Source organism: Triticum aestivum, chromosome 7B (genome assembly GCF_018294505.1).
Source record: "Triticum aestivum cultivar Chinese Spring chromosome 7B, IWGSC CS RefSeq v2.1, whole genome shotgun sequence".
NCBI lineage: Eukaryota > Viridiplantae > Streptophyta > Magnoliopsida > Poales > Poaceae > Triticum > Triticum aestivum.
This window is the reverse complement of record NC_057813.1, coordinates 616,671,949-616,744,037: the sequence shown is the minus strand read 5'-3', so window position 1 is coordinate 616,744,037 and position 72,089 is coordinate 616,671,949. Positions and strand designations below refer to the sequence as shown.

General features: G+C 44.4%; 1 protein-coding gene across 2 annotated transcripts; it reads right to left on the bottom strand.

The window, feature by feature from the left end:
* Positions 1–36,751: 36,751 nt before the first annotated feature.
* Positions 36,752–44,482, bottom strand: LOC123157020 (disease resistance protein RGA5). Of its 2 annotated transcripts, XM_044575243.1 has the most exons (10): positions 44,129–44,482; positions 43,688–43,832; positions 43,290–43,554; positions 42,873–43,101; positions 42,646–42,769; positions 42,306–42,479; positions 41,227–41,676; positions 41,068–41,133; positions 40,050–40,984; positions 36,752–39,907 (listed from the first exon to the last, which is right to left on the bottom strand). In XM_044575243.1, the coding sequence occupies exons 2-10, from the start codon at positions 43,829–43,831 to the stop codon at positions 37,144–37,146; spliced, it is 5,151 nt and encodes a 1,716-aa protein (XP_044431178.1). In that variant the 5' UTR covers position 43,832; positions 44,129–44,482; the 3' UTR covers positions 36,752–37,143. The 2 variants fall into 2 exon arrangements, with proteins under 2 accessions (XP_044431178.1, XP_044431179.1); XM_044575244.1 differs by lacking the exons at positions 42,873–43,101; positions 43,290–43,554; positions 43,688–43,832; positions 44,129–44,482 and having other exon boundaries at positions 42,306–42,484.
* Between the last annotated feature and the right edge of the window lie 27,607 nt (positions 44,483–72,089).

The following is a 72,089-nucleotide window of genomic DNA, read 5'->3' as shown; positions in this document are numbered from 1 at the left end:
AAGTTCACAAAAATTAGAAAAAGTTTATAAAATACAAAATAAAGATTTTAAAAATTAGTGAATTTAAAAAGTTTTCATGAATTAAAAAAAATCGTGAAGTTAAAAATTATTCTTAAATTTTGAAAAATGTTCACCAATTTCAAAATGAATGAAAAGGTAAAATTTAAAATAAAAATAAAAAGGAAAAATTAGAATGGAACCATCTAGAAGCTTCCCAAAACTGGATGTCCCACTGGATGCGACACTTGGCATGTGAGCTGCGTACATAAGTTTTTAGGCAATCTCGCGAGCTTTATTAACCCGCCACAATGTTTTCAGGGATGAAAAAAATATTGTCGGGTTGGCCTAACCAAATATGGCTACCAGCCCCTAATGAAAGTGCATGCTTGTGAGATTGTGAGCTTCGATGTTCGAACTCCCAAATTCATGAATAAAACTACTAGAGATAAAGGTCCTAGGATGATCTGTGATTTCATGGATGATTGCACCATAGCTAGTAGAACTTCCTGTCGCGATGGCTTCCACCACGACCTTTCATCAAGCCACGTACAATTGTTAACCCATGGCGCGAACAAGAAGATGAAAGGTTTTAAATGGGACGAGCCCTTATTCGAAGGGTGATGTGCGCCAAATTAAAAAAATCATCAGAAAACGACGCCTTGAGTGCTGAATAGGAAATGACATTGGGTCATCTCCAATGTCGTGCCGCGTTCAAACCGACACGTTCGGACGTTTTCTTGCCATCCAACACAATGTTGCAAACATCCGTGGACAGCTCCATCCGTCCGATTTCCCGCAAACAGGCATAAAACCTAAGGGAGGTTTGCGGGCAACCAAACCTCTGCCACGTACGCGGCTGACAACACAGTCTCACTCAAAAACCACCCTCGTGTGACTGCTCCAACCATCTGGGAAGAGGTGTCACATTCATGCCAGTCCAGATCCGACATGACCAGTCTACAACATGCCGGACATAAGGGGCACGTCGGTTGAGATGCTTGCCCACGCCACGTCCCGCGACGCATCTGCTCGCTGGCTCTCCATGCCTCGTTCAATGTTGGCTCAGAGCGATGCGTCCGGACGGGGCAATGGGACGGCTTTCTACTGCATTAAAGCTAGCTGCCCATTCATTCTCCTACTCGGCATTGAACATGTGTGATGGCTGAGAAGCCCACTTCGGGCGCCCACATTCAAACCGCCACTACAGCAGTAGTTGAAGAGATAGGCCATGTATGGTAAATGAAGTAACAAAAAAGATAGCAAGGCAAGAGTAGAAAAACGTGAGTAAGAGAGCATCATGCCTCTATGAACTAATAGCTACCCTTGCAGCATCTTCATGCATGCAATATTTATGCACTTCATGCATGCAATAATTATGCACCTTCGCATGTCCTAATACCTCTCAACCCTAGCATTATGAGCAATTTTCTTTGTGTGTTGCACTTTGCTACATGGGGAAGAAGGGTAACCAACAACCCCTAAACCTCAATTACTTGCTCATCTCTTCCACGGAGGGAAATGAGGCATATATAGGATGGACCAGGCAGAGAGATCCTCATGAATGCACAAAATGGCGGGTCGTGATAAAGGAGAGGGTTACCCCTACAAGTGATGGAGTAAATAGACAAGCATCAATGCATTATAAATACCCATATCTTGTCTAGTTATGAGATGCTTGTGTGTATATATGTTCTCCTACGATTAGTTCTTCAAGCAAACTTTTGGGTGCTTCTCAGTGTGACAAAAAAATCGTATCCATGTCCTCTTGCATGATGAAGGTACGTAGTAGAACATTTTCAAAGTGATGAGGCGCTTTTCGGTTAAAGAAAATTTTATTAATGCCATAAGATAAGACAAAATAAGTACACTTCGCCTCTTGAACAACATGATGACAAGACCTCGAGAATACACACAATTAACATGCATGAACCTCCAAATACAATGCATATGTTTTAAGTAGAGAAGGAGCCCAAAGTTAGAGACATGCTAGAGCGTGAAGAGAAGTCCTCCAAGAAGTTTAGTGATGCACATGCATGCCACCATCATAGGGTCTTCAAATAATGGTCACTTAAGGTTGAAATCGTACCATCCTCACCAGATCCACTACCAAGGCCACCAGGTCGAAACTCACTCCAATCTGAGATGCCACCATCCAAACATGTCCCACCACATTGGCCATGATAAGTTGGCATCGATGGTCACCTAAATGAGCTAGGCTAACCACAATGAGGAGCTACGGAGTTACAAACGGGTTTTTTACAGAATAATTTATACGAGAAATAAAATAGTAAATTCAAATACAGATGAAAACTGAAAATGGGTAGGGGTGGTGGTGGATAAGGAACATAATAATACAAAGAACTGTAAAAGCAAACCATCAAAAATAAATTTGTAGGTGGAGCCTTTTTATTCCCCACTATGAGCGAGGAATAGAAAATGTGACTGTTTGATGCTTACTCGGATGCCCTACGATCAAATTTCTAAGATCTATCCTACTATAATGTGATTTATTTATACGACCACCAATATGAAAATACTTTCATCATATCTGCCTTGTCTTGATTCATGTCACATCTGCTTTTTATTATTTCACTTTTTTTGAAATGAGTATAGGCGAGTTTCCTTGATGAACATCTATAACAAAAATTGGTGTCTTTCTCTCAGACTCCCTGTCTAGTACTCAGCAGATAGATGACCCTTAAGTGTGTGACCATGTAGGTTCAGTGAAGTATAGACATGATCGGAACACTTTCCGATCAATGATCAATAGCGGAACCATAGACATTCGAACGAATATTTGAGTGAACATGTAGTTTGCAGTGTGCTATTCATGTTGCTTCGCGATATGTTACAAGCACCCGAGGTGAGACTTATCGGCATCCCCATGGATCAACAACTTTGTCTACTATGCCAGTTACCTCGTTACCGGATTTTGTTGTCTTTTCTTGTTTTCGCGTTCAGGTATCCCGTGATCAAATCATTATGTGTCTCGGCAGACGATGATTGGTACCATAACACCAAGAGGGCCCAAAGAACATCTCTCCATCTTCGGAGGAGCAATCCCAATATTGATCTATCAAGTTATTTGTCATACTTTTCCATAAACCCGTAAGCCGCCGTAATATCCACCCTTTTACGGATGACGTTTAACAAACCCCCAAAGTTCATGAAGCAAGCATGAAAAAACACTGATAGTCTCATGGTATAAGAAATTATGCAAACGTTAACTTTCTCTGTTTTGTATACCATTAAGTTGCGACCAATGTATCTCATAGCATAACATCAATTTGGGTCTATTCAACACAAGTGTTCTCCTAACATTATGCCCTCAAAAGTTGCCGGCATAGACATGCCCATGATCAAGAAAACGTGCTCATCATGCAACACTTGAGCCAGTGTTAGAGGCTTGACTAGAAATACTTTTTACCATTTATTATTCCACACATGCATATGAGTTTTTCTCCGAGCCTCATGGTTATTGTAGACTCGAAACCACAGTAGTAATAGCATGGTATAAACATAATTACGAAAATGAGATAAATAATAACATTTATTATTACCTCTAGGGCATATCTCCTTTGTAGGATCCGCACCAAAGCCTCCAGGAAGGGAATCAGCGCTGAGGGGCATCGATTTTGGTGCGGCTGCCATGCCGGCCTGGAGTTTCCCCGATCCATGCCCACCCGCCAGATCCGTTTAGCTAGCAACGGTAAACGTTGACCACAGTTGTTAGGTACGAGAGTCAGCATGACCTGGAGCAGGATCGAGTCAGAGACGATGCTTCCCATGTAACACCATCCGGCCAACGAGGAGCCACCGCAACGCTGTCGCCTCCATGCCGCCCATGCCGCCGTGGAAGTCCGCCCATCTGCACCCACTAGTGTCGCCCGTCGGGTAGGACGCACTGCGCGCCACCAATCGAGGATGCTGCCCCGATATCCGATCTGTCAGCCGCCGCTGTGCCATGAGAGCCAGAGCCCACCATGCCTGCGTAGATGATTTTTCATATAAAAAACTTTTTCATCCGAGTTAGTATGCAAAAGTTATGCCCATTTTATTAAATTCCAGAGAGATTTTGCAAATAAAGTCGAAATTCACATGTGCAAATTTTCCCAACAACTAGACCACATATCACATGGAAAACTTATTTTCTTTTATTTTTTGACATTTCCATCATTTTCTTTTATTTTTTTAACTGAAAAGGCGATCGGGGGGGGGGGGGGGTACAGTTTGAAAATGGGATCTTTATTACCGGTTCGTGCCTTGAACCGGTAGTAATGCCTCAAACCCCATTAGTACCGGTTGGTGGCACGAACCGGGACTAAAGGTCTAACCTTTAGTATCGGCTGGTGCCACGAACCGGTACTAATGGGCATCGCACCCTTTACTCCCGGTTCGTGGCACCAACCGAGACTAAAAGGTCCAGATGAACCGGGACAAAAGGCCCACGTGGCCCGGCCGGCCCCCTGGGCTCACGAACCGGGATCAATGCCCCCATGGGTTCCGGTTCTGGACTGAACCGGGACTAATGGGCTAACCCGGCCTGAACTAAAGCCCTCTTTTCTACTAGTGTGAGAGGTTTCACTAGCGAGAGTACGGACCCTAGGCCTCATTTTTAAGCATTGCAATACCGTTTTTGTGCCTGTTTACTATTTGCTACCTTGCTGTTTTTATTTATTCAGATTATAAAAAATATATTTCTATCATCAATATTACACTTTTATCACCATCTCTTCGCCGAACTAGTGCACCTATACAATTTGCCATTGTATTGGGTGTGTTGGGGACACAAGAGATTTCTTGTATTTGATTGTTGGGTTGTTCGAGAGAGATCATATTCATCCTACGCCTCCCACGGATTGATAAACCTTAGGTCATCCACTTGAGGGAAAATTGCTATTGTCCTACAAAACTCTGCGCTTGGAGGCCCAACGCGTGTATACAAGAATAAAGTTGCGTAGTAGACATCAAGGCTCGCCGCACTGGCTCCTGAACACTGGAAGTAGTATTCGACTCTCCAGAGAACTTTCGAAGCGAAGAATTGATCTTCGACATCGTCCCTTTTCGCAGTGGTTATCATGCACTGCTGGGACGAACTGCTTTCGCTGGCTTTAATGCAGTCCCGCACTATGCTTCTTTGAAGCTCAAAATACCCGGACCACGTGACGTCATCACAGTAAATAGAAATATGGAGCACTCCCTCCGTACTGAGGAGCACACCGCGGCCCTAGCAGCCGAGGTACAAGGCGGCCTCATGAAGTCGAATAGCTCATCAGTCATCAAGACCCAAGACACTGCTAAGAGAGTCCGATCATTACAATGCGATAGCCCAGTGGAGCCAGAGTTTGAATAGTAGTTTCGCCTCTGCGATCGCCCCATAAGGTTGCGACGTATGTATCGAGCGTACATAATTACGCACTTAAAATACCTTGGGCAGCGCCGGAGGCACACTGCGGAGAAGGTCCATAGTACGGCTTGACCATATTTCGGACCTTAACTGTTTTTCTTTCACTGTTGGTTCGTTAAAGAACCTACCTGATCTATGGTTGTATGGAGGCTCTTTTCTAGGTCCCTCTTTCTTGCAGACAACCATCGGCTTCTCCTCTCAAAGGATCTCCTACCAAGGAGAAATGGCGCAGGCGTGTGGCAGGGCACCATCGGAATCTTCAAACAATCAGTTTTAGGCCCTGTGTAAACCTTTCCCTTGTGTAAACTCACCGCATGTAAAATGGCATCGATATTCATGGCATTACCTGTAATAACACGGCTCGACGTATTAATCAGGGTATAAAGGAAATAGTTGATCTCCACTTTTGTTTGGACTTTACTTTATTTTTATGTTATCATCTATATTCCCTCCCTACTTTAGACTGCCACACGTGCTTTAGTCCAGCCTTAACACCGGGGGCTGTATTCGATCCTGCAAACCTCAAGTCCGAACACCTACAGGAAACTCTTCGGCGTCCCGAATATTGCATTATATGCATCGACTCCGAATCATGTCTTTGGTCTATAGTTGGGTTGTCCGGCTCCTGTGCTTACCAGCTTACCACCAGGACATGCACAATACAAGTAACAAGCAAACACTCCTCAATCTTGTTGCTCCCTCTCTCCTGATACCCGTTCAATGGCTAGACTGCTGAGATAAAAGTGGAAGGCAAAAACAACAAATCTACCATCGCTAGTTTTTCCAGTGGTGGAAAATTGACATCTCAAAAAGGAGTTGGGTTCTGTAATAGAGGTGAGAGATTATGTCATTTTAATGGCACGGAGAGCATGTACATTTTAATGTCACTTGGTCTTCCGCCTCCGACATGGCCAGTAAGTCCCTGGTCGTGATGTTGTTTCTACCTCTGGAGTCACAAGTCTGGTGTCTTCGGTGTCCTCCACTGAAGTTTGTAGCATGTGCTCATCTTGGCGTGTCTTTGTTTCTACATACCGTGGTTCAGTCTTATGTTTGGTTGTGTCTAGAGACTTCTGTTGTGGTTGAGCAGCTTCGGATGAACGGTGATGAATGAATAAGTGAGCCCTTAATATAGTGTGTAATTCCACTGTTCTGCACTATCTGAGCTGCCATATGTTTGTCTACGAGTTCTAGTTCAGTCTTGTTTTGATGCATTTGAGTTCGTTATGGATTAGGTTTCTTCGTTGCCGGGAAGAAATGCGTGAACACATTCAGTTGTGTCCGGAGCTATTGTTATATCGTACACTGTGATGGTGTGTAGCTTGGAGACATTAACTTTGCTTGTTTCTAGCATGGAGCAGTTACAGTGGAAGTAGCTTGTTCTTATATTGATGGTAGGCATCTGAATTTTTTCTGCAGTACTGTTGTACTGGATTTTTATCAAATGGTTGAGCTAATTTTGGGTAGGTCGGTCTGTACTGGGTTGAAGTGCTAGCTCGGGGTGGGACACTGAGTAGGAAGGCCTTCGTAGGGACTGGCTCCTCCCGAAGACTATCCCCTCCCGCGCCTCCACCCACGGGGCGACGGGGAGGGCTCGTCCTCACCGCCGTCAACCCCGCTCCTCCTCCCCCGCCGCCGCCAGGGGCTCGGCCGAGCAAAGCTCGACCGGAGACGGCGACGGCGGGGTTCTCTCGTTCTTCGGCGGGCTGTGATGCGGCGCGGGCGCCGGGCGCCGCGTCGTTGTGGCGTGCGGAGGCGCTGGCGCGGTGGCGGCGCATCGGGCGGCGCGGCAGGTGGTGGTTCGCGCAGGGACGTGGTGTGGCCGCGGATCTGGTGCGTGGCGGTTCTCTGCGGCGACGGCTGGTAGCGGCGCGGCCTAGCGACCCTGTGTCATCGGACCACGGTTGCTGGCGGCGGCCTTACTGCGGGCAGGTGGAAGCAGGGATGTGGCCGTTGGGTGGTGTCTCTTGCATCGGACGGGGGCGGTGGGGCTTGCGACAGCGGTCAATGGGGGGTGGAGTTGCCAGCCAGCAGTTTCCCGTCTCGATCTGGGATGCCCAGATCTGATGGGGCGGTGTCCGCCTTCCCGGGTGCGATGGCCGGCAGTTCACCGACATCGTGGAGTAGCAGCCGGTTGGCGGTGTCTCAGGGCATGGATGCCAGGGCCGGCCCTGGAAGGTCGTCCGCATGGTTGGCTCTCCGGCGGACAACATGGTGACGGTGGTGGCTATATCTCTTGAACGTGTGGGCGGCAAGAGGAATAGCGGTGGGTGGCTCGGGTGCACTATTTGTCTCTCACAGTGGCGGTGCCCCAATCCGGATCTGGGGATCTAGACACGTCGCCCCTCTCCTGAAGACCTCGCAGTGACACGCGGGAGCTACCGGGCGAAAGCCTTACGCTTTGGCGTCGACACTCGACAACGGCAATGCCCGTGGGCGCCGCTCTCTTCTTGAAGACGTATTCATGGTGCTCCTCTTTGTGTCTGGGCTCCGGGTGAAGATCTTTATTCGTTGTGGAGTCGGCAATAGCAACGCGCTGCGCCGTTTTCTCTCTTGAGGGCGTTGTCGTGGAGTTTATGTGTAGTATGGCGTGGTGTGGCGTTGTTCTCAGATTTCCGTGTTTTCACTTTCAGTAGCGTGTTGTGTGCTTGATCCGTCTATCCTAGGATTGTCTTTGTAAGAGGGTCACCTCACCACCTGCAGCTGCAGCGGTCAACATAGGTCCGCCGCTGCTGGTGCATGAAGAATAAGTGGCAGCGGCTATCCGCCGGGCTGTGCATTGCCACCCATCGAGGAGGCTCTGCTCACCGCCATGATATGTTGCATGTTCTTGTTCACCCCCCGTATTGCCCGCATGCGTGCACTCGGCGATGGGGACCTCGGTACCTCTTGCTGGCGGGGCGTAGTCTGCCGGCGCCTTGCCGGCCTCCATCTCCTCCTTGCCCTCGTCGTCGTCAGGAATGACAAGGAGGAGGCGGGAGCCCCGGAGGATGGAGCAGTGTTTTGCGTCGGGGTCGTCCAACGAGAGTGGTCGCGACTTTGCCAAAAAGTGTGCAGTAAGAGCAAAACACGAACGCACATGATGTGTTTCGGTAGCTACGTCCTTCCTGATACCTATCATTCCCATTCAGTGGCTATGCTGACGAGATGCCAAATGAAAAATTGAAAAACAAGAACAGCACATCTACCATCGCTGGTTCTCTTCCAGCAGCTAGGAAATTGACATCTTAAAAAGACGTTGGAAAGGGAAGGGTGGTTTTGTAAATAAATAGGCGGTAGTTGAACTTGAAGATTTATGTAATAAAGATGAGAAGATTTTGATGTAATAAAGGGAGGTTTTGTTTTTGTGTTGTGGACTTGTGGTACAAGTTAGAACATGTGATCAGTTCTTGTGAATATTACACCTTAATCATTACTTTTAGGAACTTCTGCATGCTGTTGTACTGCCGTTTTGGTGTTTAACTCTTCAGGTATACTTGTGTACATGCGTGGTAATTAAGTGTCAACTTTACGTTCTTGCTTGCAGGATTGCGAAAACCAGCAAACTGCAATCTCCTACATTTTTGCAGTACAACACCTGATTGAGTGAAATAAGCCAAGTGTAGCTTTGCTTGCTAATCTATAGCTGAAGCGTTCAGCTTTCCGACATGATGAAAATCAAAACGTGCCACCCAAAAGCACAAGACCAAAAGGAAACAAATTGTAGGTCGCGCAAGCACATGTAACATGTTGAAGATCTCGAACGTGTCGCCGCTCTCGACCTCGTGACGCTCCAGCGTGCGACCCTCTCCCTTGAAGCTTTGCCTGTCGCGTGCCGCCCCATGCTATCCAGCTCCCGCCGAGAGTATAGATCCATCTCAGGCTGCAAGTGGGACGCCCGCATCACGCCGCATCAGCCCGCGTAATTAAGTGGGCTTATGCGGGCTTGCCACATAACATGCAGTTTTGTTCGCGGTTACTGCTCGTCCCACGTAATTTCAGGTCGTATTCCCACGTATCTCTGTGTGTCACGGCTTCACATACAACTCCTACTATAACGTTCTGTACGTGCCTTGTATCTAGGATCATGAGCTACTAAAAGCAGGTTATGCTCCGGTTTGCAGTAAATTCAGTTAAGAATTAGAAGGCATAGGGATTCATATTTGGATCATCGGAATCTGACGAACAGATGTACACTTGTAGAGGATACCAGTAATGCAGATATGCAGATGCACTTTGCCCAACAAAGGGAGGCAGCAGGTAGTGCTGAACCATGCTAGGTCGCAGTGAATATGGCTGATGACCAGGGTAATTTTCTTGCGAAACAACTGAAAACAATCCCACTTGTTCAACCGTTCAAGGCCAGCCAGTAGCTAGCTACAGACATAGCCATGGCGTCGATGTTTTTCACCTCATGTACGGATAAAGGTCCGTACGACATGGCGGCCTGTACGACGCGCCGGGCGGGGGGGGGGGGGGGGGTGGAAAAGGCCATGCGGTGTAACAGCAGCGCTGCGGCGGTACTCGACGGCGGTCTTGCGACCATGGCGGAACTGAACGGCGGCGGCGCCCTAATCATCATTGCATCATCGCGGAAACGTGGGCTTGATGCGGACGCCGTGGGATAGCCCACATATCTCACATATCTGGCTGCTCTATCCGCGGGTGTCCGCAAACGTTGATTATGTGGGTTTTTATGTGGGCGCCGCGGACAGCCCGCATCCACTTGCAGCCTGAGATCCATCTATGTCCACAAGCATACGCAGCACCCTTTTTTTTACAGCAATACGACTTTATTCATTTACATGTCTTGATGAGATAAAGTCAGGGATAGAAGCATCCCAAAAAACCTGAGGAACTAGAATTAAAAGCAGATTTAGCTACGGCATTCGCCACCTCCTTGGCCTCTCTGAAACAATGTTGAACATGACAAAACTCTTTCATAAGCTGCTTGCTCTCCATAATCACGAAGGTCCTACATAATCATCACTCGGGCATAGCTTTGGTCTTATATGACTTTGCTATTTGCCGGCGTGTTTATTTGTGTGTGTGTTGGTGTTGGCTGTGTGTATCCTAGTTATGCAGAGGCCGTTTGTGTGCTCATTGTGTTTGTATTCACTTGATGCTTCATTTTAAGTCAATAAAATCCACCTTTTATCGAAAATGGTTTCAACCGCAGAGGAACTACCAGATTCAGTGATCAGCTTGTTACAACCATCTACGCAGCGCTTTAAATCTTACTCATGCCCACGTGGGTGCTTACCTACAATTATTTTTTGTGCGGTTAGCAATGAAAGTTCCTAAGTACCGCTTCATGCGCTGACTGGAGCTCCGTTGCTCACGAGCGTCTCAACTAGGCCGGCCCATTAGCACTCTCCACTCCTCGCTTGCTCCCTCTAGCCGCTCGGTCCCGCTCGCTCGGTTGACTGGTTGAATGGTTCGGTTCATGGTTGACAGTTGACTTCTGAAAAATACTCTCAGTTTTCCTTTTCTTCCACGACTTTGGAAAGAGTTCGTCCATTTGAAAAAGAGTTCATGCATTTGAGAAAACATTCACGGTTCTGAATTCAAGAAAAAGTTCGTGAATTTGAATCACTAAATTGAAAAAAGATTCTGAATTTGAAAATTGTTAGCGATTTTCAGAAAAGTTCATAAAAATTAGGAAAAGTTTATAAAATACAAAATAAGGATTTTAAAAATTAGTGAATTTTAAAAAGTTTTCATGAATTTTTTAAAAAAATCGTGAAGTTAAAAATTATTCGTGAATTTTGAAAAATGTTCACCAATTTCAAAATGAATGAAAAAGTAAAAATTAAAATAAAAAGAAAAAGGAAAAATTAGAATGGAGCCATCTAGAAGCTTCCCAAAACTGGATGTCCCACTGGATGCGACACTTGGCATGCGAGCTGCGTACAGAATTTTTTAGGCAATCTCGCGAGCTTTATTAACACGCCACAATGTGTTCAGGGATGAAAAAAATATTGTCGGGTTGGCCTAACCAAATATGGCTACCAGCCCCTAACGAAAGTGCATGCTTTGTGAGATTGTGAGCTTCGATGTTCGAACTCCTAAATTCATGAATACAATTACTAGAGATAAAGGTCCTAGGATGATCTGTGATTTCATGGATGATTGCACCATAGCTAGTAGAACTTCCTGTCGTGATGGCTTCCACCACGACCTTGCATCAAGCCAAGTACAATTGTTAACCCATGGCGCGAACAAGAAGATGAAAGGTTTTAAATGGGACGAGCCCTTATTCGAAGGGTGATGTGCGCCAAATTAAAAAAAATCATCAGAAAACGACGCCTTGAGTGCTGAATAGGAAATGACATTGGGGCATCTCCAATGTCGTGCCACGTTCGAACCGACACGTCCGAACGTTTTCTTGCCATCCAACACAATGTTGCAAACATCCATGGACGGCTCCATCCATCCAATTTCCTGCAACCAGGCACAAAACCTAGGGGAGGTTTGCGGGCAACCAAACCTCTGCCACGTACGCGGCCGACAACACAGTCTCACCCAAAAACCACCCTCGTGTGACTGCTCCAACCATCTGGAAAGAGGCGTCACATTCATGCCAGTCCAGATCCGACGTGACCGGTCTACAACATGCCGGGCGTAAGGGGCACGTCGGTTGAGATGCTTGCCCACGCCACGTCCAGCGACGCATCTGCTCGCTGGCTCTCCATGCCTCGTTCAATGTTGGCTCAGAGCGATGCGTCCGGACGGGGCAATGGGACGGCTTTCTACTGCATTAAAGCTAGCTGCCCATTCATTCTCCTACTCGGCATTGAACATGTGTGATGGCTAAGAAGCCCACTTCGGGCGCCCGCATTCAAACCGCCACTACAGCAGTAGTTGAAGAGATAGGCCATGTATGGTAAATGAAGTAACAAAAAAGATAGCAAGGCAGAAGTAGAAAAACGTGAGCAATAGAGCATCATGCCTCTATGAACTAATGGCTACCCTTGCAGCATCTTCATGCATGCAATATTTATGCACTTCATGCATGCAATAATTATGCACCTTCGCATGTCCTAATATCTCTCAAGCCTAGCATTATGAGCAATTTTCTTTGTGTTGCACTTTGCTACATTGGGAAGAAGGGTAACCAACAACCCCTAAACATCAATTACTTCCTCATCTCTTCCACGGAGGGAAATGAGGCATATATAGGATGGACCAGGCAGAGAGATCCTCATGAATGCACAAAATGGCGGGTCGTGATAAAGGAGAGGGTTACCCCTACAAGTGATGGAGTAAATAGACAAGCATCAATGCATTATAAATACCCATATCTTGTCTAGTTATGAGATGCTTGTGTGTGTATATGTTCTCCTACGATTAGTTCTTCAAGCAAACTTTTGGGTGCTTCTCAGTGTGACATAAAAATCGTATCCATGTCCTCTTGCATGATGAAGGTACGTAGTAGAACATTTTCAAAGTGATGAGGCGCTTTTTGGTTAAAGAAAATTTTATTAATGCCATAAGATAAGACAAAATAAGTACACTTCGCCTCTTGAACAACATGATGACAAGACCTCGAGAATGCACACAATTAACATGCATGAACCTCCAAATACAATGCATATGTTTTAAGTAGAGAAGGAGCCCAAAGTTAGAGACATGCTAGAGCGTGAAGAGAAGTCCTCCAAGAAGTTTAGTGATGCACATGCATGCCACCATCATAAGGTCTTCAAATAATGGTCACTCAAGGTTGAAATCGTACCATCCTCACCAGATCCACTACCAAGGCCGCCAGGTCGAAACACACTCCAATCTGAGATGCCACCATCCAAACATGTCCCACCACATTGGCCATGATAAGTTGGCATCGATGGTCACCTAAATGAGCTAGGCTAACCACAATGAGGAGCTACGGAGTTACAAACGGTTCTTTTACAGAATAATTTATACGAGAAATAAAATAGTAAATTCAAATACAGATGAAAATTGAAAATGGGTAGGGGTGGTGGTGGATAAGGAACATAATAATACAAAGAACTGTAAAAGCAAACCATCAAAAATAAATTTGTAGGTGGAGCCTTTTTATTCCCCACTATGAGCGAGGAATAGAAAATGTGACTGTTTGATGCTTACTCGGATGCCCTACGATCAAATTTCTAAGATCTATCCTACTATAATGTGATTTATTTATATGACGACCAATATGAAAATACTTTCATCATATCTGCCTTGTCTTGATCCGTGTCACATGTGTTTTTTATTATTTCATTTTGTTTGAAATGACTATAGGCGAGTTTCCTTGATGAACATCTATAAAAAAAATTGGTGTCTTTCTCTCAGACTCCCTGTCTAGTACTCAGCAGATAGATGACCCTTAAGTGTGTGACCATGTAGGTTCAGTGAAGTATACACATGACTGGAACACTTTTCGATCAATGATCAATAGCGGAACCATAGACATTCGAACGAATATTTGAGTGAACATGTAGTTTTCCGTGTGATATTCCTGTTGCTTCGCGATATGTTACAAGCACCCGAGGTGAGACTTATCGGCATCCCCATGGATCAACAACTTTGTCTACTATACCAGTTACCTCGTTACCGGATTTTGTTCTCTTTTCTTGTTTTCGCGTTCTGGTATCCCGTGATCAAATCATTATGTGTCTGGGCAGACGATGATTGGTACCATAACACCAAGAGGGCCCAAAGAACATCTCTCCATCTTCGGAGGAGCAATCCCAATATTGATCTATCAAGTTATTTGTCATACTTTTCCATGAACCCGTAAGCCGCCGTAATATCCACCCTTTTACGGATGACGTTTAACAAACCCCCAAAGTTCATGAAGCAAGCATGAAAAAATACTGATAGTCTCATGGTATAAGAAATTATGCAAACATTAACTTTCTCTGTTTTATATACCATTAAGTTGCGACCAATGTATCTCATAGCATAACATCAATTTGGGTCTATTCAACACAAGTGTTCTCCTAACATTATGCCCTCAAAAGTTGCCGGCATAGACATGCCCATGATCAAGAAAACGTGATCATCATGCAACACTTGAGCCAGTCTTAGAGGCTTGACTAGGAATACTTTTTACCATTTATTATTCCACACATGCATATGAGTTTTCCTCGGAGCCTCATGGTTATTGTAGACTCGAAACCATAGCAGTTATAGCATGGAATATAAACATAATTACGAAAATGGAGATAAATAATAACATTTATTATTGCCTCTAGGGCATATCTCCTTTGTAGGATCCGCACCGAAGCCTCCAGGAAGGGAATCAGCGCCGAGGGGCATCGATTTTGGTGCGGCTGCCACGCCGGCCTGGAGTTTCCCCCGATCCATGCCCACCCGCTAGATCCGTCTAGGTAGCAACGGTAAACGTCGACCACAGTTGTTAGGTACCAGAGCCAGCATGAACCGGAGCAGGATCAAGCCAGAGATGATGCTTCCCATGTAACACCGTCCGGCCAACGAGGAGCCACCGCAACGCTGTCGCCTCCATGCCGCCCATGCCGCCGTGGAAGTCCGCCCATCTGCACCCACTACTGCCGCCCGCCGGGCAGGACGCACCGAGCGCCACCAATCGAGGACGCTGCCCCGATATCCGATCTGTCAGCCGCCGCTGTTCCATGAGAGCCAGAGCCCACCATGCCTGCGTAGATGATTTTTCATATAAAAAACTTTTTCATCCGAGTTAGTATGCAAAAGTTATGCCCATTTTACTAAATTCCAGAGAGATTTTGCAAATAAAGTCGAAATTCACATTTGCAAATTTTCCCAACAACTAGACCATATATCACATGGGAAACTTATTTTCTTTTTTTTTTTGACATTTCCATCATTATCTTTTTTTAAAACTGAAAAGGCGATCCAGGGGGGTAGAGTTTGAAAATGGGACCTTTAGTACCGGTTGTTGGGGAACGTAGCAAAAATTCAAAATTTTCCTACGAGTCACCAAGATCTATCTATGGAGAAACTAGCAACGAGAGAGAGGGGAGTGCATCTACATACCCTTGTAGATCGCTAAGCGGAAGCATTCAAGAGAACGGAGTTGAAGGCGTCGTACTCATCGTGATCCAAATCACCGGAGATCCTAGTGCCGAACGGACGGCACCTCCGCGTTCAACACACGTACAGCCCGGGGAAGTCTCCTCCTTCTTGATCCAGCAAGGGGAGAGGAGAAGTTGAGGGAGAGCTCTGGCAGCACGACGGCGTGGTGGTGGAGCTTGCAGTTCTCCGGCAGGGCTTCGCCAAGCACTACTACTACGGAGGAGGTGTTGGGGAGGGAGAGGGCTGCGCCAGGGGCAAGGGTGAAGCTCCCATGCGCCTCCCCACTATATATAGGGGTGGAGGGGCTGGTTTCTTTCCCTCCAAGTCCATTGGGGCGTTGGCAAAGGTGGGAGGAAAGAAATCACATCATTTCCTTCCCCACCGATTGTTATGCCCCCTTTTTAGGGATCTTGATCTTATCCCTTCGGGATATGATCGTATTCCTTCTAAGGGGGGGTCTTGGTGCGCCTTGACCAGGGGTGTGAGGCCTTGCCCCCACTACCCACGTTCATGTGGGTCCCCCCATGCAGGTGGGCCCCACTCCGAAACCTTCTAGAACCTTCCCAGTGCAATACCGAAAAATCCCGAACATTTTCAGGTGGCCAAAATAGGACTTCCCATATATAAATCTTTACCTCCGGACCATTCCGGAACTCCTCGTGACGTCCAGGATCTCATCCGGGACTCCAAACAACATTCGGTAACTGCACACTAATTCCCATAACAACTCTAGCGTCACCGAACCTTAAGTGTGTAGACCCTACGGGTTCGGGAATCATGCAGACATGACCGAGACAGCTCTCTGGCCAATAACCAACAGCGGGATCTGGATACCCATGTTGGCTCCCACATGTTCCACGATGATCTCATCGGATGAACCACGATGTCAAGGATTCAAGCAATCCCGTATGCAATTCCCTTTGTCTAGCGGTATTGTACTTGCCCGATATTCGATCGTCGGTATGCCGATACCTTGTTCAATCTCGTTACCGGCAAGTCTCTTTACTCGTTCCGTAACACATCATCCCGTGATCAACCCCTTGGTCACATTGTGCACATTATGATGATGTCCTACCGAGTGGGCCCAGAGATACCTTTCCGTCAACCGGAGTGACAAATCCCAGTCTCCATTCGTGCCAACCCAACAAACACTTTCGGAGATACCTGTAGTGCACCTTTATAGCCACCCAGTTATGTTGGGACGTTTGGTACACCCAAAGCATTCCTACGGTATCCGGGAGTTGCACAATCTCATGGTCTAAGGAAATGATACTTGACATTAGAAAAGCTTTAGCATACGAACTACACGATCTTTGTGCTAGGCTTAGGATTGGGTCTTGTCCATCACATCATTCTCCTAATGACGTGATCCCGTTATCAACGACATCCAATGTCCATGGTCAGGAAACCGTAACCATCTATTGATCAACGAGCTAGTCATCTAGAGGCTTACTAGGGACTTGGTGTTGTCTATGTACCCATACATGTATCTGAGTTTCCTATCAATACAATTATAGCATGGATAATAAACGATTATCATGAACAAGGAAATATAATAATAATAACTAATTTATTATTGCCTCTAGGGCATATTTCCAACAGTCTCCCACTTGCACTAGAGTCAATAATCTAGTTCACATCGCCATGTGATTAACACTCACAGGTCACATTGCCATGTGACCAACATCCAAAGAGTTTACTAGTGTCATTAAACTAGTTCACATCATCATGTGATTAATACTCAATGAGTTCTGGGGTTTGATCATGTTTTCTTGTGAGAGAAGTTTTAGTCAACGGGTCTGCAACATTCAGATCCGTATGTATTTTGCAAATTCTCTATGTCATATTGTAAATGCTGCTTCCGCGCTCCACTTGGAGCTATTCCAAATGGTTGCTCCACTATACGTATCCGGTTTGCTACTCAAAGTCATTCGGATAGGTGTTAAAAAGCTTGCATCGACGTAACCCTTTACGCCGAACCCTTTATCACCTCCATAATCGAGAAACATTTCCTTATTCCTCTAAGGATAATTTTGACCGCTGTCCAATGATCCGTTCCTGGATCATTCCTGTACCCCTTGACTGACTCATGGCAAGGCACACTTCCGGTGCGGTACACAGCATAGCATACTATAGAGCCTACGTCTGAAGCATAGGGGACGACCTTCGTCCTTTCTTTCGCTTCTGCCGTGGTCGAGCTTTAACTCTTAACTTCATACCTTACAACTCAGGCAAGAACTCCTTTGACTGATCCATCTTGAACACCTTCAAGATCATGTTAAGGTATGTGCTAATTTGAAAGTATTATTAAACATTTTGATCTATCTTATAGATCTTGATGCTTATTGTTAAAGTAGCCTAATCCAGGTTTTCCATTGAAAAACACTTTTCAAACAACCCTATATGCTTTCTAGAAATTCTACATCATTTCTGATCAACAATATGTCAACAACATATACTCATCAGAAATTCTATAGTGCTCCCGCTCACTTCTTTGGAAATACAAGTTTCTCATAATCTTTTGCATAAACCCAAAATCTTTGATCATCTCATCAAAGCGTACATTCCAACTCTGAGATGCTTACTCCAGTCCTTAGAAGGATTGCTGGAGTTTTCCCTATTTGTTAGCGTTCTTCAGGATTGTCAAAACCTTCTGGTTGTATCACATACAATCTTTCCTCAAGAAAATTGTCGAGGAAACAATGTTTTGACATTCTATCTGCAAGATTTCATAAATAATGCAGTAACTGCTAATCCATTTCCAACAGACTCTTAGCATCGCTACGAGTGAGAAAGCCTCACCGTAGTCAACTCCTTGAACTTGTCGGAAAACATCTTTAACGACAAGTCGAGCCTTCTTAATGGTGATACTTACCATCATTGTCTGTCTTCCTTTTAAAATCCATCTTTACCCAACGTCCTTATGACCATCAAGTATTACTTCCAAAGTCATGGATCCTCTCTCGGATTTTATGGCTTCTAACCATTTGTTGGAATATGGGCCCACCATTGCTTCTCCATAGCTCGTAGGTTCATTGTTGTCTAGCAACATGATCTCCAAGACAGGATCACGTATTACTCTGAAGCAGTACGCATCCTCGTCGACCTACGAGGTTTGGTAGTGACTTGATCCGAAGTTTCATGATCACTATCATAAGCTTCTACTTCAATTGGTGTAGGTGCCACAGGAACAACTTCCTGTGCCCTGCTACACACTAGTTGAAGTTACAGTTCAATAACCTCATCAAGTCTCCACCATCCTCCCACTCAATTCTTTCGAGAGAAACTTTTCCTCGAGAAAGGACCTGTTTCAAGAAACAATCACTTTTGCTTCTGGGTCTGAATTAGGAGGTATACCCAACTGTTTTGGGTGTCCTATGAAGATGCATTTTATCCGCTTTGGGTTCGAGCTTATCAACCTAAAACCTTTTTTCACATAAGCGTCGCAGCCCCAAACTTTTAAGGAACAACAACTTAGGTTTCTCCAAACCATAGTTCGGTGTCGTCTCAACGGAATTACATGGTGCCCTATTAAAGTGAGTGCGGTTGTCTCTAATGCCTAACCCATGAACGATAGTGGTAATTCGATAAGAGACATCATGGTACGCACCGGATCCAATAGGGTGCAACTATGATGTTCAGACACACCATCACACTATGGTGTTCCAGACGGTATTAATTGTGAAACAATTTCCACAATGTCTTAATTGCGTGCCAAAGCTCGTAACTCAGATACTCATCTCTATGATCATATCATAGACATTTTATCCTCTTGTCACGATGATCTTCAACTTCACTCTGAAATTACTTGAACCATTCAATAATTCAGACTTGTGTTTCATCAAGTAGATATACTCAGTATCTACTTAAATCATCTGTGAAGTAAGATCATAGCGATATTCACTTCATGCCTCATCACTCATAGGATTGCACACATCAAAGTGTGTTACTTCCAACAAGTTGCTATCTTGTTCCATTTTACTGAAAATGAGGCTTTTCAGTCATCTTGCCCATGTGGTATGATTTGCATATCTCAAGTGATTCAAGATCAAGTGAGTCCAAACGATCCATCTGCATGGAGTTTCTTCATGCGTATACACCAATAGACATGGTTTGCATGTCTCAAACTTTTCAAAACGAGTGAGTCCAAAGATCCATCAATATGGAGCTTCTTCATGCGTTTTACACCATTATGACTTACATGGCAGTGCCACAAGTAAGTGGTACTATCATTACTATCTTATATCTTTTGGCATGAAAATGTGTATCACTACGATCGAGATTCAATAAACCATTCCTTTTAGGTGCTAGACCATTGAAGGTATTATTCAAATGAACAGAGTAACCATTATTCTCCTTAAACGAATAACCGTATTGCGATAGACATAATCCAATCATGTCTATGCTCAACGCAAACACCAAATGACAATTATTCAGGTTTAATACTAATCTTGATGGTAGAGGGAGCGTGCGATGTTTGATCACATCAACCTTGGAAACACTTCCAACACATATCGTCAGCTCACCTTTAGCTAGTCTCCGTTTGTTCCGTAGCTTTTATTTCGAGTTACTAACACTTAGCAACCGAACCGGTATCTAATACCCTGGTGCTACTAGGAGTACTAGTAAAGTACACATTAACATAATGTATATCCAATATACTTCTATCGACCTTGCCAGCCTTCTTATCTACCAAGTATCTAGGGTAAGTCGGCTCCAGTGGTTGTTCCCCTTATTACAGAAGCACTTAGTCTCGGGTTTGGGTTCAACCTTGGGTTTCTTCACTGGAGCAGCAACTGATTTGCCGTTTCATGAAGTGCCCCTTCTTGCCCTTGCCCTTCTTGAAACTAGTGGTTTCACTAACCATCAACAATTGATGCTCCTTCTTGATTTCTACTTTCGCGGTGTCAAACATCGTGAATATCTCAAGGATCATCATATCTATCCCTGATTCGTTATAGTTCATCACGAAGCTCTAGCAGCTTGGTGGCAATGACTTTGGAGAAACATCACTATCTCATCTGGAAGATCAACTCCCACTCGATTCAAGTGATTGTTGCACTCAGACAATCTGAGCACAAGCTCAACGATTGAGCTTTTCTCCCTTAGTTTGCAGGCTAAGAAAATCGTCGGAGGTCTTATACCTCTTGACGTGGGCATGAGCCTGAAATCCCAATTTCAGCCCTCGAAACATCTCATATGTTCCGCGACGTTTCGAAAACGTCTTTGGTGCCTCAACTCTAAACCGTTTAACTGAACTATCACGTAGTAATCAAAACGTGTATGTCCGATGTTTGCAACATCCACAGACGACGTTTGAGGTTCAGCACACCGAGCGGTGCATTAAGGACATAAGCCTTCTAGTGTCCGCATAATTGCTATTGTCAACTTTCAACTATATTTTCTCTAGGAACATATCTAAAATAGTGGAACTAAAGCGCGAGCTTACGACATAATTTGCAAAGATCTTTTGACTATGTTCAGGATAATTAAGTTCATCTCATGAACTCCCACTCAGATAGACATCCCTCCAGTCATCTAAGTGATTACATGATCTGAGTCAACTAGGCCGTGTCCGATCATCATGTGAGACAGACTAGTCATCATCGGTGAACATCTTCATGTTGATCGTATCCACCATACGACTCATGCTCGACCTTTCGGTCTCTTGTGTTCCGAGGCCATGTCTGTACATGCTAGGCTCGTCAAGTTAACCTAAGTGTTTCGCGTGTGTAAATCTGGCTTACACCCGTTGTATGTGAACGTAAGAATCTATCACACCCGATCATCACGTGGTGCTTCGAAACGACGAACTTTCGCAACGGTGCACAGTTAGGGGGAACACTTTCTTGAAATTTTAATGAGGGATCATCTTATTTACTACCGTCGTTCTAAGCAAATAAGATGCATAAACATGATAAACATCACATGCAATCAAATAGTGACATGATATGGCCAATATCATTTTGCTCCTTTTGATCTCCATCTTCGGGGCTCCATGATCATCATCGTCACCGGCATGACACCATGATCTCCATCATCATGATCTCCATCATCGTGTCTTCATGAAGTTGTCTCGCCAACTATTACTTCTACTACTATGGCTACCGGTTAGCAATAAAGTAAAGTAATTACATGGCGTTGTTAATGACACGCAGGTCATACAATAAATAAAGACAACTCCTATGGCTCCTGCCGGTTGTCATACTCATCGACATGCAAGTCGTGATTCCTATTACAAGAACATGATCAATCTCATACATCACATATCATTCATCACATTCTTCTTGGCCATATCACATCACATAGCATACCCTGCAAAAACAAGTTAGACGTCCTCTAATTGTTGTTTGCATGTTTTACGTGGCTGCTATGGGTTTCTAGCAAGAACGTTTCTTACCTACGCAAAACCACAACGTGATATGCCAATTGATATTTACCCTTCTTAAGGACCCTTTTCATCGAATCCGTTCCGACTAAAGTGGGAGAGACTGGCACCCGCTAGCCACCTTATGCACCAAGTGCATGTCAGTCGATGGAACCTGTCTCACGTAAGAGTACGTGTAAGGTCGGTCCGGGCCGCTTCATCCCACAATACCGTCGAAACAAGATTGGACTAGTAACGGTAAGCATATTGAACAAAATCAACGCCCACAACTACTTTGTGTTCTACTCGTGCAAAGAATCTACGCAATAGACCTAGCTCATGATGCCACTGTTGGGGAACGTAGCAGAAATTCAAATTTTCCTACGAGTCACCAAGATCTATCTATGGATAAACTAGCAACGAGAGAGAGGGGAGTGCATCTACATACCTTTGTAGATCGCTAAGCGGAAGCATTCAAGAGAACGGAGTTGAAGGAGTCGTACTCATCATGATCCAAATCACCGGAGATCCTAGTGCCGAACGGACGGCACCTCCGCGTTCAACACACGTACAGCCCGGGGACGTCTCCTCCTTCTTGATCCATCAAGGGGAGAGGAGAAGTTGAGGGAGAGCTCCGGCAGCACGACGGCGTGGTGGTGGAGCTTGCAGTTCTCCGGCAGGGCTTCGCCAAGCACTACTACGGAGGAGGAGGTGTTGAGGAGGGAGAGGGCTGCGCCAGGGGCAAGGGTGAAGCTCCCATGCGCCTCCCCACTATATATAGGGGTGGAGGGGCTTGTTTCTTGCCCTCCAAGTCCATTGGGGCGTTGGCAAAGGTGGGAGGAAAGAAATCACATCATTTCCTTCCCCACCGATTGTTATCCCCCCTTTTTAGGGATCTTGATCTTATCCCTTCGGGATATGATCTTATTCCTTCTAAGGGAGGATCTTGGTGCGCCTTGACCAGGGGTGTGGGGCCTTGCCCCCACTACCCACGTTCATGTGGGTCCCCCCATGCAGGTGGGCCCCACTCCGGAACCTTCTAGAACCTTCCCGGTACAATACCGAAAAATCCTGAACATTTTCCGGTGGCCAAAATAGGACTTCCCACATATAAATCTTTACCTCCGGACCATTCCGGAACTCCTCATGATGTCCGGGATCTCATCCGGGACTCCAAACAACATTCGGTAACTGCACACTAATTCCCATAACAACTCTAGCGTCACCGAACCTTAAGTGTGTAGACCCTACGGGTTCGGGAATCATGCAGACATGACCGAGACAGCTCTCTGGCCAATAACCAACAGCGGGATCTGGATACCCATGTTGGCTCCCACATGTTCCACGATGATCTTATCGGATGAACCACGATGTCAAGGATTCAACCAATCCCGTATGCAATTTCTTTTGTCTAGAGGTATTGTACTTGCCCGAGATTCGATCGTCGGTATGCCGATACCTTGTTCAATCTCGTTACCGGCAAGTCTCTTTACTCGTTTCATAACACATCATCCCGTGATCAACCCCTTGGTCACATTGTGCACATTATGATGATGTCCTACCGAGTGGGCCCAGAGATACCTTTCCGTCAACCGGAGTGACAAATCCCAGTCTCGATTCGTGCCAACCCAACAGACACTTTCGGAGATACCTGTAGTGCACCTTTATAGCCACCCAGTTACGTTGTGACGTTTGGTACACCCAAAGCATTCCTACGGTATCCGGGAGTTGCACAATCTCATGGTCTAAGGAAATGATACTTGACATTAGAAAAGCTTTAGCATACGAACTACACGATCTTTGTGCTAGGCTTAGGATTGGGTCTTGTCCATCACATCATTCTCCTAATGACGTGATCCCGTTATCAACGACATCCAATGTCCATGGTCAGGAAACCGTAACCATCTATTGATCAACGAGCTAGTCATCTAGAGGCTTACTAGGGACTTGGTGTTGTCTATGTACCCACACATGTATCTGAGTTTCCTATCAATACAATTATAGCATGGATAATAAACGATTATCATGAACAAGGAAATATAATAATAATAACTAATTTATTATTGCCTCTAGGGCATATTTCCAACAGTCTCCCACTTGCACTAGAGTCAATAATCTAGTTCACATCGCCATGTGATTAACACTCACAGGTCACATCGCCATGTGACCAACATCCAAAGAGTTTACTAGTGTCATTAAACTAGTTCACATCATCATGTGATTAATACTCAATGAGTTCTGGGGTTTGATCATGTTTTCTTGTGAGAGAAGTTTTAGTCAACGGGTCTGCAACATTCAGATCCGTATGTATTTTGCAAATTCTCTATGTCATATTGTAAATGCTGCTTCCGCGCTCCACTTGGAGCTATTCCAAATGGTTGCTCCACTATACGTATCCGGTTTGCTACTCAGAGTCATTCGGATAGGTGTTAAAGCTTGCATCGACGTAACCCTTTACGCCGAACCCTTTATCACCTCCATAATCGAGAAACATTTCCTTATTCCTCTAAGGATAATTTTGACCGTTGTCCAATGATCCGTTCCTGGATCATTCCTGTACCCCTTGACTGACTCATGGCAAGGCACACTTCCGGTGCGGTACACAGCATAGCATACTATAGAGCCTACGTCTGAAGCATAGGGTACGACCTTCGTCCTTTCTCTCTCTTCTGCCGTGGTCGAGCTTTAACTCTTAACTTCATACCTTACAACTCAGGCAAGAACTCCTTTGACTGATCCATCTTGAACACCTTCAAGATCATGTTAAGGTATGTGCTAATTTGAAAGTATTATTAAACATTTTGATCTATCTTATAGATCTTGATGCTTATTGTTAAAGTAGCCTAATCCAGGTTTTCCATTGAAAAACACTTTTCAAACAACCCTATATGCTTTCTAGAAATTCTACATCATTTCTGATCAACAATATGTCAACAACATATACTCATCAGAAATTCTATAGTGCTCCCACTCACTTCTTTGGAAATACAAGTTTCTCATAAACTTTTGCATAAACCCAAAATCTTTGATCATCTCATCAAAGCGTACATTCCAACTCTGAGATGCTTACTCCAGTCCTTAGAAGGATTGCTGGAGTTTTCCCTATTTGTTAGCGTTCTTCAGGATTGTCAAAACCTTCTGGTTGTATCACATACAATCTTTCCTCAAGAAAATTGTCGAGGAAACAATGTTTTGACATTCTATCTGCAAGATTTCATAAATAATGCAGTAACTGCTAATCCATTTCCAACAGACTCTTAGCATCGCTATGAGTGAGAAAGCCTCACCATAGTCAACTCCTTGAACTTGTCGGAAAACATCTTTAACGACAAGTCGAGCCTTCTTAATGGTGATACTTACCATCATTATATGTCTTCCTTTTAAAATCCATCTTTACCCAACGGCCTTATGACCATCAAGTATTACTTCCAAAGTCATGGATCCTCTCTCGGATTTTATGGCTTCTAACCATTTGTTGGAATATGGGCCCATCATTGCTTCTCCATAGCTCGTAGGTTCATTGTTGTCTAGCAACATGATCTCCAAGACAGGATCACGTATTACTCTGAAGCAGTACGCATCCTCGTCGACCTACGAGGTTTGGTAGTGACTTGATCCAAAGTTTCATGATCACTATCATAAGCTTCTACTTCAATTGGTGTAGGTGCCACAGGAACAACTTCCTATGCCCTGCTACACACTAGTTGAAGTTACAGTTCAATAACCTCATCAAGTCTCCACCATCCTCCCACTCAATTCTTTCGAGAGAAACTTTTCCTCGAGAAAGGACCTGTTTCAAGAAACAATCACTTTTGCTTCTGGGTCTGAATTAGGAGGTATACCCAACTGTTTTGGGTGTCCTATGAAGATGCATTTTATCCGCTTTGGGTTCGAGCTTATCAACCTAAAACCTTTTTTCACATAAGCGTCGCAGCCCCAAACTTTTAAGGAACAACAACTTAGGTTTCTCCAAACCATAGTTCGGTGTCGTCTCAACGGAATTACGTGGTGCCCTATTTAAAGTGAGTGCGGTTGTCTCTAATGCCTAACCCATGAACGATAGTGGTAATTCGATAAGAGACATCATGGTACGCACCAGATCCAATAGGGTGCAACTATGATGTTCAGACACACCATCACACTATGGTGTTCCAGACGGTATTAATTGTGAAACAATTTCCACAATGTCTTAATTGCGTGCAAAGCTCATAACTCAGATACTCATCTCTATGATCATATCATAGACATTTTATCCTCTTGTCACGATGATCTTCAACTTCACTCTGAAATTACTTGAACCATTCAATAATTCAGACTTGTGTTTCATCAAGTAAATATACTCAGTATCTACTTAAATCATCTGTGAAGTAAGATCATAACGATATTCACTGCATGCCTCAGCACTCATTGGACTGCACACATCAAAGTGTGTTACTTCCAACAAGTTGCTATCTTGTTCCATTTTACTGAAAATGAGGCTTTTCAGTCATCTTGCCCATGTGGTATGATTTGCATATCTCAAGTGATTCAAAATCAAGTGAGTCCAAACGATCCATCTGCATGGAGTTTCTTCATGCGTATACACCAATAGACATGGTTTGCATGTCTCAAACTTTTCAAAAACGAGTGAGTCCAAAGATCCATCAATATGGAGCTTCTTCATGCGTTTTACACCATTATGACTTACATGGCAGTGCCACAAGTAAGTGGTACTATCATTACTATCTTATATCTTTTGGCATGAAAATGTGTATCACTACGATCGAGATTCAATAAACCATTCCTTTTAGGTGCTAGACCATTGAAGGTATTATTTAAATGAACAGAGTAACCATTATTCTCCTTAAACGAATAACCGTATTGCGATAGACATAATCCAATCATGTCTATGCTCAACGCAAACACCAAATGACAATTATTCAGGTTTAATACTAATCTTGATGGTAGAGGGAGCGTGCCTTGTTTGATCACATCAACCTTGGAAACACTTCCAACACGTATCGTCAGCTCACCTTTAGCTTGTCTCCGTTTGTTCCGTAGCTTTTATTTCGAGTTGCTAACACTTAGCAACCGAACCGGTATCTAATACCCTGGTGCTACTAGGAGTACTAGTAAAGTACACATTAACATAATGTATATCCAATATACTTCTATCGACCTTGCCAGCCTTCTTATCTACCAAGTATCTAGGGTAAGTCGGCTCCAGTGGTTGTTCCCCTTATTACAGAAGCACTTAGTCTCGGGTTTGGGTTCAACCTTGGGTTTCTTCACTGGAGCAGCAACTGATTTGCCGTTTCATGAAGTGCCCCTTCCTGCCCTTGCCCTTCTTAAAACTAGTGGTTTCACTAACCATCAACAATTGATGCTCCTTCTTGATTTCTACTTTCGCGGTGTCAAACATCATGAATATCTCAAGGATCATCATATCTATCCCTGATTCGTTATAGTTCATCACTAAGCTCTAGCAGCTTGGTGGCAATGACTTTGGAGAAACATCACTATCTCATCTGGAAGATCAACTCCCACTCGATTCAAGTGATTGTTGCACTCAGACAATCTGAGCACAAGCTCAACGATTGAGCTTTTCTCCCTTAGTTTGCAGGCTAAGAAAATCGTCGGAGGTCTTATACCTCTTGACGTGGGCACGAGCCTGAAATCCCAATTTCAGCCCTCGAAACATCTCATATGTTCCGCGACGTTTCGAAAACGTCTTTGGTGCCTCAACCCTAAACCGTTTAACTGAACTATCACGTAGTAATCAAAACGTGTATGTCCAATGTTTGCAACATCCACAGACGACGTTTGAGGTTCAGCACACCGAGCGGTGCATTAAGGACATAAGCCTTCTAGTGTCCGCATAATTGCTACTGTCAACTTTCAACTATATTTTCTCTAGGAACATATCTAAAATAGTGGAACTAAAGCGCGAGCTTACGACATAATTCGCAAAGATCTTTTGACTATGTTCAGGATAATTAAGTTCATCTCATGAACTCCCACTCAGATAGACATCCCTCCAGTCATCTAAGTGATTACATGATCCGAGTCAACTAGGCCGTGTCCGATCATCACGTGAGACAGACTAGTCATCATCGGTGAACATCTTCATGTTGATCGTATCCACCATACGACTCATGCTCGACCTTTCGGTCTCTTGTGTTCCGAGGCCATGTCTGTACATGCTAGGCTCGTCAAGTTAACCTAAGTGTTTCGCGTGTGTAAATCTGGCTTACACCCGTTGTATGTGAACGTAAGAATCTATCACACCCGATCATCACGTGGTGCTTCGAAACGACGAACTTTCGCAACGGTGCACAGTTAGGGGGAACACTTTCTTGAAATTTTAATGAGGGATCATCTTATTTACTACCATCGTTCTAAGAAAATAAGATGCATAAACATGATAAACATCACATGCAATCAAATAGTGACATGATATGGCCAATATCAGTTTGCTCCTTTTGATCTCCATCTTCGGGGCTCCATGATCATCATCGTCACCGGCATGACACCATGATCTCCATCATCATGATCTCCATCATCGTGTCTTCATGAAGTTGTCTCGCCAACTATTACTTCTACTACTATGGCTACCGGTTAGCAATAAAGTAAAGTAATCACATGGCGTTGTATAATGACACGCAGGTCATACAATAAATAAAGACAACTCCTATGGCTCCTGCCGGTTGTCATACTCATCGACATGCAAGTCGTGATTCCTATTACAAGAACATAATCAATCTCATACATCACATATATTCATCACATTCTTCTTGGCCATATCACATCACATAGCATACCCTGCAAAAACAAGTTAGACGTCCTGTAATTGTTGTTTGCATGTTTTACGTGGCTGCTATGGGTTTCTAGCAAGAACGTTTCTTACCTACGCAAAACCACAACGTGATATGCCAATTGATATTTACCCTTCATAAGGACCCTTTTCATCGAATCCGTTCCGACTAAAGTGGGAGAGACTGGCACCCGCTAGCCACCTTATGCACCAAGTGCATGTCAGTCGGTGGAACCTGTCTCACGTAAGAGTATGTTTAAGGTCGGTCCGGGCCGCTTCATCCCACAATACCATAGAAACAAGATTGGACTAGTAACGGTAAGCATATTGAACAAAATCAACGCCCACAACTACTTTGTGTTCTACTCGTGCAAAGAATCTACGCAATAGACCTAGCTCATGATGCCACTATTGGGGAACATAGCAGAAATTCAAAATTTTTGCTACGAGTCACCAAGATCTATCTATGGAGAAACTAGCAACGAGAGAGAGGGGAGTGCATCTACATACCTTTGTAGATCGCTAAGCGGAAGCATTCAAGAGAACGGAGTTGAAGGAGTCGTACTCATCATGATCCAAATCACCGGAGATCCTAGTGCCGAACGGACGGCACCTCCGCGTTCAACACACGTACAGCCCGGGGACGTCTCCTCCTTCTTGATCCAGCAAGGGGAGAGGAGAAGTTGAGGGAGAGCTCCGGCAGCACGATGGCGTGGTGGTGGAGCTTGCAGTTCTCCGGCAGGGCTTCGCCAAGCACTACTACGGAGGAGGAGGTGCTGGGGAGGGAGAGGGCTGTGCCAGGGGCAAGGGTGAAGCTCCCATGCGCCTCCCCACTATATATAGGTGTGGAGGGGCTGGTTTCTTGCCCTCCAAGTCCATTGGGGCGTTGGCAAAGGTGGGAGGAAAGAAATCACATCATTTCCTTCCCCACCGATTGTTATCCCCCCTTTTTAGGGATCTTGATCTTATCCCTTCGGGATATGATCTTATTCCTTCTAAGGGGGGATCTTGGTGCGCCTTGACCAGGGGTGTGGGGCCTTGCCCTCACTACCCACGTTCATGTGGGTCCCCCCATGCAGGTGGGCCCCACTCCGGAACCTTCTAGAACCTTCCCGGTACAATACCGAAAAATCCCGAACATTTTTCGGTGGCCAAAATAGGACTTCCCACATATAAATCTTTACCTCCGGACCATTCCGGAACTCCTCGTGACGTCCGGGATCTCATCCGGGACTCCAAACAACATTTGGTAACTGCACACTAATTCCCATAACAACTCTAGCGTCACCGAACCTTAAGTGTGTAGACCCTACGGGTTCGGGAATCATGCAGACATGACCGAGACAGCTCTCTGGCCAATAACCAACAGCAGGATCTGGATACCCATGTTGGCTCCCACATGTTCCACGATGATCTTATCGGATGAACCACGATGTCAAGGATTCAACCAATCCCGTATGCAATTCCCTTTGTCTAGCGGTATTGTACTTGCCCGAGATTCGATCGTCGGTATGCCGATACCTTGTTCAATCTCGTTACCGGCAAGTCTCTTTACTCGTTCCGTAACACATCATCCCGTGATCAACCCCTTGGTCACATTGTGCACATTATGATGATGTCCTACCGAGTGGGCCCAGAGATACCTTTCCGTCAACCGGAGTGACAAATCCCAGTCTCGATTCGTGCCAACCCAACAGACACTTTCGGAGATACCTCTAGTGCACCTTTATAGCCACCCAGTTACGTTGTGACGTTTGGTACACCCAAAGCATTCCTATGGTATCCGGGAGTTGCACAATTTCATGGTCTAAGGAAATGATACTTGACATTAGAAAAGCTTTAGCATATGAACTACACGATCTTTGTGCTAGGCTTAGGATTGGGTCTTGTCCATCACATCATTCTCCTAATGACGTGATCCCGTTATCAACTACATCCAATATCCATGGTCAGGAAACCATAACCATCTATTGATCAACGAGCTAGTCATCTAGAGGCTTACTAGGGACTTGGTGTTGTCTATGTACCCACACATGTATCTGAGTTTCCTATCAATACAATTATAGCATGGATAATAAACGATTATCATGAACAAGGAAATATAATAATAATAACTAATTTATTATTGCCTCTAGGGCATATTTCCAACACCGGTTCGTGCCTTGAACCGGTAGTAATGCCTCAAACCCCATTAGTACCGGTTGGTGGCTCGAACCGGGACTAAAGGTCTAACCTTTAGTACCGGCTGGTGCCACGAACCGGTACTAATGGGCATCGCACCCTTTAGTCCCGGTTCGTGGCACCAACCGGGACTAAAAGGTCCAGACGAACCGGGACAAATGGCCCACGTGGCCCGGCCGGCCCCCTGGGCTCACGAACCGGGACCAATGCCCCCATGGGTCCCGGTTCTGGACTGAACCGGGACTAATGGGCTAACCCGGCCTGGACCAAAGCCCTCTTTTGTACTAGTGTGAGAGGTTTCACTAGCGAAAGTACGGACCCTAGGCCTCAATTTTAAGCATTGCAATACCGTTTTTGTGCCTGTTTACTATTTGCTGCCTTGCTGTTTTTATTTATTCAGATTATAAAAAATATATTTCTACTATCCATATTACACTTTTATCACCATCTCTTCGCCGAACTAGTGCACCTATACAATTTGCCATTGTATTGGGTGTGTTGGGGACACAAGAGATTTCTTGTATTTGATTGTTGGGTTGTTCGAGAGAGATCAACTTCATCCTACGCCTCCCACGGATTGATAAACCTTAGGTCATCCACTTGAGGGAAAATTACTATTTTCCTACAAAACTCTGCGCTTGGAGGCCCAACACGTGTATACAAGAATAAAGTTGCGTAGTAGATCGACATCAAGGCTCGCCGCACTGGCTCCTGAACACTCGAAGTAGTATTCGACTCTCCAGAGAACTTTCGAAGCGAAGAATTGATCTTCGACATCGTCCCTTTTCGCAGTGGTTATCATGCACTGCTGGGACGAACTGCTTTCGCTGGCTTTAATGCAGTCCCGCACTATGCTTCTTTGAAGCTCAAAATGCCCGGACCACGTGACGTCATCAAAGTAAATGGAAATATGGAGCACTCACTCCGTACTGAGGAGCACACCGCGGCCCTAGCAGCCGAGGTACAGGGCGGCCTCATGAAGCCGAATAGCTCATCAGTCATCAAGACCCAAGACACTGCTAAGAGAGTCCGATCATTACAATGTGATAGCCCAGTGGAGCCAGAGTTTGAATAGTAGTTTCGCCTCTGCGATCGCCCCATAAGGTTGCAACGTACGTATCGAGCGTACATAATTACGCACTTGAAATACCTTGGGCAGCGCCGGAGGCACACTGCGGAGAAGGTCCATAGTATGGCTTGACCATATTTCGGACCTCAACTGTTTTTCTTTCACTGTTGGTTCGTTAAAGAACCTACCTGATCTATGGTTGTATGGAGGCTCTTTTCCAGGTCCCTCTTTCTTGCAGACAACCATCGGCTTCTCCTCTCAAAGGATCTCCTACCAAGGAGAAATGGCGCAGGCGTGTGGCAGGGCACCATCGGGATCTTCAAACCATCACTTTTAGGCCATGTGTAAACCTTTCCCTTGTGTAAACTCACGGCATGTAAGATGGCATCGATATTCATGGCATTACCTGTAATAACACGGCTCGACGTATTAATCAGGGTATAAAGAAAAACAGTTGATCTCCACTTTTGTTTGGACTTTACTTTATTTTTATGTTATCATCGGTATTCCCTCCCTTCTTTAGACTGCCACACGTGCTTTAGTCCGGCCTTAACACCGAGGGTTGTATTTGGTCCTGCAAACCTCAAGTCCGAACACCTATAGGAAACTCTTCGGCGTCCCGAATATTGCATTATATGCCTTGACTCCGAATCATGTCTTTGGTCTATAGTTGGGTTGCCCGGCTCCTGTGCTTACCACCTTACCACTGGGACATGCACAGTACAAGTAGCAAGCAAACACCCCTCAATCTTGTTGCTCCCTCTCTCCTGATACCCATTCAATGGCTAGACTGCTTAGATAAAAGTGGAAGACAAAAACAACAAATCTACCATCGCTAGTTTTTCCAATGGTGGAAAGTTGACATCTCAAAAAGGAGTTGGGAAGGGAAGCCAGGTTGTGAACATTTCTGTAATAGAGGTGAGAGATTATGTCATTTTAATGGCACGAAGAGCATATACATTTTAATGTCACTTGGCCCTCCGCCTCCGACATGGCCAGTAAGTCCCTGGTCGTTGTGCTGCTTCTACCTCTGGAGTCACAAGTCTGGTGTCTTCGGTGTCCTCCACTGAAGTTTGGAGCATGTGCCCATCTTGGTGTGTCTTTGTTTCTACATACCGTGGTTCAGTCTTATGTTTGGTTGTGTCTAGAGACTTCTGTTGTGGTTGAGCAGCTTCGGATGAACAGTGATGAATGAATAAGTGAGCCCTTAATATAGTGTGTAATTCCACTGTTCTGCACTATCTGAGCTGCCATATATTTGTCTACGAGTTCTAGTTCAGTCTTGTTTTGATGCATTTGAGTTCGTTTTGGATTAGGTTTCTTCGTTGCCGGGAAGAAATGCGTGAACACATTCAGTTGTGTCCGGAGCTATTGTTATATCGTACACTGTGATGGTGTGTAGCTTGGAGACATTAACTTTGCTTGTTTCTAGCATGGAGCAGTTACAGTGGAAGTAGCTTGTTCTTATATCGATGCTAGGCATCTGATTTTTTTTCTGCGGTACTGTTGTACTGGATTTTTATCAAATGGTTGAGCTAATTTTGGGTAGGTCGGTCTGTACTGGGTTGAAGTGCTAGCTCGGGGTGGGACACTGAGTAGGAAGGCCTTCGTAGGGACTGGCTCCTCCCGAAGACTATCCCCTCCCGTGCCGCCACCCGCGGGGCGACGGGGAGGGCTCGTCCTCACCGCCGTCAACCCCGCTCCTCCTCCCCCGCCGCCGCCAAGGGCTCGGCCGAGCAAAGCTCGACCGGAGACGGCGATGGCGGGGTTCTCTCGTTCTTCGGCGGGCTATGATGCGGCGCGGGCGCCGGGCGCCGCGTCGTAGTGGCGTGCGGAGGCGCTGGCGCGGTGGCGGCGCATCGGTCGGCGCGGCAGGTGGTGGTTCACGCAGGGACGTGGTGTGGCCGCGGATCTGGTGCGTGGCGGCTCTCTGCGGCGACGGCTGGTAGCAGCACGGCCTGGCGACCCTGTGTCATCGGACCGCGGTTGCTGGCGGCGGCCTGACTGCGGGCAGGTGGAAGCAGGGATGTGGCCGTTGGGTGGTGTCTCTTGCATCGGACGGGGGCGGCGGGGCTTGCGACAACAGTCAATGGGTGGTGGAGTTGCCAGCGAGCAGTTTCCCGTCTCGATCTGGGATGCCCAGATCTGATGGGGCGGCGTCCGCCTTCCCGGGTGCGATGACCGGCAGTTCACCGACATCGTGGAGTAGCAGCCGGTTGGCGGTGTCTCATGGCATGGATGCCAGGGCCGGCCCTGGAAGGTCGTCCGCATGGTTGGCTCTCCGGCGGACAACATGGTGGCGGTGGTGGCTATATCTCTTGGACGTGTGGGCGGCAAGAGGAATAGCGGTGAGTGGCTCGTGTGCACTATTTGTCTCTCACAGTGGAGGCGCCCCAATCCGGATCTGGGGATCTAGACGCATCGCCCCTCTCCTGAAAACCTCGCAGTGACACACGGGAGCTACCGGGCGAAAGCCTTACGCTTTGGCGTCGACAACGGCAATGCCCGTGGGCGCCGCTCTCTTCTTGAAGACGTATTCATGGTGCTCCTCTTTGTGTCTGGGCTGCGGATGAAGATCTTTATTCGTTGTGGAGTCGGCAATGGCAACGCGCTGCGCCGTTTTCTCTCTTGAGGGCGTTGTCGTGGAGTTTATGTGTAGTATGGCGTGGTGTGGCGTTGTTCTCAGATTTCCGTGTTTTCACTTTCGGTAGTGTGTTGTGTGCTTGATCCGTCTATCCTAGGATTGTCTTTGTAAGAGGGTCACCTCACCACCTGCAGCTGCAGCGGTCAACATAGCTCCGCCGCTGCTAGTGCATGAAGAATAAGTGGCAGCGGCGGTCGTGCATTGCCACCCATCGAGGCTCTGCTCACCGCCATGATATGTTGCAGGTTCTTGTTCGCCCCCCGTATTGCCCGCATGCGTGCACTCGGCGATGGGGACCTCGGTACCTCTTGCTGGCGGGGCGTAGTCTGCCGGCGCCTTGCCGGCCTCCATCTCCTCCTTGCCCTCGTCGTCGTCAGGAATGACAAGGAGGAGGCGGGAGCTCCGGAGGATGGAGCAGTGTTTTGCGTCGGGGTCGTCCAACGAGAGTGGCCGCGACTTTGCCAAGAAGTGTGCAGTAAGAGCAAAACACGAACGCACATGATGTGTTTCGGTAGCTACCTCCTTCCTGATACCTATCATTCCCATTCAGTGGCTATGCTGACGAGATGCCAAATGAAAAATTGAAAAACAAGAACAGCACATCTACCATCGCTGGTTCTCTTCCAGCAGCTAGGAAATTGACATCTTAAAAAGACGTTGGAAAGGGAATGGTGGTTTTGTAAATAAATAGGCGGTAGTTGAACTTGAAGATTTATGTAATAAATATGAGAAGATTTTGATGTAGTAAAGGGAGGTTGAGGAATAAACTCGTCCTCTCCTTTCATGGCTTCAACCCCAAAGCCCAAAGGGACTATCAGACTCAGTGATCAGCTTATTACAACCAATGTACGTAGCGCTTCGAGTCTAACTCATCTCCGCGTGCGTGTTTACCATCCGTGCAGTTAGCAATGAAAGTTCCTAAAGGCTTGTACAATGGTTCTATTTTAGCAGTGTCACGTACGATAAATGATAAGGTGGAAGAGAGAGAACTCATAAGAAAAGGCTTATCTTATCTTATTTAAGAGAAGACAACAGATGATCTCTTAACACAATATGTTTCATCATGTTTTTAGGAATAGCTAGTTATTGAAGATAAAGCTAAGAGATGACCCATTATAGACATGTTTTTTTGTCATCTCTAATTAAATGCAAAACTTAAGATAAGACTATCTTATCAACCATTGCCCTAATTGGCGCTCTAGGTGCTGATTGGAGACGCCGTAGCGACCCACTCTGCTTCTCGCTCCCTTGCTCCAACCGTTCGATCTCGCTCGCTCAGTTACTGGTTGAATGGTTTGGTACATGGTAGACCGTTGACTTTTGAAAGAAAAATCTCAGATTTGATTTTTTTTTCGTGAATTTGAAAACATTTCATGTATTCAAAAAAGAATTCATGCATTTAGAAAAATCACGGTTCTGAATTCAAAAAAGTTTTCAAATTTGATTTTTTTATTAAATTGAAATAAAAAATCTGAATTTGAAAATTGTTAGAATTTTTTTTAAAAATCACGAAATTTAGAAAGAGATTACAAATTTGAAAAATAGGAATTTAAAACATCTTTGTTAATTTAGAGCTGTTCAAAAATTTATAAAAGGATCACTAATTTGAAAAATGTTCATGAACTTTAAAATGAATGAAAAATAAAAAACAAAAAAACGAACAGAAAAAGGAAAAAAAACTAAAAAAATGAGACCGGAAGCATTTAGAAGCTTCCCAAAATCAGAAGCACCATTCGATGCAAAATTTGGCATGCCAGTCGTGTACAATTATTTTTAGGCAATCTCGCAAGCTTTAACCCTCAAAATGTTTACAAGGACGGAAAAAAGATTGTCAGGTTGGCCTAACCAAGCATGGCGGCCAACCCCCAATGCAAGTGCATTTTTGCGAGATTGTGAGCTTCAAGTTCGAACTCCTAAATTCATGAATAAAATTACAAGAGTTACCGGACGCTATACAAAAGGGTCAGCTGGGTGAAAAAGTTTCACCGACGGTTCACTTTGTGAATTTGTTGCGTGATGGGTCATTTTGTCATGTTTGCCCCACTGCGAGGCATCACTCCACGACACGATCTTTGCCTCGAACTGAGAGCCCTGAGCCCAGCTCCGTCACCATGGCGAGCGGGCGGCAAGATCAAGAAAAAAGGGCACGGCGGAGGGTTCTGAAGCTCGACCCATCCCCTGTCCTGACGCATCAAGGTGTGCGGTGTGCCCTGTAATGCCTGCTTCAACGGAGTTGGTGTTGCAACTAAAAGTTAGCTAGTTTCTGTTGGCTGCCATTTTAGCGTGAGGTCTTGGGATTCAACTCAATACAATTATATGATACAAGACCTAGAAACAGATATAACAGGGGAATGCAAAGTGAGGTTGATTCCTTCCTTTACATTGATTGATTCAGAGTGACAGTAGAAGGTTTATATATAGCTAGCGGAGACGCCATCCATCATGTACTACATAACTTAACCAAGACTTAGTCTAAGCACTACACAGTAGAGAACATGGACAATACAAATACATATCCTTTATAACATACAAGAGCAATGATAGATGGAACTTGCAGAGAGAACATCACATGGAAAAACGGCTGTTGAACTAGAAACAGAGGACGTATATGGATCTTCAACTTCAACTGTCAGGTGCCTGTCGCTTCATCAGTTCAATAAAAGCGTCATCAATCCACAAAAAATTCTTCATCAGTAATCTCATTAGGGGCCGGATTGAGATAATCCCTTTCGGTCTCGGCTGCGTCCGGCCATAAGGAAAGTTCTAGTGTGTGGTGAAGGGAGGAGGAAGAAGGGGCAAGCAGACTTCTAAAGGGCAGCTGCAAGGATTCCGAATCTGCCGAAGAAGCATGATTGAGATCAAAAAGTTCACGTGCATGAGCCTGCTGGTTGAGATCAAGATATTGTCCCACTGTATTAACCAGCATGCCATCGTTACCCTGCTGAACTAAGAGATCATTGTTGATGTTGATATCAACAGAAAAGTTGGCCATGGGCTCGGCTGTGTCTGCCCATGCAAACAGGGGAATGGAGGAAGGCAAGGGGGCAAGCAGACTTGTAGAAGGCTGCTCCGAGGATTCCAGAACGGCCAAATCTTGACTGCCGCGTCCACCTTGCCACCCCTCCAAACCGACCGCAAGATCTATGGACGTGCCCACCATCAGAGGCGCATCAATGTTAATGCTCATCCTAGCCGAATCTTCTTGCGCGTCAATTAGCTCAATTAATTGCCTTGTGTTAGTCTGGACTTGTGCTGCAGTTTGAGATCCATTCACTTGATGAGCACCCTCATCGTCTTCATCATCAACAGACTCCGCCTCTTCATCTGACCTATATCTTTCTTTTTGTTGCGAAGGATCATAGCTATAATCTTCAAACTCAATGTAGATGTCAGCGCCAGGATGATGCTTCTTAAATGCTCTCTTCAATACGCTCCTCAACTTTCTTAGTTGTTTTATTAAACTGTCTGTTTCCTGATCTGAAGCATAGTCACACTCCCAATCGTTATCATCCCAGTCATTGATAGTTATGCTGAAGCCTGACTTGATGTTTCTGGTCAATTTTATAATGATTTGTTCAAGGGTTGGAGCTGGCAAGTGCTCTATGCCAACGGCCAGGTAGGATATGTGATGCGTCAGGTGACAGAACAGTATTTCAAGCTTCTCAAGTTTGGGCAACGCCCCCACTTCAAAGATCAGTGACACCTTTGGACAATGGAAAATCAGGTGCTTGAGTGCTTGGAATGCCCCGCCGCCAGAGATGACTATACTTTCCTTTTCTTTCCAATACCTATCAGTATCAGTAGAGAGCTCAAAGTACGCAAGTGAAGTCAACCCTTCAACAATACTGATGCTATCAGCCACCTCCATCACCGTAATAGTAAGACTATATAGATCATGGAGCTGACCAATCCACTCGGGGCATGTATAAAAACTGCAGCCGCTCAGATGGAGCTTCCGAATATGAGAACCTTGAGGAAACAGTGTCCTGTTCCAGTACTCCATATCATGCCCAGGTAAATATGCATGCAAAGTAAGGATCCTGACGCTGGTGGAAAGACTCGAAATGGAAGAGTGCAAGGCATTCATACGTGCATATGCCACTTCCTCCGATTCATGAAATCCCCATCCAATAGGGAAATTCGAATTGATCCCAAGATTTCTCAAGTTGGTCAGCTCGCCAAGGCCCTTGATAGTTTCTACAGAGCTTTTATACAGACATACACCTTTCAGGATGTGCAGAGATTTCAACCTTTCAATCCCGTAAGGCAACATTATACCCCCATATCTACTATATATGAGACACGATAACCGGGGCAAAGTACAAAGATCTGATGGATACTTCTTTAGTCCACCTCCTTTTAGATGTATTGTCTCCAATTGTTGTAGCTGCCCAAGTTGATCAGGTAATTTAAGGTCACCAGACAATGGGTGGAGTGCAATCTTTAAATACCTTAGGAAAAACAAACTACTGATACCAGTGAGGTCTAGGGGCTCTCTTGAATATACTTTATCTTCAAGGTGCAAAACTCGGACATGCTTGAATTCCAGAAAGGCAGGCAAAAGCGAGGCTCGGTAAAGTAACACTGACCGAGCATGTGATAGTGACCCTTTGATTGTTTTAAGAGTTCTACTATCCTCCTTATCATTGTACTGGACTGAGACTCGATGGATCTGTCCTGACACATCTTTCAAACCATCAATTACATGAATAAATTTCTCTTCACTTGACTTGGATCTCATAAGCTCAAGAATTATATCGTGTACTCTGCAAGACAACACTTCATTGGTGCAGTAGTCTATCTTCCAAGGTTGGATCATAAACATGTCTATGAGCGCTTTGAAGTACTCTTCTGCAACATCCTCTGCATCCTGCCCCCCGTCTGTACTCACGAAACCTTCAGCTACCCACTGCCTCAACAAATCATTTTTATTTATCTTTCGATCCTCTGAATACATACAGACATAAAGAAGACATGTCTTCAGATGATCAGGAAGATGTATGTAGCTAAGATCCAATATTTTCTTCATCTGTTCAACATCATTACATTGAGTAGCACCCAAAGATTTCCTTACATGCTCCCAGGACGATTCTGATGAATGACGAGCTAGATGGCTTGCTATACTGTTAATAGCAAGCGGCATGCCACCACATCTTCTCAGAATATCTGCTAAAATCTCTTCTTTTCGAGGTGTAACAGGGCAATCTTTTCTAGGATCAGATATTCTTCTAAAAAATAGACTTCTTGAGTCTTTATGACTGAGTGGTTTGATTCTATAAACTTTGTTCTCAACATTCCAACTTTCACGATCAACAACCTCTTGAATCCTTGTTGTTGTTATCACTCTACTACCACATTTATCTCTTGGAAAAGCAGAATTAATAGTATCCCATAACGGGCAACCCCATAAATCATCAATTACTATGAAGTATCTGCAAAAAAGTGAAACATGTAAGTACGAATGTCATTTACAATTTTAGTAAAGTTTGCAGAGGGTCATTTACAATTTTATATGTACTCTCATCACCATGGGCTGATTTGGTTGGGGGGGGGGGGGGGGGGGGGGATGTGTACCTCTTATCCTTGAGAAAATTGCGGAGTTCGTTGCAAAGCTGCTCCACATCCAGTTGTTCCAGTTTTGCTGCATTATATTCTCGACCTTGACAATCACGGATAGTCTTCTTCAAAACATTTACCAGATCAGGATTCTGGCCCACCGAAACAAAAGCTTTATGACTGTAGCCTTTAAACTCTTCATACACCGCCTTGGCAAGTGTGGTTTTGCCCAATCCTCCCATTCCAACGATAGAGACTATCCTGAGCTCTTGCTTATCTACATCGCCACCCTCCTCAAATAGCCCTATTACGTCATCTCTTGGCGTTTCAATGCCAATGAGATGTTCTTTATTTGTGTACACAGCCATCCGAGGGTAAATGGCAGCTTTCTCAATTGCATTAGCTACAACATTGTTCACATCGATATTGTACTTCCCTTTCCCATCGGCCACAGCCTTAACTTTGACCTTGATGTCTTTGATCACATCATCAGTATGATCGTGAGTTGTCATGCCATTCACCAAAAGCTTTAGCCCCTTACATGTGAGCTCCCTGAAGCCACACCTACTGGAGTCAAGCTCGACGTGCACCAAGAAGGTATCGACCATATCCTCTATGTAATATGACAGCTCCCTTACTTTGTCAACCCAAATCTTGGCATTATCAATATTTTCCAGCTTCGGGAGGTCTTGATGCATGATCTCCAGCTCTGATGAGAAAGACTCGATATCACTCTTGATGCTCGGATCCAGACTATAGTCCTCCGTGACGAGCTTTCCCAGCTTGTCGAGCAGGCTACCCATGGCCCCCCTTGAGACATCCACAGCTCGATGGCTCTTTTTCCCTAGGTATTTCTCGTTGGTAGCAGAATGGCGTGAAAAGCTTTGTAGTGGGTACAATTTGCACTGCTCTGTTTTCCCAGTACATTGTCCTCTTGTGCTGGAGTTGATGTCCTAGTGTGCAGAAAAATGATGTACTTAGATTGAATAAATTGATTTCAGCAATAGTGGTCGTTAGATTATCTGACTAAGCTTACCATGGAAGGTGCCTCTTTATTCTCGCCGCTACAGGAAGCAGACTCAACAATCTTTATCTTCCTCGCCTGGGAGCATAGAAATTAATTTGTCAATAAACAGTCCTGGAGAAAGTGACAGAAGGCCCATCAAACACATTAAGACTGGTCACAATTGATCACCTTGGGGTCTTCATCACCTGGCATGTTGGTCTCTCTTCTACGCTTGCAATTTTCTTGGGGCTTCGTAGTCTCATATACAACAATCAGATCCACCTCATCAACTTCTTTGCGCTTCTCTGCACCAGACATACATTCTATGATATCCTCTTGTCCAAGGCCCTCAGTCCATTTCATGCTTTCTACGATGAGCTTGTCGGCATGGTCGTGCTCACGAACATCTCTTGCTTGCACGGTTATCATCACAACATACATGGATCTTGGTTGCACAATGCATTTGACTGGTTGTGCGCTGTACTGTGCGCTTGGCAGTTGGATGTTGAAGGCAATGCAATTACGTGTACCATTCCTTGGCTCAACTTTGCATGATATCTCGTTCTTCAGCTCAGAAGGTAGCCGCAATTCGAGCGGATTAATCCGAAGCATGTCATCTTCATCTAAACAAGGGATTATCTGCGATGAAAGAGCTAGATGTGTTTAGATGATGATGTATATAACTTGCATTTGTACGAAGGGCAAAAAGGTGTACATGTATTTAAACTAAAGTTTTACATGCAAACCCCATCAAGCATCGCATGTAGTTCCTACTCTTGCAAATCTACTCGAGAACAAGGGCCAACAACGTGCTTGGTGCCTCTGAGAGTATAACTGATGACTCCATTTTGCTAGTTAATTGATGTCGCCAATAGTAACGAGAATCATACATCTTGCAAAATATCGGCCACAGTAATGTTGAGAAGGACCAGAGAATTCTCTTAATGACACAGCTCTGCCAAACACACCTAAGTCTCCTAAATTCGTTTTTCTACTACTAGCCCAACTAACCAGCCACCCAGTAATTTAATTAGGCTAACTAGTACAGTTGTCAAGCATAAATTTGGGATTATGCTAACCTAGCAGAGTTAAGATTAGCTAACCAATGTATTTAAATCTGGAACCAAATTGACATAACCTTAGAGTTGACTGTTCCACACTTCATTAGCTCTCTGATCTTAGTAGTTAATATTGTTCCCCTTTTGGCTTGGAATGATGCATCCCTGTCCACAGTTTGATGACAAGGTATCTTAAACTAGCTAGCTTACCTGGCCACATGTTTCTTCAGATTCGCTCAGAAAGTTGATTATCTCCGATATAGAAGGTCTAGATTCCGGGTTTTTTTCCCTGCAGCGTACCGCTATATCGATGCATCTAGTTACTTGTTGGTATTGTAGTTGCGTCGGTGGATTATTCCATCTGTGTCTCCACCTTCGAAGTACCTACACTTAATAAATGTTGATTATTATTTGTGATAATCTCAGAATCTTACGGTGCAAACTATGTCAATTGAGAAACATGTTTATATTAGACATGACATTCAGTAGGATAGTATGCATATAAAAGTGATGCATGCTTGTGCTAAAAAGTGAGAGAAATGACTCTTACGTAGTTTTTGTCAGGGATGTCCTTACACCCCGTTACTAATTCTATGATTATGGCACCCAAACTATATATATCACATGCGGTTGTAGTTTTGCTGTCATCCCTGCATTCTGGAGCCCAATATCCTCTGCAAGAAAATATGATAAGTGTGATGCATTACGACACAAGCATATGTAAGGTTGTAATGACAGAAAAATTTCAATTGGTGGTTCTTCTAATGCATAACTTACGGTGTTCCATAACATTGACCCACAGTATGCGAGTTTTTATTTGGTCTTGCCAGACCAAAATCCGTGATCTTTGGAATCATATATTTTCCATCTTGATGATGTAGTAAAATATTTGCCGGTTTAAGGTCCATATGAATAATATCTTTTTCTTTGTGAAGATAACGCAGGCCCTTGCAAATCCCGGTGATTATTTCATAACGCGTTTCCCATTCAAGCCCTCTTAATTCATCTGTGGAAGAATACATACATAAAAAGGGCAAGGGATTATGTTAAATTACATACAGGGCAATGATAGAACATTTTAATTCATGCCTGTCCCTAACTGTTGACCCTGACTTGAAAGGTGAGAGCAGTAGTCAAGGCAACAAGTTAAAGAAGTAAAAAAAAAGAGCAGCATCAAATGCAATAAGATCGTACCCGTAATATGCTTATCAAGGCTTCCATTGCTGATGTACTCGAAGCAGAGCAATCTCTCTAATACGCTGGCCAACCTAATCTCTCCTGACCAAGCATCCTCTATCGTTTTCTGAAGTGTGTTAGAGCAGACGCCAAGAAACCGTACTACATTCCGATGATTAGTTTTCGACAGGCTACCAAACTCACGACGAAATAGACCGTCGTCAACTGTGTTTTCGTTTATATGGATCCTCTTCACAGCAACAATCTTTTCTCCGAGTACACCCTGTTGGTCAGCGTTTAAAATGATGCTTAGCTCTAAAATACCAAACCAGAGTCCTACCGGTGGTACATACAGTATTAAATTGAGATTTTGCTGGACTCAAAATCAGTAAAAGTAAAATACTAGTAAATTGTACCTTGTAAACCTCTCCAAATCCTCCCTGGCCAATTTTTCTGTCTTGAGAGAAATTTCCCGTGATGTCCTTTAAGAGTTGTAATGACAGATTCGTCGGGTCCGCGGCTCCGTCGAGTATACGCTCCAGCACATTTGCATCCCCCATTCTAGGCACACGGAAGAATTAGTTAGCATGAGACAGATATACATCAATGAAAAAAATAGCGTGCTACAGCAAAATAGCGGCGATCTTAAAATATGCTATTAGCATACTATATCACGCTATAACGTGCTATTAGCGAGACATTGTACACAGATATATTTAGCGATACAATTCTCAATACGCTATAGCGTGCTATTAGCGACGCTATAGCGCGCTATTTTTTTAGTGATATACATACATACATACATACATACATACAGGATTGTAGGAATTCGTAGGTGTGAAAACTGAAATGCTTACCTCGTTGGGATTTAGCCCTGTAGTACGTTTCAGTTACCCTGAACAGAGGATGGGGAGAGAGTGCCATGCGGGGCTGTCAGCGACGAGGACACATGGAGGGGATTTGGTCTTGCGCTGCTGCCTCCCTAGATCTGTAGGCGCCGACCCTGCGAGCTGGAGGATAAGCGGCTCGGCAGCGAGGGTGCAGGGAGAGGCGGCGCTCGGCCAGTGACTCTCGGACGAACCGGGGGTGACGGCAGGGGCGGCGCTCCGGTGTAACGTACCCGATCTACCTAGCGGCTGCGAGAGGAAGAAGGGGAAGGAAGCGGGTTGGTAGCGAGAGAGATATACGTGGCCAGCAGGAACAACAGCTTCTCTCTGTTCGGTGTAAGAGCAACTCTAGCGGACCCCGCATCCCGCCTCGACCCGTAAAATAACCGCCAAAATACAGATCGGGGCCGAAAAAGCAGTCCGATCAGACGCCGCATCCCGTCCCAGCCCGCAAAAAAATTTAGGAGGCGCGGCAAAATCCCGACCCCAGCCCGGGAAAACGCGGGTTTCCCCCGCGGCTGCGGTGCCCTGCATATAAGCGGAAGCGGTTGGTGGGAGGGATATTTCATCCCGCGCTTTCTTCCACCAACCACCCCTCCTCCCCCTCGCGCCGCCGCCGGCCGCCGCACAAGATTCCGGTGACAGCAGCCGGCAGGAGCACGCCGGAAGGCCTCCACGCGCACGAGGCCTCCCTTCCCTTTCCCCCTGCGTCGGCGGGCCGCCGGATTTGCAGATCTGCGGCACTTCATCGCGGGCCGCCGGATTTGTCTTTTTCCGGCCGCCGGTTGCTGCCCCTGGTGATGGAGTGGTCGGGGAGCCTCTCCCGCAGCCCAGGCAAGGGCGCATCGCCGCATGCAGGCGCGGCTTCGTCCGCCTACCGCCGCCGAAGGTTTGCGGGCATGGACTCGTCCGGACGTCCACCGGACTCGGTGCTCGCGCAACGTCTTTGTGGCCTGCCGGTGCCGCTCATACAGTGCGACGACTGCCCGCGTCAAGTGTTGCGGCTCACTTCGGACACGCCGAAGCACCCCGGATGGGTGTTCTATAAATGCGAAAATGACGGGGTACATGCACTTGCGGTAGCTCATTCCATAGCTCATTCTTTAGTTCAAGTACGGTAGCTCACTTCGAGCTTGCTCAATCTTTTGTGTAGGACGATGGATGCTCATTTTGGTTTTGGGAAGGCCAATATATTGATTTGTTGATAGAAAGAAACTTAATAGATGTTAGTGCACTCCTTAGTACAATCGAAGGCATTGATGCGGCTGCATGTGCAACTAGAGGAGAAGCAACGGCTACTTCTTTGAAAGCAAAGATGGAGAATGAAGAAAGCATCAAGAATGAACAAAGCAAGATCAAGAATCCGCAGATCAACAATGAATGCATGGAGAAGACATTGCTTCAACTAGTGGGAGCAGTTATGGAAGTTGGAAATCTTTTGAAATGCATACGTTCTTGTTTTTTTGGTTTTGCTATTCTAGCCAAGATTTGGCGATATATTTTGTATCTAATGTTGTTGCAAAAGCAAAGAAAAGCATTATGTTAGATCAATCTAAGTTTAACGGGCCGGGATGAGTTGCGCCAGATCAGAACCCGCAGAAGCCGACCCGTAAAAAAGTATATTCTGCGAATATGCTTTTTTACAGGTCCATTATGGGGGTCTGCATCTGTGTCAGCCCGCGCCGGCCCATAAAAATGGTTTTGCGCGAACTGCAAACGAGTTTTGCGGGTCGGCATGATGCGGGGTCTGCTAGAGTTGCTCTAAGAGCATCTACAGCCGGACTCAGCAAATCCAGCCCCTCAAACGCGCGCGGACGCGCCTGGGCGTGTCCGCGGGCACTGACCGATGACTCTCTATATCCGCGTCTCCACACCAACGTATTTCATATTTCGTCCCATATTTTTATATTAAACCATGCAACGTTGATTAAAAAGTACGTAGATCACAAACGGACATACAAATACACAATCGATTTATAAAAAAATCATAGCTGAATCATCAAAAGATAGTCAAAGTTTACATAATACACATAAGACGACGGATTTTCACTAAGTAAAGACGGATTTTCACTACTTCCTCGCCGACCCTTTACCCTTCCAGTCGCTGGCGCAACTGTAGTAGTTCGTGGCAAGAGGTGGGTCGATGCCGGAGCAGAGGCTCTCCTCACCGCCATGATATGTTGCAGGTTCTTGTTCGTCCCCGTATTGCTCGCATGCGTGCACTTGGCGACAAAGACCTTTGTAAGTGCCAACTTTGCGTTCTTGCCTGCAGGGTTGCGAAAACCAGTAGCAAAATATTAGAAAAATTGAAGTATTAAAAACCACAGTATTTTTGTCAATGGGTACAAGATACCACAGTTTTGATAATACCAAAGTATCTTGAAGTAATGAGATTATTGTGACCTATTTGATTGTTGTTGCAAAACACAGTATTGTTGCCTAGTCGTTGCGTACAAATAGTCAGCTACCTAGCCGTTAGCAGTGGAAGGACAGGCAGCTGGCCGGCCGTTTGAATACTAATTTTGTTGAGCTTTTGTAGCTAGCTAGCTGGATATCCTAACCATCAGCATGCATAACAACCCAACGGATGGCTTGTGTATACAACAAAGATCATCCATGGCTCGGCGTCTCCTGCGAATTAACTGGTGGTGAAGCTACACATAGACGGAGCTGCTGACCGTTCTTCGCATCACCATCGAGGCGCAGCGGAGCTACGCGTGGAGGTGACGACCCAACACATCGCATAGTTGGCCAGTCATCTGTGTCACTGCCGAGGGGCACGAAGAGTTGCACCAGGATTGGAATCGCGCGGCCACGCTCGGCGCATTCACTTGATATTTGCATCGTCTCTATCCTTTGTAAGTCCTCCTAGTTGCTCCATCAATGTGGGGGAATTTTTTGAAGGGTAAACACCGAGAAGATGATGAGTTGGCCATCAGCGAAGTCGTATACAAAGGCGAGAGAGGTTCAAGCAATCGCCAACGCATTCACGCTTCCATCCTTACAGGGCATAAGTACGTGAGAGAAATTTTAGAGGGTCATGAATTGAGATGTAAAAGAGATTTTCGGATGGAAAAATATGTATCTCATAATTTGGTTAAGTGCTTCAGAGAGAGACAACTTCTACAAGATGAGAGGCTCGTCTCCATGGAAGAACATATGCTAAATTCATTACATGTGATGTGAAACCGACGTACCATCATAAATTGCATGCAAATCATCATAGTAAGGGAAAGCTTTCTATCTCCACTTCTGTTGTTCTTTGCTCAATTCATCCCATGGTTGTTGGCATTTTTGTAATAGGATCAAAACTGAAGTCACTCTTCTCTATAATAGATTTGACAATAAAATATTCTTTCTTCAACCGCTGCTCCCTAAATTTTAGTTGATCAACAATAAAATTAGCTCTCAAAAACCGATTGTTCAAGCGTGTAGCCATGCTTTTCCATCCTTCTTTGGTCCATCCATTCTGACCACGAAATTTAGCAGCATCTGCATACTCTTTCATCACAGAAACTAGAAGGTCCAATTGAGCAGTGGTCCATGATGCTCTGTTTTTCTTTTCTGCAATTGGGAAACAAAATGCATCAAATAAAGCGTTCAAATCAACACAAACATCAGGAAAATTGACAATAATACAATCACTCTCATCCATGCTTTTGTTCATCACACATGTAAGGGGATGACCTCTGAATTATTCTTGACGACATGTGGTAGCTAGCTGAAAAATATGGTGCATGGAAGTAGCACCGTACTGTAGTACTAGAATATAATATATGGATCAATTAGACTAATTATGATTAGCGGCAGCAACGGCGGCGGAGTAATTAGGCAGACGACCTCTGAGCAATCTGAGGTATAAAAACCTTCGTAGCGGCGCCTTCACTGATCTCAAACGCAATAGCAGCTCGCTCCCTCGGGTTATCCATGTGCATCATACCAGACTTTATAAAGGAGAAGGCACATGAATCGAACATATAGATTTTGGCTCAAACAAGGATTCATCCTTTGGAGATAGCAAGAACCAAATAGATCTAGTGCCCTGGCCTATTCCATCACGGGCGGAGGAAGGGGCCAGCGGTCGCCGTGAAGATGTGGGAGGAGCCAATGAGGGAGGATGAAGGACAGTGTACTCACCTTTGGTCTCTCCGTTGCCGTCTTGTTGTTTCCCCATGGCCGACGAGGGAGATACCTACAAACGCGACAGGGCGGCGCGGCGGCGGCGTGGTAGGAGCGAGTTGTTGGAGAGGGGAAGGATAATGACGTGAGACCCTTCTTTTCGGCTCCTCTGTTTTTTTTGCGATGCATGGAATAACTTTCATGGAGGACAGGACAAAAAAGCAAATCGATGCTCAGACATTCGCGGTGATTTGGACAAAAAAAGCAAAATCGATGCTGAGTCCTCCATGAAAGTCACTCCATCACCAATATTTTGTTAATATTTTTTTAGATTTTACTGTAGCAAACTATGCATGTGAGCTTGTGCTCGCAACAGCACTTTCACTGTATACTGTGACGTTTGGATGGAGAAAAATCCCTTTCCAAATCATTTTAGGTTATAATAAGATGGAGAAGTCAAAAGTGTCCTTCTCAACTCAAGCTCATGTGAGCTCGGAGAACAGTGCAATTTGAAACAAATTCAAAAAATTCTTTTTTTTTGACAAACTTTGATAAATGTTCTTAATGCTTGCAAAGTTTCATCATAGAATGACGTTTGTGGAATCGATTTTTTTTCACAACTTCCACGAATGTTATCCTATGATGAAACTTTTTTAAGCATTGAGAACATTTGGCAAAGTTTGGCATAAAAAAATGCTGATTTTTTTCCGGAAAAAACATTTTTTTGGATTTTATTGTTGATCCAATCTCATACGAACTTGAGCTCAGTTAATCCACGTCCTGGACAAGTGTCTTTCTTCACGTGCTGTTGAATCAGGCAACTGAGCATTCGTCGAGCCATCCACCGAATAACTAGCAACAAATACACCCCTTTGTAGGGATAGAATTCGAGCCGAGTCAAGCCAGCTCGGCTCGACTCGCTAAAGCTCGTTTCATTAACGAGCTAGCTCGCCTCGACTCGTTACTATAACGAGTTCAAATTCAAGATTGGCTCGACTCGTATAACTCGCGAGCTGGCTTATTTAGCTTGTTAAGCTCGTTAAGGATATGAACATAAAACCTTACGAATAAGATAAAAATGAACATTGTCTGTGAACATTGTACATGTTTAACATGTACATTTTACATTCACAAGTAATCATTTTTTTCATATTTGCAGCGTAGCTGGGCCTTGTATTGTGTGCCTAGGACGCATGGTGTTTAGCCGATCTCTTGTAACGAGGCTAACGAGTTACACGAGTACTCGTGAGATTGGCTCGTTTTTTTTTCGAAAAGGGGATACCCCGGCCTCTGCATCAGTACGATGCATACTTGGTCTATAAACGATCTTAGACTAAAGCTCGGCTCGACTCATTATTCTTCAAGTTCGAGTCGATTCGAGCCGAGTCACGAGTTACTCGTTTAGCTCACGAGATTCGAGCTTTTTTTTCCAGCCCTACCCCTTTGTTTTCATGCCGCTTTGTACTAGAATCAGTTTCTTTAGAAACAACTATGCACTCAAGTGAACTAATCTTACTTGGTTAATCTCTTAGTACTATTCTTTCCAAGAAAACATTGTGACGGCGACGGCTTGTGTCGGTAGCGGTCTCGCTCATCACCGCCTGATCGCGCCGCATGCCGACTTGCCGACCCCCTCGTCCCCCATCAGATGAACGTGCATGCACTCCGTCCGGGCCCCGTAGCTCGCTCGTGGCCGCCAGCTAGTCGATCGCCTCCTTGTTCAATGCTTGAAGCTGCTGGGGCCACGGGACACAGTTCTTGATTGTTTCAGTTATCCATTTCACTGTTTGGCAAATAAATGGAGCACACGGACCATATGCACTATCGTGTAAGGCAGTTCAAGAGTTGAAGGTTCTCAGTGCTAAATCACTCGGTCACGGGTGGCAATTGCTACGGAGCTGTACACGTGAACCCATCTGGGCGTCCGGTTGCTACTGCTAAAGGCCAATCCATGGAAGGAAACTGCAGCTAAGGGCGACCTCGGGTCGTCGTCGTCCCGGTTCGGTTATCCGGAAGTACATGTTGGCGTGCATGTGCTTGTGTTTGGTTCCATCGATGAGACCAGAGGTGAGGTCCATAGTGCATACGGAGTACGTGGTAACGTGAATTTGCGCCGCACGCGCACAGTTCCCCATGCTGATTTCACGCCATAGGATGGCTGATCCGTGAATCAAAAGCATGGGCGGTGGGTCGCTTTCAGGTAAAGAAATCTACGACCGTCTTGTCGGTTGTCACCGGAATGTACGTGGACTCTGTTTCCCTCTTTCCATCAGTATCTTATTAACATTTGTTTTGTTTTGTCCTTTTATAATCCTCCTTAATTAACTTTTAGGCTTTATGACGTAGAAGACAAAAATTAATACCAACTATTAACAACTACTAGTAAGGTTGTACGTGCAACGCACGTCTTGATTTGCAAATGCCTTAATAAACCACGACAAACATGCATTTAAAAGTACCCAAGATTAGGTTCCGCACAAAAAAGTACCCAAGATTAGATCAATAGTGCCCACAACGTCCATGTATTGCCCGTGAAAAAGGCTATGAGCATGAAATATATGTAATATAAAATAAATAAGCAATTGGTAAAAAAAGACATATGACCACAAACAAAGGGCAAATTGTGGTGGAGAAAATCGCGCATAACATTTTGGACAACAATGGCCAACCATCTTGTGACTTGTGTAGATTCACTTCAAGTCTGATTGTTAGATATCTTCTATTACAAGGCGCTAATGCATAATAATAAACTAGAATTCCCGCAAAAAAAACCCGGAAAGGGCATATGGAAACCAAACAATAAATCCACTTGTACAACACTATCACATCTCTGTTGAAATGTCTTCACTAAGATTTTGTTTTGTGCTTCCTATTATCCCTATTCATTACTGAAAAGGTATTGAGCTGCTCATAGGTCCACATGCAACATTGGAGACTAATACTTTCATAGTTGTTCACAAAAATAGAAGACGCTTATTAAGCTGCTCATAGGTCCACATGCAACATTGGAGACCAATACTTTCATAGTTATTCACAAAAATAGAAGACGCTTATTAAGCTGCTCATAGGTCCACATGCAACATTGGAGACCAATACTTACATAGTTGTTCACAAAAATAGAAGACGCTTCGCAAGCATGACTCATATTACCATATACTTTTAGTATTTACTGCCAGTGTAACGACAAAAAACAGGCAAGAATACATTCATATATAATAAAACATGGTACCATACTTTACAAATTACTTCCGTTAGCTAGCAACCCAAAATTATAAATCTCAGTTGAAATAAAATCCTAGTGCAACAACTCAAGAACATATTCAGCCATGTTGGCACCAACCAGCCAAAAAAAGGTTGTTAACCCCTGGAAAATAAGTGAATTGTTCTTCCAGTATATTTAAATCACATATTTGCTCCATTCTATTAAAGTAACTTTGACCAAGCTCAATTTTCAGGTCTAAAGTTCCAAGTCTAATGAAAAAATGCATATAGACATACCTGAATAATGGTTGCATGATGGTTAAATTAGCCAACCACTTCCTCTAAAAAGATTTGGATTCAAAATGTTCTACATGAACAATTTGTATTAGTATTAAAGAACTAGTTTGAGTTTTGCTACTGTAGACCCTCATTCCCATAATATCATTTCTACTAATAAGAACCTTAGTCTTTTTTTCTTGTAGTGATTCCAGCACGTGGGTGAACAGATCTAGAACTGACTTCACCCATGGTTAAACCACAAAACAAATACTTTATGTGGCACATATAACATGTTGCCCTAGTCATAAACTTAGTAAATATAAGATGTTTAATCCGCACATCATGAATTGTCATCTTGATGTACTGCAAAGAGTTTAACAAAAAATGAAGCATAGAACACCATGCCTTGAAATAGCTGCAACATGCTGACTGGCAAAATAGTTGCAACCTATGCCTATAGAATTAGTGAGAAGGGCGAGATAGTGCATTACTATATCAATCTATGTTGGAACATGCTGGTGTAGACAAGTAAAAACATACCTCTTGGCATCAAGCATGATTGTCTACCATATTTTGAAACATGATGTTCAAGATAATCATAGTATAAATGTGTAGTCAAGTAATACCATACCTCTTGCACTTGCGATCCACGGTAATAAAAATTAGAATTCAACTCCATACTCCTTTCGGACACGCTGAAACCTATCATTTATCTAAACCAATAGGCTAGCCTCCATCTACAACCAATCCAAGCAAGTAGAGTGCGAACTCAGCTCAATGTGAAGCACTGATACATGGACGGAGACACGTCGATACGGGAAACTGGGCAATTTCTAAAACATCAATATAGCGCTACGACAGTATATATAAATAATTAATAAAATGGCATACACTAAACACAAAGAATAATTGATTGGGTGAGATGGGATAAAAAAACACTGCCCTGTTTGTAGCATCCATGCTTATTTTCATGTCCTTGTGGTACGCTGTCAGAGATGCCATGTCTTAGCGTGAAGAACAACAACATCAGTAGACCAGCGGCAGCAAGCAACAACACTATGCAGAATCGCAAAGCAGCAAAGCTATTGAGCGGCAGCAAGCCAGCGCAGCACCAGCGACGAGCAGCAAGCACACTGCAGCTCGCACTCACGCAGGCATGCAGCAGCAAGTGCCTAGCGCCCACCACACCAGAGGATCAAAACCGGAGGAGCGGAGGACACCAGGGATTAAGGAAAGAGGTTACCTTTCTGGTGACTGCGGTGTCGATTTGGCTCCATGCTTGCGGTGATTGGATTCCACACAGTAGCGAGCGACCCCAGGCAGCAGCGGCGGCAGCACACGGACGCGCACGGGCCCGTCGCCGTCGTAGTTGTTAGAAGGGATAGAGGGATTGGCGGAACATGATGGATGTATTATTGAGCCTCGAGGGCGAGCATATATTGAGTACAAGACTTGGAGAGCAAGACACCTTTTCTGGAGATAAGGTAGGCGACATATTACAAATCCTAGACTACCAAATACATGTATCCTAAATATATCTCTAACATCCCCCGTAGTCGTAGCGGTAGCTTTGCGAACAACAGGAGCGTCGCGGACGGACAGACTAGAGAGAATAGCAGCCGACGGGCTTACATCCCCCCGCAGTTGTAGCGGGAGCATCGTGGATGGTGTCGCATCGCGGATGCGTTGACTGTAGAGGAAGCCGACGAGTTGCTCAAGTGGATGATAACCCTTTGTGTCGATGTCGAGTTGGCCGAGAGCGTAGGATGGTGTAGCCGTGGTCGAGGTAGCCGTGCGAAGAATGCCGTGGTCGATGTCGAGTCGGGGTAGCCGGTGTCGAGGGGGTCACCCTGGAGCCGCGGGCGCAAGGAGGTGCCGAGTTAGTTGTGGGCGCAGTGGTGTCGAAGTAGTGGTGCATCGGGTAGAGGACGGTGTTGATGAGGCATCGTGCCGGGTTTTCCAAGCCCGAGGACACGTCGTGGACAAAGCCACGCATCATGTTGCCAGCACCGGGCATGCGAGATGGATGAATACGAAGTTGACCAAGTGCCACACCAGGCTTGCCAGGCCTGGGACACATCATGGATGAAGGCATACATCGGTGTTGCCAGCATCGGGCATGCGTAGACGAGGGACATGCACGTGTTGTACGCCATGTCGAGGAGTCGGAGGGGCCAGCAGAGAAGGAGACTCGATGACGGTTGTGGCTCAATTGGTGTGAGGCCGATGTCACCAACGGTGGTCGGAGTAGACGAAGTGGTCGAGGAAGATGACGGCGACGCAAGCGACGGGCTGGTGCTGGATGAAGACAAAGTGGGTGGACCGGCGGCGGCTGCGGCTATGGGGTAGCGGCGCCGGCCAATGAAGTGCTACGGCGGCGGCCTGACGGCGGCGACGGCGGCTAGTTAGGAGCGCGGCAGTGGTGCTCGAAGTAGGCGAGGAACCCGACAGTGTGACGAAGTCGGCGCGAACGATAGCGTTCCTATGCCAAGGGAGGCGGCGCGGCGCATACCATGAGAGGTCGATGCACGGGGGACGGCGGTGGACAACGGGCCGCGGTGCTACGGCCGGAAGGGGCGACGTGGCAGCAGGCGGGGTGGGGCGACGGCGGGAAGACCTCGGGGCGGCGGCAGGGACCGCGGGCCCTGGTGCTACAACACGAAGAGGTGGCGCAGCAGTGGAGCGCGGGTCGGTGCAACCGCGGGGACGGCCTTGAAGCGGTGGCGGGGACCGCATATTGCGACACTACAGCCCGATGGGGCGACGCGCGAGTTGCTGCAGCCGCGAGGAGAACCATGGGGCGACAGCGCTGCGGCCCGACAAGGCGACGCAATGGCATCCCGTTGCTCGATCATTGGAGGGGCGCGCTGAACTCGGGGAAGATCTTCACGGGACCTGCGGAGGTGCGCTCAACCGACGGGCTAGGTCGGTCGCGTGGCGTAGATGAGGCAGATCACGGCGACAAGCGGGTGATCAAGCCGATTGCGTGCGAGGTCGGGGACACCGCTCGGTGGTGGCGGGCTGGCGGCAGAGTCCAAGATGACACCGACGATGACGGACGGCATGGGATGACGTGAGGACGATCGCGTCAAGCCGACACCCGGGCTGCCAAAACAGCGCCGGCCTCGGGCAGCGAGGCCTGAGCAACCAATGTAGCAGCGGCGCCCGAGCTGTGGCAGTCGACGAGCCTGACGCAGCCGCCCCGACGCGGCCTGAAACGAGGCTGGCGAGGCAGACCACAGGGCCGCCGTGCGGACGCGGCTGAGGCAGGTGGCATGGATCGATGTAGCTGGCGCGAACGGCGGCTATGATGCGTCGCCACATGGCGCGAGGCCTCTGGGTCGGGGCGATGCAGGAGTCCCCATCGGAGTAGGAAGGAGACGGCCTGCGCAGGTTGACGGCCGAGTAGACGCACAGACGGCGGCTGGCCCTGACGGGTTGCCTCGTCATGCGTGCCCGTCGGGTTGGAGGAGAAGCTGGCTAGTCGCGACGGGGTCAAAGTAGAGGCGTGCGGGGGTCGACGGCAGCGGCTGGCGACGCAAACTGATCAAGCGTAGATTGGAAAATCAAAAAGAAAAACACCGATCAAGGTGACCGGCGAGAGAAAGAAAAAAACACGGAGCAAGGGCTTGGGAAAAAGACTCTCTAGGGCAGCCAGTCAACATGAACGATGGACAAACCATAGCTACGGGCGGCATGGCCCCCAGCGGCGGTCATGGAGGCTGACCGCCCAGGAGTGGCGCGCGGGTGCGAAAGCGGCGGCAACTAGGGTTTAGGATCGAGATAAGGCTGATACCGTGTTGAAGGGATAGAGGGATTGGCGAAATATGATGAATATATTATTGAGCCTCGAGAGCGAGTATATATTGAGTACAAGACTTGGAGGGCAAGATTCCTCTCCTGAAGATAAGGCAGGAGACAGATCACTTCCTAGACTACCAAACACATGTATCCCAAATATATCTCTAACAGCGGTACGTGCGACGCTATGGCGGTGGAAGATCTCGAGGGCCTCGGTGAGCAGCGGGACCACAACTGCGGCATCCGGCTCCGAGACGGGCGCGCCGTGGCGGAGGCGGACCCAGTCGATAGGTCCGGCCCGGTGCAGACGTCCATCATCATGTGTGTCCATGCCCCATCCTCGTCTGGTGCAGTAGCAGTCGACGCCGATCTCGCGGGCAGATTGGTAGCTTCTGCCATCCTGCGTCGGTGACGTCCCTGAGTGAGGATAAGGGGCAGGGTGCGGCGCGATTTTCATGCGATGATTGGGCGGTGGCGGCGGCTGGAGGTTGGTTGCGGGGAGATGTTTGTTTCCAACTAGTGCGGGCGTGGGATCGCTACTACTTTTGCGGATCGTAGGATGGCAGAGTTCTCGTCCGCCCAGGAAAATTCCTAAACGCTGTTTTGGCCGAGGGTTAGTGCAATCTTAATCTTATTAGTTAGATGAAACTAAGTGATTCCAATCGTGAGGCTGTAATTGATCCGTGTTGTTTTGTGTAATTTAGCCTGGATGCACTTAGCGATAAATATATTTGATTGTTTAATAGTAGTAGAGATACTATCGCTTTCTGTTTCCCTCGACCGTTTCTCCCTATAAACCCAAGGAGAGGCGATCTATGGGCGCATCATGCTGCCCATCCTTGGTTTATATTTTGCTAATGTTGGTTCTGTTGTTTGTTATTTTCAATCGTTTTGTGCTAGTTATGGTGGATATCTCTCGTCTCAACCTTAGGATGATTTCCCTTATCCCAAAAGTCAAAGGTGCAAATTCCATCCAGGTCATCCTCCTTATCGCACTAATCAATGTTCTTTTCAAGATCTGCGCTAAAGAATTAGCGGCCAGACTAACTCTGGTAGCTCAGTGCGTTATCCACTGGTGCAAATCCGCCTTTATCAAGGGGCATTATATCCTCGAAAGCTGATAGCTCTCCAAGAGATCGCTCACGATCTTAAATGTGCTAAAAAACAAGCGATTCTCTTGAAGTCGACTTCAAGAAGTCATACGATCGTGTGAACTAGGAGTTCCTATACGAGGTCTTGCTCAAAAAGGAATTCGAGGAAGGGTGGGTACACCGTATTTTGCAGTAGGTCTCGAGAGAAAAAACTGCAATCTCTATCAACAGAGAAGTATGGAACTTCTCCAGAAACAAGTGTGGCCTGCAGCAGGGTGAACCGCTCTTGCCACTTTTGTTCTACTCCGTGGTTGATGTTCTATCAGTTATGCTTAACAAGGCTAGAGCGGTGGGCCACATTAAGGGGCAATGGACCAACTTTTCCTTGGGGGGGGGGGGGGGGGGAGGGGGTATCGCAGCTCCAGTACACTGACGACACAATGATACTCTTTGAACCATACCTGCACATCATGGCAACAGTCAAGTTGTTGCTCTGCTTTGAGGCATTATTTGGTTGGTTTAAAGATCAACTTCCTTAAGTGCGAGGTTGTTTCCATGGGGATGGATGTGTGGCAAGGACAAAGGGTTGCTGGCTTGCTTAATCATATGCCCTTAACGAGGAAAATTTATGTCCTCGAGGGCTTGATTGGTCCTTGCTAACTCTAGCCTCTCCTCATTGCTCATGTTCAACGTGGTCATGTTTCTCTTGGCTGGTGGGATTCACGCCTGTTTGACACCCCGTGATACCGGTTCTTTTTGGAAGGAGGCGGCATCAAATGTAAGTACCACTTTGTTAAATGAGCTGCCGTCAGCCGCCCTAAAACGCAAGGTGGCTTGGAGGTCACCAATTCTAAGCTTACGAATGTAGCTTTTTTTACCAAGTGGATTTGGAAGTTGGCAGAAAACGCCAAGGGCCTTTTGGTTGACCTTCTGAAAGCCAAATACTTCCTGAAAGAATCAATTTTTGAAGCCAATTCGCATGGATCCGCCTTCTGGAATGGGATCCAGTTGCTCAAGCTGGGCTTTGCTTGGGCGCAAAATTTCACATGCAAAATGGGAAGTCTGCTAGAGTCTGGTTTGATTTTGTGCTAGACATCGATCCACTATGGATGAATTGCTAGGATCCATCACGGCCAACCCATACATTTCGGTGGCCCTTTGTAACCCCCCTGATGACCCAGAAGTATAGGGGATCTATCGTAGAGTGTCGAACCCAACGAGGAGCAGAAGGAAATGACAAGCGGTTTTCAGTAAGGTTTTCTCTGCAAGCACTGAAATTATCGGTAACAGATAGTTTTGTGATAAGGTAATTCATAACGGGTAACAAGTAATAAAAGTAAATAAAGTGCACCAAGGTGGCCCAATCCTTTTTGTAGCAAAGGACAAGCTTGGACAAATTCTTATATGAGAAAAGCGCTCCCGAGGACACATGGGAATTATCGTCAAGCTAGTTTTCATCACGCTCATATGATTCACGTTCGTTACTTTGATAATTTGGTATGTGGGTGGACTGGTGCTTGGGTACTGCCCTTCGTTGGACAACCATCCCACTTATGATTAACCCCTATTGCAAGCGTCCGCAACTACAAAAGAAGTATTAAGGTAAACCTAACCGTAGCATGAAACATATGGATCCAAATCAGCCCCTTACGAAGCAACGCATAAACTAGGGTTTAAGCTTCTATCACTCTAGCAACCCATCATCTACTTATTACTTCCCAATGCCTTCCTCTAGGCCCAAACAATGATGAAGTGTCATGTAGTCGACGTTCAAATAACACCACTAGAGGAGAGACAACATACATCTCACCAAAATATCGAGCGAATACCAAATTCACATGGCTACTTATAGCAAGACTTCTCTCATGCCCTCAGGAACAAAGGTAACTACTCATAAATCATATTCATGTTCATAATCAGAGGGGTATTAATATGCATTAAGGATCTGAACATATGATCTTCCACCGAATAAACCAACTAGCATCAACTACAAGGAGTAATCAACACTACTAGCAACCCATAGGTACCAATCCGAGGTTTTGAGACAAAGATTGAATACAAGAGATGAACTAGGGTTTGAGAGGAGATGGTGTTGGTGAAGATGTTGATGGAGATTGACCCCCTCCCACTGAGAGGATCGATGGTGATGACGATGGTGATGATTTCCCCCTCCTGGAGGGATGTTTCCCCGGCAGAACAGCTCTGCCAGGGCCCTAGATTGGTTCCTTCAAGGTTCCGCCTCGTGGCGGCGGAGTTTCTTCCCGAAAGCTTGCTTATGATTTTTTCCAGGGTAAAAGCCTTCATATAGCAGAAGATGGCCACCGGAGAGCTGCCAAGGGGCCCACGAGGCAGGGGGCGCGCCCCCACCCTCGTGGATAGGGTGTGGGCCCCCTCTGGTACTTTCTTCGCCCAATATTTTTTATTAATTCCAAAAACAACTTTCCTGGAGTTTAAGGACTTTTGGAGTTGTGCAGGATAGGTCTCTAATATTTGCTCCTTTTCCAGCCCAGAATCCCAGTTGCCGGCATTCTCCCTCTTCATGTAAACCTTGTAAAATAAGAGAGAATAGGCATAAGTCTTGTGACATAACGTGTAACAACAGCCCATAATGCAATAAATGTCGATATAAAAGCATGATGCAAAATGGACGTACCAACTCCCTCAAGATTAGACCTCGCTTGTCCTCAAGCGGAAGCCGAAATCGAAAAATATGTCCACATGTTTAGAGATAGAGGTGTCAATAAAATAAAATATGGACATGAGGGCATCATGATCATTCTTATAACAGCAACATATATACATACCTTGTCATGCGATTACTTATGCTAAAGTAACAATTTATTCACAATGTCAAGTATGAATCAGAAACTTCATTGTAAACTAACAAACTATAATCTTGGTCATTGAAGCAATTGCAATTTATCATAACATCGGAAAGAGTCAATATAAGAACTTTTCAACAGGTCCACATACTCAACTATCATGTAGTCTTTCACAATTGCTAACACACATGCAATACTTATGGGTATGAAGTTTTAATCGTGACACAGAGAAAGATAGGGGTTTATAGTGTTGCCTCCCAACCTTTTACCTCAAGGGTAATGTCAACAATAATAGGTAATGCTAACTTACATCCAATTGGATATATATATATATATATATATATATATATATCATGATCTTTCCAACACAAGGTGCTTGCCAAAGGATAAAATATAAAAAGGAAAGGTGAAGATCACCATGACTCTTGCATAATGTATAAGACAAAAATAAAAGGTAGGCCCTTCGCAAAGGGAAGCAGAGGTTGTCATGTGCTTTTATGGTTGGATGCACGAAATCTTAATGCAAAAAATGTCAGTTTATATTGCCACTTGTGATAGAGACATTTATTATGCAGTCTGTCGCTTTTATTACATCCATATCACAAGATCGTATAAAGCTTATTTTCTCCACACTAATAAGTCATACATATTTAGAAAGCAATTTTTATTGCATACAACAATGACAACTTACTTGAAGGATCTTACTCAATCCATAGGTAGATATGGTGGACTATCATGGCAAAACCAGGTTTAAGGGTATTTTGGAAGCACAAGTAATATCTCTACTTGGTGCAAGGAATTTGGCTAGCATGAGGGGGCAAGGCAAGCTCAACATGTTGGATGATCCATGACAATATACTATATTTCGGATATAAGAAAACATAACCCATTACGTTGTCTTCCTTGTCCAACATCAACTCTTTAGCAATGTCATATTTTAATGAGTGCTCACAATCATAAAAGATGTCCAAGATAGTATATTTATATGTGAAAACCTCTCTTTCTTTTTTACTTCCTATTAATTGCAACGATGACCAAAACTATGTTTGCCAACTCTCAACAACTTTTATTCATCATACTTTCTATATGTGAAGTCATTCCTCTCCATAAGGTTCATATCATCTCTTTATTTATTTTTATTATTTCTTTTTCTTTTATTCCCGCAAGATCATAACAAGAAAGCAAGGCCATTGACTCGACACTAATCTTTATTATATATAGCTCACAGACTCGATTACATAGAGGGATCATAAAGCAAAACTCAAAACTAGATCATTCTAAAACTTTATTCTACTAGATCAAGATATTACTAAAAGGATAGAACTAAGAAAAATCAGTAAAGATAGGGGTGTGATGATGATACGATACCGGGGCACCTCCCCCAAGCTTGGCAGTTGCCAAGGGGAGTGCCCATACCCATGTGATTATGTCTCCTTCTTCGGGAGTGATGATGATGGAGTTGTTGACGATGAAGGCTTGTCGTCCATCTTCCAAGGCATAGGATCACCATCATAGAAGGATGATCGAGTCTCCGGGGTCCTCAAATCTACAGCCAAACTCATCCTCTTGAATCTATTTTCATACTCATAGTTTTGATTTTGCAGGTCATAGATCTGGGCTTGGAGGTGCTCGATTTTCTGATGAAGTTTGAAGATGGTCTCCTCGATGCTCTTGGCATCCATCTTGTGGTTGTTGGTGAACTCCGCGATCATCATGTAGTTGGCATCGGGTCCACGTTCCACCATCTCTTGGCACTTGAAGACCTGCTGCTCCATTGCTTCGAATCTTGTCTCCATGCTTCCAGTTCTCCTCGGTCCCTCTACATCGTGGATGTGCAGCACCCCCTCATGCATCTCAATGGTTTGAGGGTGTTGCAGCACCTCCGCGAGGTAGGGGTTGATGACCTTATCGAAGAACTTGTCCTCGGGTGCGCTTGAAGACGTCATGGTAGTCTAGATCTGTTAGAAAAATAGCTCGAAACAAAGACAGAAGATTTTTGCGTGATACGGCAGTCAAAACCTTCAGGAGGTTATATAATGAATTTTTACCGACCAAAAGAATTATCGTGCAAGAAAACGGAGTCCAGAGAGCACATGAGGTGCCCACGAGGCAGGGGGCGCGCACAGGGGGTAGGGCGCGCCCTCCACCCTCGTGGACACCTCGTGTCCTTCCCGGACTACTTCTTATTTTCCTATTTTCTGAAATATTCCAAAACGGAGAAAAACTGCTATTAGAACTGTTTTGGAGTTGGGTTGCTTACCGTACCACATACCTATTCCTTTTCGGAGTCTGAAATATTCTGGAAAGTGTCCCTTATGTATTCCTCCGAGGTTACAGTTTCAATAACATTGGTTTCAACATTTATTGGATTACCTAAGATATAATGTTCAATTTTATGGCCGTTCACCACCTTTGGACTTGTGCCTTCGAAGTTGTTGATTTTTATGGCACCAGAACGATAGACCTCCTCGATAACGTAAGGACCTTCCCATTTAGAGAGGAGTTTTCCTGCAAAATATCTTAAACGAGAGTTGTATAGCAACACATAATCACCTACATTAAAATCATGCTTTTGTATCCTTTTGTCATGCCATCTTTTAACTTTTTCTTTAAACAGTTTGGCATTCTCATAGCTTGAGTTCTCCATTCATCAAGTGAGCTAATGTCAAATAACCTCTTCTCACCGGCAACTTTGAAATCATAATTGAGCTCTTTAATTGCCCAATATGACTTATGTTCTAGCTCGAGAGGTAAGTGACATGCTTTTCCATAAATCATTTTATATGGAGACATACCCATAGGATTTTTATATGCAGTTCTATAAGCCCACAATGCATCATCAAGTTTCTTGGACCAATTCTTCCTAGATCTATTAACAATCTTTTGCAAAATTAATTTCAGCTCTCTGTTATTCAGTTCTACTTGATCACTAGACTGTGCGTGATAAGGAGATGCAATTCTATTATTAACATCATACTTAGCAAGCATTTTTCGAAAAGCACCATGAATAAAATGTGAACCACCATCAGTCATTAGGTATCTAGGGACTCCAAACCTCGAAAAAATAACTTCTTTAAGCATCTTAATAGAGGTGTTATGATCGGCACCACTAGTTGGAATAGCTTCTACCCACTTAGTAACGTAATCAACGGCAACTAAAATATGTGTATACCCATTAGAGGAAGGAAACGGTCCCATATAATCAAAGCCCCAAACATCAAATGTTTCAATAACAAGAGAATATTCATAGGCATTTCTTGACGTCTACTAATATTACCAATTCTTTGACATTCATCACAAGACAAAACAAACTTACGGGCATCTTTGAAGAGAGTAGGCCAATAAAAACCAGATTGCAATACCTTATGTGCAGTTCTGTCTCCAGCGTGGTGTCCTCCATATGCCTCGGAGTGACACTTGCGTAGGATCTGTTCCTATTCATGCTCAGGTACACAACGTCTAATAACACCATGTACTCCTTTATAAAGGTGTGGGTCATCCCAGAAGTAATGTCTTAAATCATAGAAAACCTTTTTCTTTTGCTGCTATGTGAAACTAGGTGGTATAAATTTGGCAACAATGTAATTAGCATAATCAGCATACCATGGAGCAGTACGAGAAGCATTTATGACAGCTAATTGTTCATCAGGAACGCTATCATCAATAGGTAGTGGGTCATCAAGAATATTCTCTAACCTAGACAAGTTGTCTGCAACGTGGTTCTCAGCTCCCTTTCTATCAATAATATGCAAATCAAATTCTTGTAGTAGGAGAACCCATCTAATAAGTCTAGGTTTAGCATCTTTCTTTTCCATAAGATATTTAATAGCAGCATGATCAGTGTGAACAGTTACTTTAGAATCAACAATATAAGGTCTAAACTTATCACAAGCAAATACAACTGCTAAGAATTCGTTTTCAGTAGTAGCATAATTCCTCTGAGCATTGTCTAGAGTTTTACTAGCATATTGAATAACATTTAGTTTCTTATCAACTCTTTGTCCTAGAATAGCACCTAGAGCATAATCACTAGCATCGCACATAATTTCAAAGGGTAAATTCCAATCAAGTGGCTGAACAATAGGTGCAGAAATCAAAGCTTTCTTAAGTATTTCAAATGCTTCTACACAATCATCATCGAAGACAAAAGGAATATCTTTTTGTAAGAGATTAGTCAGAGGGCTAGAAATTTTAGAGAAGTCCTTAATGAACCTCCTATAAAAACTGGCATGACCAAGGAAACTTCTTATACCTTTAATGTCCTTGGGACATGACATCTTTTCAATAGGATCAACTTTAGCTTTATCAACTTCAATAGCTCTTTCAAAAAATTTATGCCCCAAGACAATACCTTCATTAACCACAAAGTGGCCCTTTTCCCAATTCAAGACAAGACTAGTATCTTCTCATCTCTGCAAAACTCGTTCAAGGTTGCTCAAGCAATCATCAAAAGAAGATCCATAAACGGAGAAATCATCCATGAAAACCTCAACAATCTTTTCACAAAAGTCGGAGAATTTAGCCATCATGCATCTTTGAAAGGTAGCAGGTGCATTACATAAACCGAAAGGCATAAGTCTATAAGCAAAAGTACCAAAAGGGCAAGTAAAAGTGGTCTTTTCTTGGTCCTCTGCAGACACAAGTATTTGAGACAAACCAGAGTAACCATCTAGAAAGCAAAAATGTGTATGTTTGGATAATCTTTCTAGCATTTGATCAATAAATGTCAAAGGGTAATGATCCTTTTTAGTAGCTTTATTTAATTTAAGAAAATCAATTACCATCCTATAACCTGTAACAATTCTTTGTGGGATCAATTCATCTTTATCATTAAGAACGACAGTAATACCTCCCTTCTTAGGGACACAATGAACAAGACTTACCCACTGACTATCAGCAACAGGATAAATTATACCTGCTTACAGGAGCTTTAGTATTTCTTTTCTTACCACTTCTTTCATCTTAGGATTTAACCGGCGTTGGTGATCAATAACTAGTTTGGCGTATTTCTCCAATTTTATTTTGTGTTGGCATAGAGTGGGAGTAATGCCCTTAAGATCATCAAGAGTATATCCAATAGCAGCACGGAGCTTCTTCAGAGTTTTCAATAATTTCTCCTCTTACTGCTCTGAAAGGTTAGCACTAATGATAACATGATATATCTTCTTTTCATCAAGATAAGCATATTTAAGAGTATCATGTAGTGGTTTAAGCTCAAACACGGGATCACCCTTTGGTGGTGGAGGATCCCCTAAAATTTCAACAGGCAAGTTGTGTTTCAAAATTGGTCCCTATGTAAAGAATACTTCATCTATCTCCTTTCTTTCATTCACAAACATATTATTTTCATGGTCTAGCAAATATTGTTCTAAATGATCATTAGGAGGAACGGCAATAGAAGCAAGACCAATAATTTCATCTTTACTAGGCAATTCTTTATCATGGGGTTGTCTACGAAATTTAGCAAAATTAAACTCATGAGACATATCCCCCAAACCAATAGTAACAACATCCTTTTCGCAATCTATCCTAGCATTAATAGTATTCAAGAAGGGTCTACCAAATATGATGGGACAAAAGCTATCTTGTGGGGAACTAAGAACAAGAAAATCAGCAGGATATTTAACTTTCCCACACAAGACTTCAACATCTCTAACAATCCCAACTGGTGAAATAGTATCTCTATTGGCAAGCTTAATTATAACATCAATTTCTTCTATCTCAGCAGGTGCAATATCATGCATAATTTCTTTGTATAAGGAATGAGGTATTGCACTAGCACTAGCACCCATATCACATAAGCCGTGATAACAATGATCTCTTATTTAAAAAGAAATAACAGGCATGCCTACAACAGGTCTATGTTTATTCTTAGAATCGGGTCTAGCAATTCTAGCATAGAGAACGAAAGGAAAAGGGAACAAACAGAAGAGAGATGAACGGAAAAGAGACGGCGAATAAAACGGCAAAGATGAAGTGGGGAAGAGGACAACGGGAGGCAAATGGCAAATAATGTAGTGCGAGGGAGATGAGTTTGTGATGGGTACTTGGTATGTCTTGACTTGAGCGAAGACCTCCCCGTCAACGGCGCCAGAAATCCTTCTTGCTACCTCTTGAGCATGTGTTGGTTTTTCGCTTGAAGAGGAAAGGGTGATGCAGCAAAGTAGCGTAAGTATTTCCCTCAGTTTTGAGAACCAAGGTATCAATCTAGTAGGAGGCTCCTCCCAAATCCCACGCGCCTACACAAACAAACAAGAACCTCGCAACCAACGCGATAAAGGGGTTGTCAATCCCTTCACGACCACTTGCGAAAGTGAGATCTGATAGAGATAATATGATAATATAAATATTTTTGGTATTTTTATGATATAGATTGAAAAGTAAAGATTGCAAAATAAAGTAGATTGGAACCTTATATGATAAATAATAGACCTGGGGGGCATAGGTTTCACTAGTGGCTTCTCTCAAGATAGCATAAGTATTACGGTGGGTGAACAAATTACTGTCGAGCAATTGATAGAAAAGTCCATAGTTATGAGAATATCTAGGCATGATCATGTATATAGGCATCACGTCCGCAACAAGTAGATCGAAACGATTCTGTATCTACTACTATTAATCCACACATCGACCGACTCCTGCCTGCATCTAGAGTATTTAGTTCATGAAGAACAGAGTAACGCATTAAGCAAGATGACATGATGTAGAGGGATAAACTCAAGCAATATGATATAAACCCCATCTTTTTATCCTCGATGGCAACTATACAATATGTCCCTTGCTGCCCCTGCTATCACTGGGAAAGGACACCGCAAGATTGAACCCAAAGCTAAGCACTTCTCCCATTGGAAGAAAGAACAATCTAGTAGGCCAAACCAAACTGATAATTCGAAGAGACTTGCAAAGATAACCAATCATACATAAAAGAATTCAGAGAGATTCAAATACTTCTCATAGATAAACTTGATCATAAACCCACAATTCATCGGATCTCGACAAACACACCGCAAAAAGAGTTACATCAAATAGATCTCCAAGAAGATCGAGGAGAACTTTGTATTGAGATTCAAAGAGAGAGAAGAAGCCATCTAGATAATAACTATGGACCCGAAGGTGTGTGGTAAACTACTCACAACTCATCGGAAAGGCCTTGGTGATGATGGAGAGGCCCTCCGTGGTCGATTCCCCCTCTGGTGGAGCGCCAGCGAAGGCTCCAAGATGGGATCTCGCGAATACATAAGGTTACGGCGGTGAAAATAGTTTTTCGTGGTGCTCCTGGATGGTTTCGGGGTACGTAGATATATATAGGAGGAAGAAGTAGGTCGGTGGAGCCACGAGGGGCCCACGAGGGTGGGGGGCACGCCCACCCGCTTAGGGCGCTCCGGGAACCCTCGTGGCCACCTCGTTTGTTGCTTGACGTCCACTCCAAGTCTCCTGGATTGTGTTTGTTCCAAAAAGATCGCTCCCGCTGGTTTCATTCCGTTTGGATTCCGTTTGATATTACTTTTCTGCGAAACACTAAAATAGGCAAAAAAAAATAGCAATTCGGGCTGGGCCTCCGGTTAGTAGGTTAGTCCAAAAAATGATATAAAAGTGTAAAGTAAAGCCCATAAACATCGAAAACAGGTAATATAATAGCACGGAACAATCAAAAATTATAGATATGTTGGAGACGTATCAAGCATCCCCAAGCTTAATTCCTACTCGTCCTTGAGTAGGTAAATGATAAAAACGGAATTTTTGACGTGGAATGCTACCTAGCATATTTCTTAATGTATTTCTCTTTATTTTGGCATGAATGTTCAGATCCAAATGATTCAAAATAAAAGTTCATATTGATAAAAGAATAATAATACTTCAAGCATAGTAACTAAGCAATCGTGTTTCTCAAAATAACATGGCAAAGGAAAGTTCATCCCTAAAAAATCATATAGTTTGGCTATGTGTCATTTTCATTACACAAAATACTCCCGTTAAGAACAACCCTGGTTTCAGCCAAGCAATTGGTTCATACTTTTTAACGCGCTTTAGCCTTTTTCAACTCTCATGCAATACATGAGCGTGAGCCATGGATATAGCACTATGGGTGGAATAGAATATGATGATGGAGGTTGTGTGGAGAAGATAAAAAAAGGAGAGAGTCTCACATTGACGCGGCTAATCAACGGGCTATGGAGATGCCCATCAATTGATGTCAACATGAGGAGTAGGGATTGCCATGCAACGGATGCACTAGAGCTATAAATGTATGAAAGCTCAACAAAAGAAACTAAGTGGTTGTGCATCCAACTTGCTTGCTCATGAAGACCTAGGGCATTTTGAGGAAGCCCATCGTTGGAATATACAAGCCAAGTTCTATAATGAAATATTCCCACTTAGTAAATAAAAGTGACAACATAGAAGACTTTCTATCATAAAGACCATGGTGCTACTTTGAGCACAAGTATGGTAAAAGATAGTAGCATTGTCCCCCTTTTTTGGGCCTTTCTTTTTTCTTTTTCTTTTTATTTGGCCTTTCTTTTTTTTTGGCCTTTCTCCTTTTTTAATTAGGGACAATGCTCTAAAAATGATGATCATCACACTTTTGTGTACTTACAACTCATGAATTACAACTCGATACTAGAACAAAATATGACTCTATATGAATGCCTCCGGTGGTTTACCGGGATATGCGATGACTGAAGAGTGACATGTATAAAAATTATGCATGGTGGCTTTGCCACAAATACAATGTCAACTACATGATCATGTAAAAAGCAAAATGACAATGATGAAGCGCGTCATAATAAACAGAACGGTGGAAAGTTGCATGGCAATATATCTCGGAATGGCTATGGAAATGCCATAATAGGTAGGTATGGTGGCTGTTTTGAGGAAGATATAAAGAGGTTTATGTGTGATAGAGCGTATCGTATCACGGGGTTTGGATGCACCGGCGAAGTTTGCACCAACTCTCAAGGTGAGAAAGGGCAATGCACGATACCGTAGAGGCTAGCAATGATGGTAAGGTAAAAGTGCGTATAATCCATGGACTCAACATTAGTCATAAAGAACTCATATACTTATTGCAAAAGTTTTATTAGCCCTTGAAGCAAAGTACTACTACGCATGCCCCTAGGGGGGATGTTGGTAGGAGTTAACCATCGCGCGCCCCCAACCTCCACACATAAGGAAGGCAATCAAAAGAGCACCCTATGCAATAAATTTGTCATACAACGGTTACCATACGTGCATGCTACGGGACTTGCAAACCTCAACACAAGTATTTCTTAAATTCACAATTACATCCACTAGTATGACTATAATATTACCACCTTCATATCTCAAAACAATTATTAAGCATCAAGTTGATCATAGTATTCAATTCACTTCTCATGATAGTTTTTATTATACCCAACTTGGATGCCCACCATTCTAGGACCAAATTTATAACCATAGCAAATACCATGCTGTTCGAAAAGACTCTCAAAATAATATAAGTGAAGCATGAGAGATCAATAATTTCTACAAAATAAAATCACCACCGTGCTCTAAAAAGATATAAGTGACGCACTAGAGCAAAACTGCATAGCTCAAAAGATATAAGTGAAGCACATACAGTAGTCTAATAAATTCCGAATCATGTGAGTCTCCCACAAAAGGTGTGTACAGCAAGGATGAGTGTGGTAAACTAAAAATAAAAGACTCATATCATACAAGACGCTCCAAGCAAACCACATATCATGTGGTAAATAAAAATATAGCTCCAAGTAAAGTTACCGATAGACGAAGACGAAAGAGGGGATGCCTTCCGGGGCATCCCCAAGCTGAGGATTTTGGTTATCCTTGAATATCTTGGGGTTCCATGGGACCCACAAGCTTAGGCTCTTGCCACTCCTTATTCCATAGTCCATCAAATCTTTACCCAAAACTTGAAAATTTCACAACACAAAACTCAACAGGAAATCTTATGAGCTCCGTTAGTGCAAGAAAGAAAAACCACCACTTAAGGTACTGTAATGAACAAATTCTTTATTTATATTGGTGTTAAACCTACTGTATTCCAACTTCTCTATGGTTCATAGCCCCCGATACTAGCCATAGATGCATCAAAATAAGCAAACAACACACGAAAAACAGAATCTGACAAAAACAGAATAGTCTGAAGAAATCTGTAACTTTTGAATACTTCTGGAACTCAAAAAATCCTACCAAAATTTGAAGTCCTAGGTAATTTGTCTATTGATCTACTTCAAAAAGAATCAACTCAAAAGCATGTTTCTGTGATTTATTGATTTTTTTCTCATGAGCGCAAAGTTTCTGTTTTTCAGCGGAATCAAATTAACTTTCACCCAAGATGGTCCTATAGGTTCTACTTGGCACAAACACTAACTAAAACATAAAACCATATCTAACCAGAGGCTAGATGAATTATTTATTACTAAACAGGAAAAAAAGCAAGGAACGAAAATAAAATTGGGTTGTCTCCCAACAAGCGCTATTGTTTAACGCCCCTAGCTAGGCATAAAAGAGAGAATAGATCTAAGTATTGCCATAATGATAAGATAAATCATGAAATCTCATCTCATATTCCCTACGTTCAGCAGCAAGTTTTCTTTGTGGAAAGCAAAAGTAATCAAAAGGGCTAAATTTAATGGGGCAGGCATCCCCAAGATCAAGCTCGGGAGGTATAGGATCCTTCCTTGGCCCCTCATATTGCACAACCAATTTATCATTGTAAGCATTCTTTTGGGAAAAAGTCATGAGCCTATACTCAAGAGAATATCCCAACTCATTGTTTTGAATGCAAAATCATTATTAAGTTCATAAATTCTATCAACTAGAACATTGGTAGGAACCTTTTTTCTAAGGTTTTCATTAAAAGCAACATAATCTAGAGATTGTAAACGCATTATGTCCTCTTGATTGAAGAGGATGGCCTCTATGGGAGGGCGGCCGACATCTACCTTATAGTGAGCAAAAAATTTTGGCCTCTTTTATTATAAATTCAAACTCATGGGCCAAAAAGATAGTAGTTGCGCGCTTAACAGAAGAATGCTCAATATTGGAAAATTCTAGAAAAATTCTTTGAATGCAGGGATGCATATGCATAAACTGTCTTTCAAGTTCAACTATAAGCAAGGAAATAGCATCCGCAAGGCTATTGGTTCTATGTGGAATAGATCCACCCATAACAGGTAAAGCACCGGCACAAGTAAAAAAATCTTTAATGACCCCTTTTCCAATAATATTACCACTACCGATTCAAAATATTTTAGTATGTAAAACGTGTGGTTCTTCAACAGGATCAACAAAAGCATCAAATTTTCCCATGTTATTATTATTGTCCTTATCAACGATAACCTCCCCAATTTCAGACATAGCGGAAGAAAGGAAAAGGGAACAAACGGAAGAGAGCCGAACGGAAAAGAGAGGGCGAATAAAACGACAAAGGTGAAGTGGGGGAGAGGAAAACGAGAGGCAAATGGCAAATAATGTAATGCGAGGGAGATGAGTTTGTGATGGGTACTTGGTATGTCTTGACTTGAGCGAAGACCTCCCCGGCAACAGCGCGAGAAATCCTTCTTGCTACCTCTTGAGCATGTGTTGGTTTTTCCCTTTAAGAGAAAAGGGTGATGCAGCAAAGTAGCGTAAGTATTTCCCTCAGTTTTGAGAACCAAGGTATCAATCCAGTAGGAGGCTCCTCCCAAGTCCCACACGCCTACACAAACAAACAAGAACCTCGCAACTAACGCGATAAAGGGGTTGTCAATCCCTTCACGGCCACTTGCGAAAGTGAGATCTGATAGAGATAATATGATAAGATAAATATTTTTGGTATTTTTATGATATAGATTGAAAAGTAAAGATTGCAAAATAAAGTAGATTGGAAACTTATGTGATAAAGAATAGACCCGGGGGCCATAGGTTTCACTAGTGGCTTCTCTCAAGATAGCATAAGTAGTACGGTGGGTGAACAAATTACTGTTGAGCAATTGATAGAAAAGTGCATAGTTATGAGAATATCTAGGCATGATCATGTATATAGGCATCACGTCCGCAACAAGTAGATCAAAATGATTCTGCATCTACTACTATTACTCCACACATCGATCGACTCCTGCCTGCATCTAGAGTATTAAGTTCATGAAGAAATGAGTAATGCATTAAGCAAGATGACATGATGTAGAGGGATAAACTCAAGCAATATGATATAAACCCCATCTTTTTATCCTCGATGGCGACAATACAATATGTGCCTTGCTGCCCCTGCTGTCACTGGGAAAGGACACCGCAAGATTGAACCCAAAGCTAAGCACTTCTCCCATTGCAAGAAAGATCAATCTAGTAGGCCAAACCAAACTGATAATTCGAAGAGACTTGCAAAGATAACCAATAATACATAAAAGAATTCAGAGGAGATTGAAATACTTCTCATAGATAAACTTGATCATAAGCCCACAATTCATCGGATCTCGATAAACACATTGCAAAAAGAGTTACATCAAATAGATCTCCAAGAAGATCGAGGAGAACTTTGTATTGACATTCAAAGAGAGAGAAGAAGCCATCTAGCTAATTACTATGGACCCCGAAGGTCTGTGGTAAACTACTCACAACTCATCGGAGAGGCCTTGG

Bases quoted from the DNA above. Each gene is read 5' to 3' on its own strand.
- LOC123157020 (XM_044575243.1), bottom strand. From the start codon at position 43,831: ATGGGGGATGCAAATGTGCTGGAGCGTATACTCGACGGAGCCGCGGAC. The intron at 40,985-41,067 runs GTAAGCTTAGTC...TCTGCACACTAG, and splicing joins ATAAAGAGGCACCTTCCATG to GACATCAACTCCAGCACAAG. The intron at 39,908-40,049 runs GTACACATCCCC...ACTTTTTTGCAG, and splicing joins AATTTTCTCAAGGATAAGAG to ATACTTCATAGTAATTGATG.